This window comes from Glycine soja, chromosome 3, assembly GCF_004193775.1.
Source record: "Glycine soja cultivar W05 chromosome 3, ASM419377v2, whole genome shotgun sequence".
Taxonomy (NCBI): domain Eukaryota; kingdom Viridiplantae; phylum Streptophyta; class Magnoliopsida; order Fabales; family Fabaceae; genus Glycine; species Glycine soja.
Genome location: NC_041004.1, coordinates 30,275,042 through 30,347,001, shown reverse-complemented (window position 1 = coordinate 30,347,001; position 71,960 = coordinate 30,275,042). Strand labels below are relative to the sequence as shown.

Here is a 71,960-nt window from a genome sequence, read left to right as displayed (position 1 = left end):
AAAATCAACATGTCAATTAGGAAGTTACAATTAGTTAGGGATAATTTGATTGATAAGAATAATGTTTAGTAATTCTAGTCTAATAATATGCAACATTCAAGATTTGATTGACCAAGATTAGAATAATGCTTCTCATTCTCTATGAGGAAAATTACTCTGCTAATTGTGTAACCTTGGAGTGTGGCAAGTGGATAGATTCATGTTGTTCATCACCCACTATCCCAAGGTTTGCTTATTTTATTTGGTTGTCGGCTGAAGCTTTTGGAGTGACTAATCTCAAAGGAAAACTAATAAAATGTGGCCATTGACATATCAGACCTCACACATCCATGGTTCTGATTAATTTTCTTATGACATGTAGTTGAGTTTTCAATTTGCCAGAAAGAGTTTATAAGACTCGACTACACACCCCCTGAAAATTGGCTAGAACCATACAATAATTTCTCCATCACATTTTCCCTTGCACTTGCTAAATAATATTACAACACCAAACAAGGTTCAAAGGAAACACCTCGTAACCTCCACAATTATTTTCTTTTTCATTTTTTACAGCATTATTTTATTTTTCTTAATTAATTAATTTTAGGGTAGCATCCAAAAGAGCAAGCATACAAAAATAAAATAACACTTAAAAAACATAACATTCTATTAATAAACCCTTGGTGAACTGTTAGACTAGTTACCCCACACATGTATTCATCCTCGACAATGGTGCTAAGAATTTGATGGGAAAAAATTGTAAGCGCACGATCATCATCAAGTAATAATTATCGAATCCATAGGGATCATCATCAAGTAACAATTAAAAATAGAAACTAAATAATTGGGAAAACATGATATTTGATTTTGAGAATATTTGAATTAAAGAGGTAAAGATTAGAAATAAGATAAAGATAAAAGATAAATATTTTATTTAAAGGAAATTCAAATTTAGTAAATTTTGAGATCAGGGTTTCACACCAAGACTCTTGTTTGGTTAATCCATCAATTCAAGGTTCTTTCTAATTCTCTTCTAATGACGAATTAAGCTAATTTGTTCTCCGTTCTCTTTCAAGAAATAGAGATGTGTCTAATTGAATTAACCATATTGTTGTGTTGTTATGTTCAATTAAACCCTTTACGTTATTTACTAATTTGTGTTATCCAGTTAGGATTAATTCTACTATCGTGAATTAAAACCTAAGTTCTCCTCCTATAGTTCTAACGCCTTGGTTTACCTTTTAGTTCATCCCTAACCTTCTAAAATCATGCATAATGGTGATTAGGCATCTAACATGTAAAAATTGCAATAAAAGAAGAATTAGAAGACAAAATTAAAGAAAAACTCAAATAAAAAAATTAACATAAAACAATTGTCAAGGGAAATGCCGTAATCCCAGAGCAAAGAGGACTACTCACACATAGTCATGAGAAATCCCAAAGAAAACATAAAAGTGAGGATAAGACCCTCATCTGGTAGGAAACGAAAGGATGAACATCATATAACCGAGGATAATACCCATTAACCTGAGCCTTAAGGTTTTGGGTTAAAGTGTGGTGTCAAGTTCCCTTATATGGTTTCTTATCGTTAATTGGTGTAAATCTCTTTGGTATTTACCCCTTTCGGATTTCCCAACAATTGGTATCAAAACTGATGGTTCGACTTGGTGACCAGCTTGGACGAGTTAGATGGCAATAGTGGAATCATGGACATGGGGATCCCTTGAATTAAAAGTCTTTCTAGTTGATGATTCCATGCATAGAGGCCTAGTGGTGTGTCACGTGACTATGAAGTGGTGGAGGCCATCATGTGAGATGAAAAAAAGGCTTCCTCTTGGATTAAAAAAAGGCTTCCTCTTGAGGGGGAGGCCATCATGTGGAAGAGGCTCATAATTGAAGGGGAGATTGTTGGAGTACAAGTGTGAGATGAAGTCTCACATCTAGTAGAAATGTAAATGTTGAACTACATATAAGTGAGGATAAGACCCATAAACCTGAGCCTTAAGGTTTTGTATTAAAGTGTTGTATAAGGTTCCCTTATGTGGTTGCTTGTGGCCCATTGGTGTAAATCTCTCTGATGTTTACTTCCTCGGATTTCCCAACAATTGGAATCAAAGCCTAGTTTGACTTGGTGACCGGCTTGGACGAGTATGATGCAGTTGGTGGTGTATCTATGGACATGGGGATTTGTTGTATCGAAAGTCTTCTTGGCAGGTGAGTTCATACATGGAGGCTAAGCAACATGTCCATTAGGCATTGTGACAGTGCAAATTACCATCTGGAAGAGACCTACACTTGAGTACAAGTGTGAGGTGAAGTCCCACATCGAATAGGAATAGAAAATTTGAGCACCATATAAATGAGCAGACGACCTATAAACCCGAGCCTTAAGGTTTTTGGTTAAAATGTGGTTTCAAGATCACTTATATAGTTGCTTGAGGCTTATTGGTGTACATCTCCCTAGTGTTTACCCCATTCATATGCATACCAATTGGTATCAAAGCCGAAGGTTCAATTTGGTGACCGGCTTGAACGAGTAAGATGGTGATGGTAGATCCTTGGACTTGGGGATCCCTTGAATCGAAAGTCTTCTTGGCGTATGAGTTCATGCATGGAGTTCAAATAGTGGCTCGTGACCATGAAGTGGTGAAGAGTGAGGCAATGCAAGATACTAGAGCTTGTTGGCAACAATGGCTGGCTAAGCAGGAGTAAGGCAATCACGATTAAGCTTTAAAGGATACCATTGGATACTCTTGGATTAAAAAATGACTTCTACTCAAGTGGGAGATGTAGAAGAGACTTACACTTAAGAGGGAGATTGTTGGAGTACAAGTATGAGGTGAAATCTCACATCGGATAGGAATGGGAAATTTGAGTACCATTTAAGTAAGGAGAAAACTCATAAACTTGAGCCTTAAGGATTTTGGTTAAAATGTGATGTCAAGTTCAATTATGTGGTTTCTTGAGGCCGAAAATTGATATTAAAAACCTAATTTGACGGCGGGTGAGTCCATACATGGAGGCCAAGCTAAAAGTCCCATAAGCGTTGCGACGGTGCAAGGTACTAGAGCATGTTAGAGGCAATGGCTAGGCATGGTCAAGGCAGCCACAGTTAAGCTATAAAGGCCACCTTGGAATACATGTGGACGAAAATGGTTTTCACTCATGGGAGAGACTACCATGTGGAAGAGACTTACACTTAAGTACAAGTGGAAAAGACTTACACTTGAAGTCTTAAGTTGGATAGGAATGGGAAATTTGAACACCATATAAGTAAGGAGAAGACCTACAAATCTAAGCCTTGAGATTTTGGGTTAAAATTTGGTATCAAGTTCACTTATGTTGTTGCTCGAGGCCTATTGGTGTAGATCTCCCCGATGTTTACCCATTGGATGCACAACAATTGGTATCAGAGTAAATAGTTTGACTTAGTGACCGACTCAAACGAGTAAGATGGCGACAGTGAATCTATGGACATGGAAATCCCTTGAATTGAAAGTCTTCCTTGTGTATTAGTCCATGCATGGAGGCAAGGTGGTGTGTCCTGTGACCATGAAGTGGTGGAGAGCACGACAATGCAATGTACTAGAGCATGTTGGCGACAATGGCTAGGCAAGGGCGGGGCAATCATGGTTAAGCTCTAAAGGCCACCAATTGATACTCGTGGGATTAAAAAAGAAAGGCTTCCACTCGAGGGAGAGGCTATCATGTTGAAGAGACTCACACTTGAGGGGACAATTGTTGGATTACAAGTGTGAGGTGAAGTCCCACATCTGGTAGGAATGGGAAGGTTGAACACCATATAAGTGAGGATAAGACCCATAAACATAAGCCTTCATTTTTTGGGTTAAAGTGTTGATTCAGGTTCTCTTACATGGTTTGTCGTAATCCTTGGTGTTTACTCCTCTCAGATTTCCCAACAAGGTCTCCTAAACCATCAATATTCAATGTCAAAAACCTTATACAAAGTTTTTCTAAGTTATTTAAAGACATAGGCTAAAATATGTTCAAACCTAAATATTACAAAAATGTAAAACAAGAAAATAAAAGTGCAAGCTAATTGGCACACCCGAGTGAGATAGGCAAAAGCCTAATTGTGGAATAAGGGAATCGGCACACCCATGCCAATGGATGGCATGCTTGCGCCAGATGTGCAACAACCCAAAATCGCTCTTTTTCCTTCCTTAAAGGTCCCTAACGACCAAGTCTAATCCCGAAAGTCCAATGTAGACTAGAAAAGCTTCATTTAGTACCAAAGGTCAAGTCAACATGGCTCATGTACACATGAAAACACCCACAGTGTAACAAGTTCGACAAAAAGAAAAAAAATGCAATGAATTGAACATAAACAAAGACCTAAACAACTAATAATAAAAATAATCCTAACTAAAATGCTTCCTAAATAAAGACTAAATGCAATGCATCACTACCCCTATACATGCATTCAACACAGATTCATCCTAATAATCTAGATTGCAACGTACAATTAATTGGAACTCGGAAGATTGGAGAGTCACATGAAAGTTAATGAGTGAGACAATGCAAGACAATGACGAAGAGGCACGAGCACACACGAGAGAGAGGGAGGGTTATTAAAGAAAGAGAGAAGAAAGAGGTGTTCATGAGTGTGGGAGAGAAACAACAATGGTGGCAATAAGAATACGATACTTTAAGTTATGGTCAAGCCTAACTAAAACATACACATTAGTGTATGTGTCACCTTTGTGTTGCTTAATAAAAATGAACAAAAATGTAACTTTGTAGTTGTAATTGCAGGTAGTAGTCAAAGTGTCAAACACAGGCTAAGTTTATTTCACCCGCATTCAATGCTTCAATATACAAATAAAAAAGTTGATTGTATAAAAATGATAAGGCTAAATTATATTTGTTGTCCTTTATTTTATTGTTAACATTTACTTCGGTTCTTTATCTTATAAGAGAAATGCTAGGGAGTAGAAACATATTATTTGATACACTCTTTTGAAAACACTCTCTCATTGGTTGAAATTTATTGAAAATGATAAATTTTTGTGGTCCTTTATTTTACGTTTAATGATTCTATCTTTTAATTTTGTAGTTTTCAATCATTTTTAACCAATTTGAGAGTGTGTTTAAAAAAATATGTGTTCCTAGCACTTCTCGACTTTTTAATTTAAGTCAATTATGTCTTCAAAAATAGTGATTATTTTCAATTTTGGAACGCAACACTTTGACAAATTTTTATTATTATTCAAGACGTAAAAACCATCTCATTTAATTCCTTACATAAAAATTATAGATCTTGTTTGATGTTTGAACCAAACAGTGAGTCCAAAGTGTACCTGAAAAATTGAAAATTTTAATATAAGATGTTCATTGGTTGTTCATATGACCCATTTTGGTCAGAACATCAATTGTGTTCTATAGTTTTTAAGCAGATTAATCTAATAGGATACGTTTCACATCTTAAATCAGTAAAAAAATGATTCAAATTTATGCCCCAAAATAATAATAAAAAATATCACTATTTTGGAAGGAACTAATTGTTCTAAATTTAAAAGATAAATGACAACAATGATTTTTTTTAAAGATAAATGGCCAAAATTATAATCTAGTCAAAATTTAATTACTCAATAATTTTTGAAGTAGGTTTCTAAATTAAAAATAATATACTAATTAGATTTTTTTGGGGTTGCCATAACATTGTTGTAAAGTATCAACCACTTTATCAATGACTAATCTCCTTTAAGAAATCTTGTTATGACCAACTATATATAGTGGGGTCTTCCCTCCTAGCCACCTATAGTGGAATCTCCCTTTTCGATTACTCTTTTTTCCATTCACATGACTTGGGTAAAACCCTTATTTTTATAAAGGAATTACTTTGATTTTTCTAATTAAATACATGGAAAATATTTAAAGATTCTTCTTAAATATGATACTCAAGTATAAAGATTAGACTAATGATTAAACAATTACTTAGAAATACCTAACAGATTTTTGAATTAAGAGATAACATCTTTAGCATAAATAAATGTTGATCAAATAATTCATAGAAGATAACAATTCTCCAAAATGGAATCTCTAACGTACCGACGATGTATTATTTATAAAAAGTGTTGGAGTAAAACTGTTTGACATGGATAACTTAGGTAACTACAAACCACTATAATAAAAGAATTGACCGTAAGATAATAAAAGATACTACATCCAAATAACTATACTAAACTATCCACCCATGCATAGTTGTCAAACTCTAGAGTGAACTTGTAGACTCTTATGAGTTTAAGAGTCTACTTGGTTCATGTGAGTTAAAATGGAAGCAAACTCATATTTTTAGCAAATTCGAAGCAAACTTAGTGGACTCGTAGCAGATTCATGTAAACTCGTAAGAGTCTACGAGTTCACTCTAGAGTTTGACAACCATGATTACAAAACATAAGTTCTCAAAATTAAAACATTTAAATAACTAAAAAACCCACAAATGTCTTCAAAGAACCATGTCCAATTCTCTAATAGGATCATCTCCATGAATATCATCACTTTCATCACCATCTCCATCATCATCAAGGTCTTTCTCAGATTGTGGCATTGTGCATCATCATTAGGTTCCACCAAAATTAAATTATCTAGATCAAAAACATCTACAACTAGATCATTTGAAGCAAACATAACAAGTAAGAATTATGATCAAATTTTTTCACCAAATATAATTTTCTTCTTGTAAAACTAATGGCATGCTTTCTCTCAAAACCAACAGTAAGTGTAATGCTCTCATTTTAGTTGTTCTTTGATCACATTCAGCATATAGATATCCCACGTGTACAAAGTAAACTAAGACTTTTTTTAGCATTAATTAGTTGAGTGTATGATAAACAATTTCGAATAGTGCCCAAATGGGATCTTGTGTATATTGATATGGATTGAAAATAGTTGTAAGTAAGGTGCATGATTAATTTAATTAATTTTTTATATGAATGTAATTTTTAGGCATAATAGGAATAATAAAAACTGTCATATTGTTTTTAGTAAAAATTACATTCTGCATCGATTCTAATTAAAACCGGTGTAAGAAGTGACCTTACAACAACAACTTTGTAAAAAAATGATGTTTTATAATACTTTCTACATCATTTATTTATACAACCGATGTAGAACATTGACATGTTTACATATTGTGACACACTTTCTACATCAATTTCATGCATAACCAATGTAGATCAAAAAACGTTTTTCACATCGATTTAAAAAATTATCGTTGAAAGTTTTTTTTTTTTGTAGTAGTCCATTGACGCTTCAAGAATATACAATCTCCAATTTTGATCACACAAGCATCTATATAACCTTTTAGAAACCATATTTTCCCTTTTAAAGTTCCTTTACAAGGTAAAATTTGTGATGGAAAACTCCTTATCTAACAAGTTGCAATTATTAAGAAAAGAAACACATATATTGGCCTTAGCCATGAAATATTTCCCGAATGTTGCCCAAATGGAGAAAGAATATCATAAAAGTCAACCACTTGAACCTAAGGTTCCACAATCTAATGCCTTAATTTCCCCAAGTAATCCCAAAGATGGCAACAAATGGAATAAAGAGGACTTGCATAAACACTCAAGAAAACCCACCTCTGATTCTTCAAGGCTAAAAAAAGGAGCAATGGCTTATGACATAGAATAAATAACTTGATAAGAGAACTTCCTTGGACCCTACTAAATAATAGCCTTTTTTTTTTTACCTATAAGCTTTTAATCCTTTTCATAAATAAAGATAAAACTTTGGCTTGTATCTTTTCATCAACTAGCGCATACGTTTATGACTTTACTACTCACAAACCTTTTAACATCTCAAAAATGTATTGAAAATTCTTTAAACCCAATCAAGATAAATAAATGAAAATGTAGTGAAGCCCAAGCCCAAAAGGCCTTTGTTTTGGCATTTCTACCACCATCCTATCACATTCTTTGTCCCCTTACCTAAAATAAACACTATAAAGGGAGTTGAACAGTATGTTAGATAGAACTTAAAACTTTCTCATATGATGGAGGTTTTCACAAAGCAAGTTGGATCACAAGTTCAAAATGGATGATCTACACAAGAGCGTCTAACAACATAAAACAGGTTTTCACAAAGCAAGCTTGATCACAAGTTCAAAATGGATGCTTTGCACAAGAGCATACAACAGCTTAAAACAAGTTTTCACAAAAGATATTTTTAACAATTTGTTTGTCCAATAGTAAGATAGAAGCAATTGAAGATAAACAAGTTATAATAGAAGCTAGAGTAAAAATACAAGGTAAGGTTTATATTGGTTTACTCAAACTTTTGAGCTACGTCTAGTTTTCCTTCACTTCCTTGAAGGGTTCCACTAATCATAAACTTATTACAAACAAGTTTTTATCCTGCCACATCTAACTACAACAAGTATTCTCTAGGCCACTTCTAGATCACCCTTAATCTCCCCTTGAGATTAAGAACACCCAAGTATTATTTGATCATTAAGTCACTCCTGACTTTACAAACAACAGTTTGAATGAATACAATATTCAAATCTAGCAAAGAGAGAGTATACAATTAAGCTTGAATACAAACAAATAACGTTGTTATGCAAAGAGTAAACTTTCTAAGTTCTTTGTATTTGAGCGTCCAATATTTTTGACTAAATTTCAGCACTTCAAAATTAATTGTAGTCTTGTGTTCTATGTTGATCCTTGAGACACCTTTTATGGGCTTCAGTGAAAGTATCTACTATAGGATTAGAGTCTTCCTTTGATAAGATCGTTATCTCACAATTGTCATTCTTTCAAAAGTATTTGTTACAGTGCTTTTTTTGTTTAGGCACATTCTTTGCTTCCATTACTTGTACTATTGCGGCTCTTGCAGGTAATTATTCTTTTCTGTCTATAAGAGCACACAACTTGAAATTCAAATATTAAAGGAAATTCAAACCATACATCAAGAAGGAAAATTCAAATAATAGAATGTTCTGGTGAGGGAAACAAACTTGGAATGCTTTCATGTGCAAGCCAATGATATGGATGTTAACTAACTGAATATAAAGCTTTAACACAAAATGTTGGACGCTTGTTTTTTTTAAAAAAAAAATACTAGGCGCTCAATATAACTTTAATAAAAAAACAAGTTCCATTGTAGTGGACGCATGAAAAGACTTAAACTATAAGTTTCAGATGTTACCTAATGTATTTACCAAAATCTGGAGTTGTCCCACGTCAAGGTGGGCGTGACCAAGGTAGGCTCCAAGATCTCGCATGTCGAACAGAAGGTATCCTTTGTTATGAGGACAAGAAGGGGAACCTGCAAAATAAAGGATTTCAACACTTAAGTAAGTACATGAGTTAGGTGAGAATGAGTGAGTGAAAAGGCTGAGATAGAACCTAGTACTTATAGAGTGGAGTGGGAGCTGGGGGTCCTTGTTCGTTGGGGCTGTTATGGTGGTGTAACAACCCTTGCAAATAATTACCAGCTTGTAGATAATTGGTAATTTACAGATAATTTGTAGCTTATAGATAATTGAATATTGCGATGAGATAAGGAGGTTACAACATATTCAAATAATGAAGTAGTTAGAGATAACCTGCTAGTTTGGGAGTCTGGCTGCTAAGGGAGAGACGTTCATGCTCCTGTGCCAGAGCTAACAAGGAGGGCTGACGTGTGCAATGAAGTGTCATGTAACCTGCCACGTGTATTTTGTGGACCCTGGACAATACACCTAATAAGGATAGGATGTGTATATCTGTAACACCTGAACAATTCCATTAGTCCATGTAAAATTTAATACTTATGTTATCATAAAAAACTTTAGAAATTGATGAAGAACATGACATCGTCCAATGTGTAAGGTTTTAACACTACCTTCGTGGCTTGGCTTGATACACTTGCAATTTCCATTCCCACCTCAACCATAGCATCTGATAGTTTAGAGTCCAAAAAAACTCATTATGTTTAGATGTAATATCAACACATTCACAACAGTCTTAATGCCATAATTGTTTAAGTATTCACCATGATCATGTTGAGCCATATTTTCCATGACCATGCTTGGTCCTTAAATAGGCATGTCTGCACCTACTTGGCATTTTCCCTCTTTACATGTTTTTAGATTAATTAAACCACATTGAAGGCATGTAGAATAATTTGACAAGCACTTGCGTCATTCTGTTCCACCAAGTCTCCATATTTCTTCTCATTGTGATTCCATTTTTCTTTTGCCTGAATGAATATCATCGTGATCAACTATAACAATTTAGGTATCATCATTTAGCAATGATTGCAAAGAGCTCACTTCTATATTTTTCCTCCTCAAGACATTGTATTTTTTCCACCTTAACTTTCTTCTCTTGCTTACACCACTCGTCAAGGCCTTCTTTATTGACATCATTTAAATTATTTTCCCTTTATTTGACCATTTCACTCTAGTAACCATCAACCAATTGATATACAAAATAGCTTCCTTATTAATTGCACTAGACACCTATTCCAGATTAAGGACCACATGATAGTTTTTTTCTCCAATTTTCCTCCAATTGTCATGTTTATTTTGGCCAAATTTGCCACCACCACATACTTTGGGCAGTCCCTAGTTGTATATCCATAGAGCCCACACCTTTTGCATGGTAAGTGTAACCCTTGATATTCTGCATTAAACTATTTATTTCTAAACCACCCTTTTTTATTCATCAAAAAACAAAAACCATACTCTTCATACCACTGGTTGATCAAGATCAATCTCTCTACAAACCCATGTGAACCTTTTCCTAGATGCATTAGTTGTCCTTATATCATATTTTAAATGAAAAATATAAGGCTTATAAATATATTTTTAGTCCATGATAAATTATCGAATTTTATTTTTAGTCCCTAAGAAAAAATATTCCTTGTTGGTCCCTAATAAATTTAAAATTTTGTTTTTGGTTCCTAAAATGCTATCTAAATCACATTATTTCATTGTTTAAAGAGCTATCTAAACAAATTTAAGGACAAACAAAATTTTAAATTTATTAGGGACCAACAACAGTTTTTTATATGTATAAGAGACCAAAAACAAAATCCAAACACTTATTAGGAATTAAAAACATATATATTTAAACTATATATATATATATATATATATATATATATATATATATATATATATATATATATATATAACATTACTGGCCAAATAGGGCTTAATTATTTTTAAGTCTATATTTTATTGGCTCGACCAGACAAATTGGTCTAGTTTCTTTTGGACTGCAAATTAAAAAACCTAGCCCATCGGGCCGGCTTGTCGAGCTTGGCCCATAGTTTCAATGTTTTTATACTCAAATTTAATCTAATTACCTTTTAGTTATTACAATCAAGTCCTTCACTTTATTTAATTGTTACAATTAAGTTTTTCATTTGTTTTTATTCTACTAAAATTCTTAAATTTCATTTCTTTGTCTGAAATATTTTTAATTAAATTTTCAAAACATTTTAAATTCATTTTTGGGAAAATGTTATAAGTTATATACAAATTTAAGGCTTATATATGTCTTAAGTCCCCGATAAATGATTGATTTTTATTTTAGGTTTCTAATAAATTTTTTGTTACATTGGATCTTGATATATCAAAGTTTTTGTTTTTAGTCTGTCATCAATTAAGTGATGATGTGACATCATCTAAATTGTTGATTATATTGGAAGGATTTATTCACAAGGTGTCATGTCATTACTTAAATGATAACAAGTTTTCAAAACAAAAATTTTGATACCGGGGATCCATTGCAACAAACAAATTTATTAAGGGCCTAAAACAAAAAATCAGTCATTGATCATAGACCTGAAATATATTTGAGCCTAAATTTAAATTTATTTGCAAAGCTAACATTTTTAAAAAAGGAACATTATATAAATGAAAATAATATCAAACTTACTAATATATATATATATATATATATATATATATATATATATATATATATATATATATATATATATATCAACATTCCTTATTATTTTCACATATATTTTTAAATATTAATATACATCTAGTAGCATATTTTATTATAATTGAAAATATATTAAAATAAAACAATATTTAAAAAAATATCTATTATGAATGAATGCTCAGCACAAATTATCACACTAGTTTAACACAACATATGATTATGTAGATGAAGAAAAGAGTATTTTATTTCCCTTTTTTAAATTTTAGATTTTTATTTATTTATTATTACATTAGTTCAACACAATATATGGTTATGTAGATCGAGTAAATAATCTTGAGTTTTATTTATATATATATTTTTTTTATCTTATTTGATAGGTTGATATTTTTTTCTATTTTATTAGGTTTTCTAACTTCTTGATGGGATATCCAGATATGTTTATAAGTTTCAATCACTAGACTCAGCTATGAGACTATTCTTTGATATGAAGCTTAGCCACATTTAAATCAAGCTCCTCACCCCTCTCCAAGCCTGCATGTGGGAGTCGAACCTAAGTAATTTCCCATAGATTAGCCCTTGTATGTTATAAACTTGGCCACACCTATTAGGTGTTGGATTTTTTATCATGTAAGGATTTCTTAGAATTAATATTTTATTTTATATTTATCTGTTCTATTTTTAATTTATTAATATATATATATATATAATATTAGCTTATATTAATTTATTAATATTAATAAGTGGATTCCCTCCCAATATACTTGTTTTAAGTTTTAACTTTTAGTCCCCAAGAAACTACTTTTTATGATTTTAGTTCCTATTAATCTTCACTACCCACTATTTACGGATAACATATGTCGGTAATTTATTGGAGAAAAAATTAACATTTCTTAAATAATATAGGTAAAATAAATATATTTTAATTTTTGACATTTCTTAAGATTAATTTTATAGAATTACTATATTCTTTTATATTTATTATTTTTCTTGTTGTGTATAATAATCAAGGACGATAATTATTTTAGTACAAGAAATTTTTTTTTCTATCTCTCTTATTTCTACATCAATCCACCATAAAATTAATGAGATGAATACCCAAGACGAATCACACCAAAATTAGAGGAATTCGAAGGGTGTGCAAGCATGGACGATACAGTTGAGGATGACATAAAGGAATTAATTTGTACTATCTATACCAACAAAATGCATCAACTTTTTAGTAGCCTATTACACAAGAACTCCACACTTAAACGTGCTTGACATGGAGTAGTAATGGGATGGGTGACCTTCTAGGAAGTTTTCCAGAAAGCGTGTGAGTGAGGACAAAACATACTGAAAAGTCTCGTGTTAGTTTGTGAGGACAATCATTGATCCTAGAAGTAGGAGAATAGAGTGCGAGCAGTCGAAAAGTCAACAATCAGGGATGTTACAAATAGTATTAGAGCAAACATCTCTCTTAATACGATGTGGTTTGAGGACGAACCAGGCAAAAGCTGGTGGACATGTAATACCCAAGACACCGGAATTAGATGGATCCGGAGGCTATGCAGGCATGGACAGTATAGTTGATGATGACTTAAAGGAATTAATTGGTACTACCTATACCAACAAGATGCATCTACTTTTTAGTAGCATATTACATAAGAACTCCATAGTTAAGCATGTTTGGCATGGAGTAGTTATGGGATGGGTGACTTTCTGGGAAGTTTCCCAGAAAGCGTGTGAGTAAGGGTAAAGCACGCTGAAAAGTCTCATGTTGATTTGTGGGGACAGTCATTGATCCTGAAAGTATGAGAAACATATTGTTTAGGTCTCAGAAAGGACTATCTAGGAGGGCTTTGACTGGTGAAAGATTCTGACCAACAAGGATGTTGAATGAAATGTCATCATGTACAGTACAAGTCACTGAAAAGTCAACAATTAGAGATGTTAGAGCATCTCCCATGTTCCAAGTTCTAACTCACAAAATGAATATTCAAGAAAGGTTGTATGACTAAGAATTGGCAATGCAATGATATGATCAAGTGGAAGATAAGCTTAAAAAGCAGAGATGTTTTGCGTAGACTTGGAAAGTCTGCAATCCACCCACAAAGAAATGTATTATTGGAATTTTTTAAGCAATATAATCTTGCGGGTAGGGAGCAAGAAAGAGAGGAAGACATTGTGCTTTTTCTCTGTCTCTCTTTTGCTTTTTTGCATCATGATCAACTTTTTCTTTTTTGCATCATGATCAAGCACATGATTCACGAATTAATATCACTTTTGCTTGGATTAACATGCATCATGATCATTCACAGTAATGTATTATAGGGATCTTTCTCAAGTTTCAAAGTTACTCACGCAATTGACTCGTTATACTTTATGGCCAATGTCATGTTTCCACCATTGATTATTGAAACTACTTGGAAGTTGGAAGAAAAACAAGCAAAAGTGACACGTTAATTTTAAGTAAATTATACTGATACATCTAAGAGATTGCCAAAAATTTCATATTTTTTTCTACCCCTATATTAATCTCTCTTACTCTTCGTTGTTTGTAAAAACATTGTACCGTGTCTTCTTTTAAAGGAAGTTGCTGACTGCTGTAAACTAGAAAGGCAGGGGAAGTTAGAGCAATCTTATAAAACCTCATATGGTGAAACTGTAACTTACTCTAAAATTTATTGTATTGTAAGAGGTTGCTTCCACACTCTAATTACTTCAATAAATTATGTAAATGAATTTAAATGTAAATTTTTTCTAATCTTATTTTGCCTAAAATTTCACTTTGAAGTAATATTTCTATGCATGATAACTGACAATCAGCACCTTGATTTAAACTACGTACTACTTCCTATATTTGAATCTATTTATGATACCCCTGGAAGCTGAAGCATGGGCACTGTTAGAAGGGATTAAATGGATACATGAGCTTGGCTATCAAAATGTTGAGATTGAAATTGATTGTAAATCCATTGTAGATGACCTACTTAACTGTAATAGGCACAACACAAATGTTCATATCCTTGTGTCTAAGTGTAAGGAAGTCTTAAACTTAATTCTGAATTCATTGGTGAGTTTTATTTGGAGACAAACCAATAATTTTGCTCACAGGATAGCTCATTATCTTTTGCTAGTATCTAGATCTTTGATCATATTTCAAATTAGATTCACTATGTTCTTATGAATGAAACGAAGTAATTCTCTTGGTAAAAAAAAATCTATTTATGATATATTAGATAATTTATTGATCATTTCAAAAGAAAATTATTTTCTTTCAAAAAAAATCATTTATTAAATAATTATTTGCGATTGCTTATAAGAAAATAATTACTTATGACTAAGAGACACTTTGTAACCTTCCATTATACGTTTCAAATAAAGTCTGAAAAGATTTCATTATAGCTAAACTTATTTATTAGATAATTTACATATAATTAAAAAGTATTTGGTAACAATCCATTTAATACGTCTAAAATGAAAATTAAAAGGTATTAATAACATTCCATTTAATACGTTTAAAAAGAAAGTTAAGAGATTCCATGCAGCAAAAGAAATGTTAGAATAAAATCAGGCCCCAACTCATGCTCAGTGAAGTGCACATCAAGGCGACAAGGCCACCTTCCCTTGGAACACCATTCTTTCCGTGTATGCCAAAAGTGGAATGGTGGAATCAACAATGGAAATGATTGTGCAAAACAACCATCAGGACATCAAAGGATTCGGAGGATCTTCTTACTTGCTACATTTGTCTGAATTCATGGGTATCATGGCCTCATTATCAAAGTGTTCAAGCAAATATGATTTGATTGAACCTTTAATTAGTAGTACAAGTAATTAATTGAGATTTGAGACCAAACTGACCATTCTAAATTAGTTTATGTTTCTAAAACATTTTATGTTCACATGTAAGTAGTATTAATCTTGGTTAAGTTTAATTTATAGACCTTAGTGCTAAGCAAATATTTGAGCATGATAATCTTTAAAATGTTTCCATTTTTTAAATGGATAAACAAAATTGAATGCAGAAACAAAGAGCAGCTATTGCACACTCCATGATAGAGGTTCTGTGATGGGATTGAACTGGTACAGAATCAATTTCACTCTGCCAAGGCTTTGCTCCGTAGGAAAATAAAATGTGTTTGAGGAATTTTAGTCAACTAGGAAATTCAATTAATTTATTTAGGAGTTCCAGAGTCGAAATTGCATATGATATGACTCCATAGACTACAATATGCAAACGAGTAAAATCGGGTTTACACACAAGTTTCTTTTGGAAATTTGGACCATTTTCTGTTTTTAGAAAGGCAAAAAAAAATAAATTTCCACCGACGGATTTTCGTATTTATTTCTCGGTCACCTTCCTCAAGGAAAACTAGGATCATAAAACTAGATTCTGAATTTTAGTATCCTCATGGACACAAAGTTCTTTGGGTTTTACTCTAAAATTGCACTTTTAAGTACAAACTCTTGATACTCCCATAACACGAGAATCTGTTAGAATTACATACTTTAAATGCATGATACAAATAAGCAGGTCCTTCTCTTTTGAACTTTTTGATGCCAGACTTGGAAAGAAACATGGCTTTCAGCTTTACTTTGTATTAAAGAGACAACAAATTACTATGATTATACAAATGAAAATTTAGTTTTCACAACCATTACTAAGCAATGCCATTTTTTTCTTCCTTAAGAACTCTTTGCCAAATGAAGTTTAGATAGGAGACAGAGACTCGAACGAGATACACTATCGATAATTTGATATAATTCCTTTTACCTTTAAAATGCATCTTTATGCAGAGCAATATTGGAATTGAATCAAGATCTATTGGAAGGATAGAGACCAAGGAAAAGATAGGAATCCATGTAACAAAAAAATTTGTTCAGCATCTCAAGAAGCAATGAGAAAATATCCTATATCTTGGTCCTTTTGCTTATTATCCCACGAATAAGTTGTCCAACTTCTTCGCCACAATCTTCCTGCACATGATGACCAGCCTACGAAGTGAAATAAGTTAATTGTACCTTTCTCCTTTGAAAATAGGCTTGAGATTTGTGAATAAGAAAGTCTAAAATTACAACCATAGTATTTCTCTTGAATTAAAAAAAAAATCATTGTTACATACAAAAATAATATCAAAAGAATTTTCCATGTTTAGTTAAAGTTAAAAGAATCTTTCAACTATTATTGCTGGATGATGAAGGATGAAAGGTTCAATTACAATTAAATGTTGGGTTCTTTTGGAGATTATATATAGTGTTAGGACTGTTTATGCTCCTACATAATATATTATAGTTAAGCATTTATCTGATAATGACTCTACCTAATTACCAACAAAGTAATCAACAACTAGGTGCACTCTTGGTATGAAAGTGAACCATAGCATACCAATGACTATCACGAGGAGCATATAGAAATTGGCTTACCATACTTGGAGAAAAAATCATGTCTAACTGTGTTACTGTAAGATAACAGTCTACTGACAAGATGTCTACAACTACTACTCTACTAGGGTAGAGACCCCCTTTATCATGTAATAGTTTGATATTGGGAGCTGATCCATGTTAGTATCATTACGTTGGCAGTCACAACATGCATGCTTTTTCAAGTATGTTCAATTGTGTAGGGGACGGAAACACCTGGATTTGATTGAGAAACTTCAATCCCCAAAAACCATTTGAGAAGGCTCAAATTTTATGTTTAAAAGTGGTGTGATAGATGTTGCTTCATATCAAGGAAACCAACAAGATGAAGACAAAGGCCAAGTGAAGAGAGCCAGAAGAAAATGAAATGAACACAAATCCATGCTGAATTGCTAGACGATAGGACCAATTTTCCTAAAATAGACATGAAGCAGTGCTATCAATGGAGGATGGTGGAAGGCCAAAATTCCGCCATATAAACATGTCATTGTGGCCTATGGCACTGCCATAGCCGGCCTCCCTTCACAAATTGCCTATGGCAGTTGGCAAAAAATCCGTCACGCCATTCTTCCATGGTGACCATGGCACCGCCATTTAACAATGTTCACATGAAGATATTGTTTCAACATTTTAGGCATACTACTTGGGGTGTTCCATGATCACTAAAACAAGGTGGCTAGTGCATATAGACTTTGTCCTGTAATTTACCATGTAAGAAGGAATTATTAACATCTATCATATGAAGACAATCCTCTATATGTGTTTCGATTTTTGGACCTTCAAGGTCATTCTTGTTCTCTCCCTAGTTCTCGACTGCTATAGATTTAATCCTAGGTTAGCTATCATGCATAATATTTTTTTGGTTTTCTTCCAATTTATACTAAATGAAAATTGTCAACAACTTCTTAGCCTTATAAGAACACAGAGAATACATCAGCACAAACTTAAATACAACTTAAATAGTTTCAAGCAAAGATTACAGTGAGGCTAAAACTGCAATCATTTTTTGACTTGCTAAAATTAAATATCAAAATATCATAAGTACACCTTTGGGATGGGAAATTAAATTGTTTCAAATACAAAGAGTAAACAAAGAATCTGGAAAAGTCATTTCCCATTAATGTGGATGCTCTAAAAGTACAAATGCTTCTACAATTTATGAATGCATACTTCTTGCCTTTTAAACAAAACAACAGGTTATTAGGCACAATTTTTTCAAATAAATGCTCACAGAAAGTAGCTCACAACTTGGAAAGAATAATTTCATCCAGTGGCAACAAATTAAAAATAAAAAGCTTGACTAAGTCAAGCATGTGCAAATGAATCTAATGTATTTACCGTAGGAACATCAATGAGTTTATGATTGGAATCCTTGCAGAAATCCTCCACTCCATCATAGCTCAACCAGCGGTCTCTTTGGCCCCAACATATTGTGGTTTGAACTTTCCAATTTTTGTCCTTCAGTATTGTTTGCATATCCTCCACATATCTCTAGCGGAAGAGTGAATCAAACAAACACCACCTTATTAGATCATAGAAAAGCAAAATTCTATACACTACAGAAATTCCACGTGCGGTAAACTAATTGATGACTTGCTCATTATCCATACTTTCATTATGCAAGAGAAAATACATGTAAGCCAGTTGAACCGATTCAATATACGTAAATTTTCACCTTGAGGTCTTTGTTCATGTTCCTGCTAATTGCATTTAGAGCAAAGCCAGAGGAACCAGATGTAAGATAGGGTCTTCTATAGACCATTGCATCTTCTTCTTTCATTTTATAGGGGCCACAGCTTGTTAGAGCTTTGTCACTGGCCCTTAATGGATCCTGATCATGCAGAAGAGCAGTGTATCATCTCAAGCCTTTTGGGGCCATCCAAACTATTAATTCAAGTAGATATAAATAAAATCTGAATATTAGAACATCATTAATATGTATGAACATTTTGTACCTGTGAAAATATTTCACCTAGTAGAAAGTTGCTGAATATGGACAATGTTGGTGGAAGCTTGGCATGTTGGGCTGTTAGCTTATAAAATAAGAAAGAATAATTCAAGGTGGTAACAGTTAAGAAGTATTTAGGAAAGAATTTCTGATAGATAATGATATTAAATAATGGAATTAAAATGTAAAGTCAAGGAGACAATATCCTTTTACAGGAGAAAATACACTTTTATTTGGAAAAAAAAATATAATTTAATTTACATATAGAAGATGATATGAAGTTTTTGGAATATGAAGAAAAATTAAGTTGTATAACACTAAGTGAAACTTCTGCATTTGATCCATGATATCATGGTAGAATGAGTTTTGTAAGACAAAGTTGAATTTCATGGGTAAAACAAACATACAGGCGGATTAAGGAGTATTAAGTTGCTGACTTTTTCCTGGTGAATGCTGGCATACTTGGCTACAACAGGCGAAAAATATCCCTGTGAGAAAAGAAGATAAAGAACTTCTTATTACATGTCAAAGAACAGATAAGTGAAGCCTACAGAAAAATTTAAGTCAAAATCCATACTTTTTTTCAACTAAGGCAAACTTACCTGGACAACAAGTGAGACTTTAGTAGCAGCCAGTTCATCAATAAGTGACTCCAATGATGAGACATACTCTGCAAGGAAGAAGACAAAAGAAAACACACTTTTGCCACCATTATTTGTCAAAACAAGAATTCCCAATAAACAGCAAGTTATTTGGCCCACTAAAGCAATTACCATCCAGTGTGTAGTCAAACCCATATCTGGGTTGAGGCTTGTCAGAAAACCCAAATCCTGAGATGAAAGAATAAATGGAGTGAGCTTTTCCAATTCTGTTGTCGTGAATTAATAAATTAATGAAGTGCCAGTAAAAAAATTCAAAAATGAATGAGAAAATCATGAATCCATCTCATGGATAAATTTGTTGTATGAAAATTTGTAAATGAAACTTGTCATTACACACAAATTGAAGCACAGCTCTACTAAATTAGAGACAGATCAAAGGCTCATCATCATGGATACTATAATAAGTTCATAACATACTCGAAAGGGGAATAAATAATAAATAACAAACTAAATGTAGCCCTCAACTGTTATTCTGGAAGATAGATTGCATTAGCTGTGACGAAGAGGAAATTATACAGGTATAATATAGTACTAAAAGGTCGAGCTAGTGCAAGAGATTGAAGGCATTTAATTTGGCTTATATAAATTAAAAATCCAACAAGTATGAAATGACACAAAGCATAGTTCAGAATGTCACAAAGAGAACCCCAGCAAATAAAGTAAGATCAATTTTTAATTACAAATTCAATATAAAATTGTGATCTTACCTAGCCAGTCAAAGGCTATGACGTGATAGTCCTTGGAGAGTACTGGAAGAACTTTGCGGTAAGAATATGCCTGGCAGCATCATCAATTTGCCAGTAAAATTGTGGTTTCTCAATATATCTAATATGGACAAAATAACTCACGATACACTTATTAACATTTCCAACTATGTGTAAGTGATAGAAACACATTGACTATTATTGAAACACATAGTCCATGAGTACGTAAAATCCCATTTTCTGTATGCTATGAGTTCATCCAGTACAAGAGCTAGTCAAGGACTAATTACAGGGCTAATAAACAGTTATAAACTAAAGTCATAACTATTAGTATTCTAAAATGTGTTAGTAAGTCCAAACTACTATGCTAATGAATCAGACTATTATTCAAACACTCACCCTTAAGATGATGCTTATTAAGCTATCAGGTTGTTGCAAATAAACATACAGATACAAAACATAGAACATCAAACATATCAGCCTATATCAAACAAAGAACTTGAGCAACCAGTACTTTCACTGAAGAACAACACTTTCGGTCATGTCATTGACTAATAGCTTCCTTGGTCTTCAACCTTTCCCCCTAACTTTGATCTACTTCCAACTTCTCTTCAACACATATCCCAAGTACATGACACAGGTTTAGCAGTCTCAACCCTTTCTCATCAATGGTCCACTCAACCTCTAAGCTGGTCTTAACAACACTCCTATACTCCCAGTAATGCACAAAAAGAAAGCCCTTTACTAGAGTCTGAAAACTTTTTATCCACAACTTCATTGACAACAGAAATAGACAAAATGGCCACCAAACCAAAGTCATCAATCATCCTGGCACAACCACCTCTGAGATCACTCCATGAATCACTCTCTCTGAGCATCCTTTAACACCTTATCTCAGAATCAGAGCAAAAAAATAAGATGGAAAAGACATGATGGTTTGCACTTCATCACCCTTACAGCAATGAAGGAGTGACTCCCAACATCCCTGTTTGTTCCCATCGCAGTGAATTGCAATAAGCATTGCAATTACCTTAACTGCAGCTCAACATCACGAGATAACCACTGTATTTGCTTCAGCTCCTTTTAAGTCATCTCAACAGCAACCACAACTAAACTCCAAAATTTAAACACCACATCTTAGTCCGACAATTTTGAAAACTGTCACTATTGTTTCACTCGCCTATAGAGTCATGAACATGCATTTGATTCCCTAAGGAATCCAAATCACATTATGGTTTTGTGGATACAAGCTTGGCATGGATTAAAACTATTAGTTAAAAATTAGCTAAGAAAACAAAGCAAACAAATGATATTCATATCATTATGATTTAAAATTAAGAAAGGACCCATTAAAATTGCATATAGAATATTATTCTAGAGGTTCTCTCTCACATTGTTGACAAATAAAACTCACCTGTGAAGGGAAACCATGGATTAATATCACTGAAGGATTATCAGCACTTCCGCTTTCAACACAAAACCATCTATTATGTAAAATCATATTGACAAAATGTTATTCAATTATCTGTGAAATAATACCATTTCTCATTTCTACTTGTAACAAAACCTACAAATTCAGATAAGGTTTTTTAGAATTATTAATTTAGGTATTGTTATATATTCATGCCACATATCAGCCATCTGCTTTCCAACTTAATATTTTTATTTTTTAAATTTTCCTGTGTTCTTCAACAAGAAGATAGAAAATCATTGGACATGTAAAAGTAAATCTAGTTTACCTGAAACGATCGCCAGTAGCTTGAGAACCGGAACCCATAGCAAGTCCAAAAATCGGATCTTTTGCCTTTTCACCAGTGCCAGGTATTGAATAGGCTTTAACCTGATAATATATCAGAAAACTGATGGGTAAAACCATAAATGGGTTGAAAATCATAACATTCTACCTCAAGGAAATGAAGTTGAAATAACAAAAGGACAATTTTTGCCGTATATCAGATTATTGTAACTCAATTAATCTGGTCATGTGTCAACAAAATGTATTCACGGAACTCAGAACTAATCAACAGTATACTTCAATATTTTATACAAAGACTAAACCTTTATTTTCATCATCCTAAAATACAAGCACAATCACTTAGGTCCTCAAAAGATTTTGTCATCACTTTGGTTCTCCAAAGTTTTGTCATCAATTTAGTCCCAAATCCCAATAGCATGCAAAAATGACATCAAATCATTTCCTAAATGAGTGTTTCATTATACTCATTTCTTTCCGTCCAGCAAATAGTGACCAAATCATGACCTGAAGGATAGAATAGATAACAAAAAAAATTCTAGAAACAAAATATAAAATGCATAGCATTGCTATAGAATATTACTCAAACCCCCTTTTAACAGCAATTAAAATATAAAGAAAGAAAAGGGTGAAAATTAATTAGTAGTCACCTTTTTCCCTTGCTTAAACCATTCATCACTTGGACTAGGGCCATCTGAATACTTCCCTATCAGTATAGAAGAAACCAAAAAATTCAAACAAAAGTTTCAAAATCACAAAAAGTAAATGCCTGTGATGTGAGCATGTTTTCCACACATCCATGATCCACCCATTTTTTTTTTACCTCCACTGAAAGAGAATCCATCTCCAACAGAAACTGGAGCATCCAGAAGGTAATCCTGCACTAGAACTAACAAACAGTTTGAAACAAAGTTTCAAGAAGCAAAATTGGGAAACTCCATCAACACAAAAACCATACTTGGGGATATAAGGTGTGTTGGATGGTTAAGGGAGAAGGGAAGAGGGAAAAGATTACGGATTCGATCCCCTCAGCTAACAAAACTAACATTCTAACAAGTTAACATTTGTCCACAAAAAAAAAAACAAAAACCATACTTGGTCACCATTATTGCCACTTGAACTGCAATTCAACTTGAGAGATTTTCTTGTTGAAGGGCATGATTGGAACCTCCTCGAAGCAAGGAATGGTGGAGATGAAGCGGTGGAAGAAGAAAAGTGAAGAAGGTGGGAACGGAAACAACATGCAGAGCCATGAAAAGCTTGAAGGGTCATAGCAATGATAACATGAAGTGGTTGGTTTTGGTTGAGAGGGAACGAACGAGAAAGTAACTTAACTGAAAGACCGTTAGTTTTGATGCCAAAACAACATAAAAATGAAACATGTTTTGTTTTGTCCATTAATTTGTGAAGAGATAGGGATTCTCCGGTCCTCACTTCACCAAACTTCTTTCTGGCCTTAAATAATTTTTCCCTACACCAACTAGCTTTTTCAATAGTTTATTCATAATATATATTTAAAAAATAGTTTATTTTAATACCTCTATCCTAATAATAAAGGAGATATATATTTTTTTTTTTTAAAAAGGAGATATTTAGTTAAGTAAAATAAAATGTACCAACAAAAAGAGATATTTATTTTTGGTGTACATACTACATAATATGTTAACTATTTAATCCATCAAGTAACTCTAAAAACAACTCCATAATTATAATTATTTTTTTAAAAAATAAGCTTCACAATTATGATAATTATTTACAACTAAATTTAACTCCAAAAAGATAAAAATAAAAACAGAGGCATTTTGAAAGAAAATTTTGGTGTACATAATAGTAGTGATTTTTTAAATGTGCTACGCAAGAGATATTCTAAAACACCTTATGAATAGGTGTTGTGTTTTTAGCTAAAATATCATATTTATGAAATGCTTATTTCGTAATACTTTCAAAAATAATTATAAAACATGTCTTTACGATTAAATAAGAGAGTTACTATTAATCCCTACAAAAAATATTCGTCGGCCCCTACATATATGTGAAATCCTCTTTTTACCCATAGTTTAAAAAAATCCATCACTCCCTCTTCCCCCTGCCTTCAGCACCCAACTCCTACATTTTCTCTTTTCCTCTTCCTTCTCTCGAACCCAACCCTTCATCTTCCCTAACCTCCCTCCTTCCTTCTCTTTCGCTCCCCCTTGCATTTGCGTCCCCTCTACATTTACCTAAATGTAAGGTTTTTCTTCTTTTGGGTTATAGCATTCAAAGGAATCACGATTCCATTATTATTATTATTTTATGGTTTGTAGACCATAACGAAAACACGATTATGTTGTGTTTTGCACAAAACCACAACGGAATCATGATTCCACTATGTTTTGGAAAATCATAAAATGGAATCACAATTCTGTTGTGGTTTTTGTCAAAACATACAATGGATTCCATTGTGGTTTTTGTCAAAACACATAATGAAATCATGATTCTATTGCGTGTGTTAATTTTTTTAAATTTTATTATGTTTATTACTTGTTTAATTGTTTTTTGTTTAAACTTAGATGGCTCGAACAAAGCAAGCCTCGTGCGTTGTCGGACATGATCATTTTCATGAGGGCCCCTCACATGAAGGGGACAATGTTGCAGAGAGGCATCAAAGGCTAACAGTGCCTAAACGTGGCTGGCGTTCGGCGATGCCAGAGCTAGAAGGACCACCGACAGTGCCACAAACACTGGGCATTGTTGGACCTCCATTTGGAGGAGGTCCAATTGATCTGTCCTTGCTTCAATCGTACAAGGACCACTACGTTGGTGAAGTAAGGATGCACTAAGCATGGTTAGAGTTAAAGCTTGTCAGCCACGGTGTTCATGTGCTACCACTCCCTACTGCATCGACAGTGAAAGCTTATATGTTGTGGTCGGGGTTAGCCAGCTTAGTCACAGTGCGGTACCCTACCGCAAACAAGGGCTTCATGAATGCCTTTGTGGAGAGGTGGCATCAGGAGACGTCTTCCTTCCACCTACCTGTTAGAGAGATGACCATCACTCCAGATGATGTGTCTTCTCTCCTGCATCTGCCTATGACAAGCAAGCCCATTGATCACATCCCATCCGCCTTTGAAAGAGACTCTATGAAGATTCCGCTAATGAGCCTCCTTGGCATATCGACAGAGGAAGAGGCTATGGTGGCGACCACCACAGGTGCCAAGGTGAGGTTGACGTGGCTAGTAGAGTTATATCACCGCTATGTTTAGTTAGGCTATAGCATGAGGGTTGTCACGACTTATCTTCTGCACTTGTTCGACAATACGATATTTGTCGAAAATTCCTTGACTCATGTCCATGTCGCCTACCTCCTCTACCTCGATAACAGGATGCTTGCACAAGTACGTATGGGGAGCCATTGCACTAGCTTACCTATACGACCATTTCTTCTATGTGAGCCAGTACCCAACAAGTAGGTTAGAGGTTATACAACATTACTCATTCTAAGTAAATTATTTTAGTATTGTGATTTTTTTTTCATGATTATTGTAATTAGTTTTTTTGTTAATATTTTTTTACAGTCATGAGTGTTTGCACATCTGCCAATATTCACTATTCAGAGCATGTGATCGATGCTCTAGATGACCGGGTGCCCACAGATGGAAGCCAACCAAAGGTTCTGGCTTTGTTGTTCCGATTAGGGAGAAGTTGGATGAGCTACAAATGGATGTTGTTGTGTGGTGTCCTTATGAGGGCCACAGAGGTGTCACAATTTTCTCACAAGTGTCCTTATGCTCTCAGCAATGTTGTGCCACCTAGGGGTCTTTGGGCTTGCACCCCTAACTATCTACCTTGGTTTTACAAGGTTTCCCACCCCTATGTCATTCCGCTAGTGGACGGGAAACCACCATGTCCTCCTGTGCATTTACCGCCCATCCCATACAGTTACCATCTAAATAGCCACTAGAAGACTATGTACTAGGTCAAGACTACTCTTACTAGGTAAATCAAATTTGATTTTGTTAATTTTTTCCCCTTAATTGTTGATTCAAAAATAGTTACTAAGTGAAATTGTTCTTGCAGGATCGATTCCAAATGGCATCAAGCGTTATGCAAAGCTTGTTGGACCTTAGAGTAATGCCAAAGGGCACAAGTCATCATCATACCATACAATAAGCTTTGCATTTGTTGCAGAAAAGCTTTTAAGCTAGGTGTAGCCTAGAGAGGCAAAGGAAGAAGGCAACCAAGGCTACCAAAGGTGGCATGGGCAAATTATTTTTTTGTATTATTGTAATTATTATTATCTTTTGATGTAGCACACATATTTTTTGTTGTTTTAACATATTTTCTTAAGTATATATTGTGCTTGATTTACTTATTTTTTGTGTTTGTAAACTATTTAAACAACACGTACCTAGTAGTAACAACAAGAGTCTATTCTATTGATTCACAAAACAAACATCAACAACTAAACAAACACGGATAATACAACTTTTCTTAAAACAAAATAAAAAACAATGTATGATTTTTATAAAATAAAAACATGACTGCACAAATTTATCATACATCAAAAGCAATGATCCTATTAGCAGATCTTGGTTTGCGTAGTAGGGTAAGGATTTCATCTAGAGATTGGGCAAAAGTTGCATTCAACTCAATAAGATCTTTGCTACTAAATTCTGAAAGGATGAAAAATATTTTTTCCACATCATTGTCGTGTTTAATCTCCATACAATCGTATTCAATACAACCATCATCTAAGTAAGCTGGTTGAAGGTAAAAAAGATTAAGTAAAATTCTACAACCTCCAATTGTGCCCATTATGGTTTTCTGTAAAGCATTAAACACCATCTCACTTATTGTGACGACTTTAGGACAAGCAAGACATTCAAACAATATCCCTTCAGTTGATGAAATCATGTCACCATTGCAAAATACAACACCATATACACTCTTTATGATTCAAGAAATATGGTGAATATCAAGCAAGTGTTGAGTTACATCAAACCCTTACTGCAATCTATATTAGGGATTTACAATTCTCTCATGACTCTATTAAACCAATGGTTGTGATCGCATCGACAATATAAATGGTTGAAACCACATCTATATTTAATACAAGTAGTATGTGTATAAGAAAAAAAAGGAGAGTTTGGTAAATACGTCTAAGAAAAAAAAAACAATCTCAATCAATAAATGGTCAATAAAATGCTGGGTTGGAGTGTTCAATCAATAAAAAAAACACATTTTAAAAACACAAAAATATTTTTTTTTAAAGAAACTACAACAAAATCAAGATCCTATTGTTGATAATCTTTTTATCACAACAAAATCAAGATTTCGTTGTAATGTTGATATATTACACAACGGAATCTTGATTCCCTTGTGTTAACGGGGGTGCCAAAAGATATAACAATTGAATCACGATTTCGTTTTTACATCTTGGGGGAAAAAAAACACAATGGAATCGTGATTCCATTGAACACGTATTCAATGAAATTGTGATTTCGTTGTGATATGAGGGGTGCAAAAACCATTTTGTAATGAAATCACGATTTTGTTGCACATTTTGTTCAACACAATCTTGATTTCGTGCAAATGGTATTTTTGGAATAAAAAAATTCTCAATCCCTTGATAGGAGCCAAGAGCAATAAGAGTGGGGCCAATAGTAACTCCATTAAATAATGGGGTGGATATATGGACTCAATCTCGTGGGTCGATTCATGAAGCCCGTGAAATTTTTGTATGTCTAATTGTAAAGGATTTTTGGTCCGGCCTGTGAAATCCATGAACTTTAGGGGGCTTAATTTGTGAAGCCCATGGACTAATCATGTAACAAAAAAACGCTTTTCACTATAGTCAATTTACACTTGGCATTTGATGTGTTAAAACTTTGATGTTTTATTATTAGATATATATATATATTCATCTTGGAAATGTATGATATTTTTATTTAGTGTTGAATGTTTTATATTTAATTTAATTCTTATATTTATACTTTTTTATTAAGTAGTCTTGCAAACATTTGATATTTTAGAGTTGAATGTTTAATATTTAATTAATTGCTTATAATTATATTTATTTTTTAAATATGTTTTTATTCTCTACCTTAACTTAAAGAAAAAATCCCAATTATTTGACAAATAAACCTTTTTAAAAAAATAAAAATTTAAAACTTTTTTATTAGGTTTGTTTAATTGCAAGCCAGACACAGACTCAAAGATTAGTCCATTTAATTTTTCACGAATTGGACTTTATCCTGCCCATGAAAAAATGTGGGCCCCGTAGTCCGGTTCTTAAATCAACCAGACGGATCTGTATACCTACCCCTTAATGACGGATATTTTGAGAGTGATGTGTAGTAAATTTTAAGTGACGAAGGAATGTAAGTTTATAATTATAAGGTAGAGGAAGAAAAGGCCTAATGAAAGACAAGACAGGCAGGCCCAATACTCTTGATGGGCCTAAATTCAACCTGTCAATGTTTTTATCATCGGAGAACAGAGAACAGCGTGTGTTCCTTCATTCGACTACGAGAAAAGCTTCATTCATCAGAAAAATGGCTTTACAATTTCTGAAACACCCCTTAACCATCTCACGAGGTTTGCAGAACGAGACAACCTTAACTTTTCTTTCTCGGCTACGAAATCCGAAGCTCCCATTGTCGGGTAAGCTCTCTTTCAATATTTTCGAATGACCCCTCAAATTATTGTTATTTGTTATTATTTGTTTGAGTTTAATTTTGATACACTACTATTGTTGCACACTCGATCAATTTTAAGTTAATTACTTCAAAAGTTAACAATCTTACAATATTATTCCAACTCATGAGTGGATAACAGTGTAAAATACATATTTTTACATTCTGTGTATTATGATTAAGTTCTATTTGTATATACAAGTTGTTGACAAATTAACTTCTAACAGGATTCCTTCTTAATAATAATAATAATAATAATCATGATGATGATGATGATGATGATGAAAAATGTGGTGGTGGTGCACTGATATTCTTACTGTTGTTTTTTCATGAATTAACTCTAGTGAGATGCGAAGACAATGTTCAGATTCCAACTTCTTTCCGGAGCTATGCTACTGCAAAATCAGAAAAGGTTTTGCAAGTGAAGAAGTAAGCTTTCGCGTCTCATGGTTCAATGCATTGATTCTTACACAATTTGTCTGTTTTTGAGTCATTCGGGAGAACAAAGTGGTGCCAGGCTCCAACCATGCTGGTGGTTGCATCATCATGTATGTCATGGTGTTTTGGTTTAACCAACTTGATAAAGGAAAATAGTGTAAATTGTTTTGGAGTTATATATTGTTTTCTAATTGAAGACTTATTGTGTTAGTGATTCACTCTTGAAGTTGTAGTGATTGGTGGTAAAGCTATCATTTCTTTTTATTAGCTTGGTGATGGTAATATAATGTCATGATACATGTGCTTTTGGCAAGGATGATGATGATAACACTCACATTAAGAGCATAATAAGTTTACCATTTTAATGTGGATGTGCTCTAAAACATTACGAAATTCTTTACAAGATTTATGGTGGGATTACCTTGCAATCTTCTTTCTAGTGTTATGCTTTTGGTATCATTGGGAGAGTCTTTTCAACCATTGTGGCTATATACATATTTTTAATATGTTACTGATGGAACTGAAATGTGTTGTATCTATTTGTGCATTTACCTTATAGGAAAAAGCGGCTGGATGAAATATGTGTTGAAAAATATCAGCAATATAGTAGATCCATCATCCAGTCATGGATTTTGCAAGGTAACTAATTTCAGTTTTTATTTCCAATGTAGTATGTACATGCTTGGTCAAACAGCTAAATATAACAGTTCTTTTCCTCTGTTTTGTATCTCTTCCCTTTCTCTCTTTCAGTTACTTCTTTTTTTGTCAAAGAGAATTTATATTGCTGATATAAAAAGAGATTGAACCAATTTCTTTGCTGTTTTCTTAATGTCTTTCTGTTTATCAGGGTTTGTTACCCTCCCTGCTTTTACCTTCTCTCCTTTTAATATTTTCTTCTATCATAAAAGATTATTTGATCAAAAGTGATTGTACGGCCTTGGATCTTCTTTTGTTTTTTAATTAGCAATGCTAGCTTGTATTAGCATGTGGTAGTAATGATATCATTTGTTATGAGGTTTGCACTGAGGTGTAAAGCATTATTTGTAACCTTTTCTTCAGCTCTTAGAGAAGGTCAGAGATCATGATCTAGCATTATAGCATCTGGATATATGAAATATCCTTTTATAGTTTTATCTGAAATTACATAAGTTGATTTGTATGTTGGCATGCTGTCCTAAAAGCATAACTTTAATTGAACTTCTGCTTGATGAAATCCATCAAATTAGAGTAGAATCAGGTTTGAACCACTTTAAAACTTCAGGTCAAATATATAATTTAACTCAAAAAACAGAGTAGTGGCAGTGCAACTAATATGATTCAGAACCTTATTCCTTTTCTCTTTCTTTCTCTTTGTGCCATCTATCATTTACTCAATACACTCAAATGTATGTGAATGTTTATTTTGGCAATCTAGAGTAATTTGTCATATAGACTCTTTTTATGCATGCTCATTGTAAGAAAAGACTATATTTTTAAAAAAATATTGATAACATATGGGATGCAGGAAAAGTATATGTGGATGGGAAGGTGATAAATAAAGCTGGTACCCCTGTGCCTGACAAAGCTGTTGTGGAGATAATAGCTGATATTCCCAAATATGTATGTAGGTGAAGCCATCAAGCTCTATTTACTTGAAATAATTTCTCAGCTGCAACTTTGGTGAAACTGTAATGTTGTTTGGTTTTTTTATATCAACACAGAGCTGGACACAAGTTAGAAGCTGCCATTGAACAGCTTGGTGTTGATGTTACTGGTAAAGTAGCTCTTGATTCTGGGCTGTCAACTGGAGGATTTACTGACTGCTTACTTCAGTATGGTGCATCACATGTTTACGGAGTTGACGTAGGTTATGGACAGGTAACTGGTTAAATAATTCATTGTTTTTAGGTTACGTTAGAAATGTGATATTGATAGTGATTGGGGGGAGGGGGTGGCAAGGTGACTTGTGGGGGATTGATGAAATTATGGCAACAAAATGCTTGATTTCTTGTAGTTGCAAATAAAACTTAACTGTATCTTAAGATGTTAAATGATAGATAAATATATCAATTGTTTTATAAATAGAAATACATTTTCTTCATTTTATGGGTAAGGGGAAGAATTGTTACTGTATGTTTGCTGCCGAACCAATATGGTCTTATGGGTAAAACTCACAAGGTTTTTTTTGTTGAAGTATAATTTACTAGAAGTTACTTTTGCATTATATAATGCATTTATATATTCTTCCTATATGGGCACCATTGAACATGTACTTTTGGAATTTCATTTTTGAGGAACTTCCCTTTGAACATTTAAAGTAAAATCTTTGAATTTAATAACTTGAGAACTTTTGTGCAAATCCAGTAAACTCATCTTAATAATTTATCTCATTTTTTAGGTTAACCATGATGTGGAAATGTGGTTTTTGGTGTCTGTCTAATTTAGATTTCCTTTAGAAGATTTTATATACACTTCTTAATTCCTATGAACTTTCCCAACTACATTTCTTCATTTTCATTGCATATCAATCATGCATAATGATTCTCTGCTGGACTGTTGGTAATGATTATTAACTTAGGTAGCTGACAAAATTCGAAGAGATGAGCGTGTATCAGTGATAGAACGGACAAATTTAAGATATCTTGCTGAACTCCCACAAAATGTTGATTTGGTGACTTTAGACCTCTCATTCATCTCTATTCTCTTGGTAAGCTCTGAAATCAGGTCAAACATTGTCCTATACTTCTATTACAAGGAAAATATTTTAGTTTAAATGAAAAGTTTACCATCTTGATCTTGTTTCCTTATTCTCTTGATTATTAAGTGGTTGACCATCCTTTGTAAGCAACCAGAGAAGGATATGGAGAGGAGACATTTGAGATGATTTTTGCTGATCTAAGAATTAGCTGCATGGTTAGCCTTCTTGATCCACTAAATGCTCTTTTATTCTTTTTATAGGTCATGCCTGCCGTGGTCAATGTCATGAAGGAAAATGCAGCTTTAGTGACTTTGGTTAAACCACAATTTGAAGCTCGTAGATCTCAAGTAAGGGATACAAACTCCTATTATATTATTTTTCTGTTCGAATTGATATTGTCAGCAATAATAATATTCATTTAAATATTCTCTACTTGGCTAATATTGCCAATGTGATGTTGAGTTGTTCCTTTTGCTGCATAGATTGTTGTAACAGTGTTTTAGTGTAATGTTGTGTGTCGATGCAGACCACACCTCATGCTATTTATAATATGAAAAAGGAAATCAATATTGATTACAATCAATTACTGATTAATAGGAAATAGAATATTCTAATAATAAATACAATATCATGAATAATATTAAAACAATCTCCCACTCCCCCTCAAGCTGGAGCATGTGTGATATGAGCCAAGATTGTTACAAATGTGGTCAACCCGATAGAAAAGAAGGCCCACAGTGACGATGGAGACCAGTCTGATGCTCACTAGAGATGCATCACGCATGTTGTGTGCGTGAACTTCATGTCCCAGTGCCCTGCGTGGGGCCACGTGCAGCGGTGTTTTGAGTTGGCTGCGCACATGGATGGCATGGCGGTCTTTGGCAATGGCGACAGGTATTGTTCACCTGTGAAAAAAGCAGAAAGATCCACAGGGATACCTTGAGGTGGAGGAAGAAAAGACCAGTGTGACATTGGTTGGAGATGCATCATGCATCGTGTGCATGAACTTCACGTGCTAGGACCCTGCATGGGGTCGCATGCGGCGGTGTTTTGAGTTGACTACGCATGTGGATGGTGTAACGATCTTCAGAAAGGTCGCCAGAAAGAGACGAAGCACGATTGTGCGGTCGCTGGACTATGGATCAGCCAAAAAGTGACAAAACAAAGCCAAACATAGTGAAATAGGGTTGCCGGAGGAAGACGCTTCCGGTCGTCTGGGCACACCGGCAAAAAGGCAGTGCAGTGGGGGTGAATAGTGCTTGCAGCAGTTGCAGTACTATTCATGCGACAAAGGGGGCTGCGGCTGAGAAAAGAGGAAAAAAAACAAAAGGGAACCAAAACTGTTTGGTGCGTGAAGGCGGTGGCAGTCGCCAAAAAAGTCATTGGGAAAGGAGAAAGGGTTGCTGGAAGATGGGTAGTGAGCAGAAAGGTCTACCAGGGACAGTAGGTCCCCGGTGGAGAACTCCTTACGTTATTCCTCTATCCAGAAAAACCTAGCTCTGATACCCATATTAACCGTGTTTTATTGTAATGTTGTGTGTCAATGTAGACCATACCTCATGCTATTTATAATATGGAAAAGGAAATCAGTCAGTATTGATTACAAGATCAATCAATTATTGATTAATAGGAAATAGAATATTCTAATAATAAATACAATATCATGAATAACATTAAAACATAATCTCACAATTGTGTCTGTCAATATAGAATCCATGAAAACACACATGCACAATTTTTTCCCCCAATATACACGTGTCAATGAAATAATAAAATAATATTACCAATGTATCACTGTATGCAAGTGGGATTATGGTTTTCTATTGAATAATCATCATTGTTGTCCCAGTCTCCTGTAAATAAACATTTCTAAAATTTGAATATCATTTTATGTGAAGGTAGGAAAAGGCGGAATAGTGAAAGATCCTGCTGTTCATCAAGAGGTGCGTGATTTTTGGCTATTTGATTAGATTGTTTGTTCTCAACATTGCTCAAACTCTAATTAGTAGAAATAGAACTATTTGAATACAAGTGTGGAACCACATATGCTTTATATTCTGCCCTCTATTCAATTTTGTCCCCTTCTAAACTCCATCTAATTCAAAATAGCCAAGTCTAAACAAGACATCACTCCGTATATGGGACAGAGTAGTCTTTACAGCAATATGGCTTCTCTTTGGGTTTCTGCTTGTGCTGTTTTAAGTAAGACTCTCAAATTGTTCTACAAAGGAATTGGAGAACTCTTCGAGCTAATAGTACTATTTTCTTCCAGTTGTTTTGCTTCGTATACTCTTTGGTTTTCCTAGGACAACTCCATATCCTCTGTTGTATTTTTTGTTCTCATAATAAATTATTAAAAAAAGTAAAATAAATACACGAGCATTGTTAAGTAAAAAATCAAGTAACAAAATGAATCTCTTAAATAAGATAAGGTACCAAAGTGAACTTTTTAAAAGATAAACAATCATTTTAACCTTTTAAATAAGATAAATGATCAAAATGAACTTTTTAAAAGATGAATGATCAAAGTGATAAAAAAAAAAGATAAAGGACCAAAATGGTTATTTAGCCTAATTTTTATCATAAGACACTCGTATTGTGATTCATATGTGGGGGATTCTGTTCTTTATTTATTCTCTTAAAAAAAAAATATTTTATAATAAACCGAAAGAAGGATGCTGACTAGGAAAATTCTAGCAATAAAATGAAGTTTAGATCTCTGGTCTGTCTGTTGTGTTATACATTTGATTTGTGTAATATGAAATTCAAGCATCAACTCCCTTAAACTCTGCACGTATAATTATTTCGAGATTTGTTTCATGATTGCAATGCCTAGCAGCAGTCTTGGGTTAGGATCCCTGCATTAACTGCAGTTGGTGAATATTAGTAACCGCACCTTGCAAAATGTTGAAACTTCATACATAAGAATGCTGGAGAGCAAACATCTGAGTAACTTCTGTCTCAATTTAAGTATTCATTGGTGTTTGCTCAAACACTTATTTTATTTATAATATTAGGTAAACAGTAGAATAAAAACTACTAAACAATTTCTGATATTTGTAGCTGTGTTTATTTGTTGTTGAATTATTTTAATACAACATTGGCTTGTAACTAACACAAAATGAAAGTGATTGATTTCTGCAATGCAGGTCCTTGAGAAGATTATAAAGGGAGTAGAGAAGTTTGGTTTCTGTTGTAAAGGATGGATTGAGTCTCCTCTGAAAGGTGCTGAGGGTAATATAGAATTCCTTGTTCACTTCAACAGAACCCATAATACAAGGGTTCCTGAAGATCTGGAGTAGATCATATAATTTATATAAATGCATTTTTTCATCCTTAGGAGATGGTTGCCCGTTTCGAAGATGTAATATGCGGGGGAGCTGTATTCTTGTATAGTGCTGAGTTGTTGTGGCATTGAATGATAGTGATCAAATTTTGTATGAACCATTAAAAGAAAAGAAAATGATTAATGAATGTGATGGATAATATAAACATGGTATTTTAAGCATGGAAATGCAATTACCAAAGCTGCATCGGTTAATTCCTTATTCGCCTATTTCTTGGACATTTATTTCCTTTTTATTACTATTACTTGTCTTATGGGCACATGGTGAAATGAAAAATGGTGAGGAGCTGTTAAGCCTGCCTTGTCATCTTGGTTCTAAATGAAGTTGGGAAGTGATGACATTTCAAGTTCAAAGAACTCTTACAATTTACTAAATTTATTTTCTATCTGGCAATAAGTTAATCACACGTAAAAAATAAATGGAAATTCTGGAGATTTCTATGTAAGTACCCATTAGAATTACAATATGTACATACATTGAAAAATATTGAGTTAAATTAAAATTATAAGGTTTTATGATGATTAGTAATAGCAATTTAGCAATTAATATGCCCCCACCAGCCACAATTCATGGTTAACATAGTTAAAAGACATTAATTTTTTTGTCTTGGATCAATGATCACTCTTTACTATTCATTAAAATTTATTAAATATTACAAAATTATAAATAGAACTCATTAAGTAATAAGTGAAATATTAACATAAAATGTTTGATTTTCAATAAATCTCAGTCAATAATTATAAAATATTTTAAAGCGTGCGTTAAAAAAAGTTAACTAGTATTTATCTTAAATTTATACTTGACTAAGGATGAACTGAAGTGAAAAACCTTTTAATCAGTCGAAACTGAGTCATCTTCCCTAGTCAATTTACCATTCAGCACTCGTCGCTGCATATTAAGTTTCAATAGCATGATCCATTTACCAGTAAAAGCATGTCAAAATATATATTTACCGTTTCATTTAATGCTTGAGCAAAATTGTTACTTACAAATGTCAACCACAGTTAACAACTAACAGAGGCCAATAAAAAATATGACAACTGCAACAGTAATTGAATGTGGCGTGCAGAAACTTTTTCCTTGTCCTCTTTTTCTTTATTTTATTTTTCTGTAAGTATGAATAAGCGTCTAAGAATCATTAGAAACTACAGTATCCAGCATTTCCAAAGGAATTTTAAGACCAACAACTTGTCCAATGACCGAGAACCAGGAAATCAAATACTGTTCAATAACAAAACCATTTTTGTTCAAAGATGAGTCACTATGAAAGAGAAGCTTCATCCAGTCACTTGTCCCACATGGATGTAATTTGTACCATGGCCTGTTCAAATATGGATGTTCCTGCAAGATATAACAATAAAATAATTTAATGTAAGCTAGAGGGGTTATGAACAAGTCTAGTGATAAGGTTTTGCAGATGCAGATTAATCATGGTTACTTTTAATATAAAATGTGGTTAAAAACTAGGTAAAAACATTTTTGCTAACATCAATCAACCCATCTGGAAGTAATACTTCATTCCCTTGTGTGTTCTAAAAGGAATCCACAGATTACAGAAGTAGAAGTTACCGCTATTTGCATTTGCAGACCAATTTTTATGGTGTTCAGCTATTGAAAACTTTAAAGGCATGTCTTATCCTTAGTTTGTGCATTTTCCTTTCATATCTATTTATAGAACTCATTAATATATTTTTTGGTATATTTCCAACAGAGGCAAAATTTTAGTACACCATAATCATGAAAATTTTATAACAAAAAATTGATGGAAAAAATAAAAGAAAAAGAAAGATGGAAGAAAGTGATTTACCTCGTGAGTTATAAATGTCCATTTGGATTCTGACCGTAACTTTGCAGAGTGACCAGGAAGGTCCTTTTCAATTTCATTAAACGGCAAAAGTTGCCCATCTACATAATTAAACAGTATCATGGTATCAAATATATAGTGACTGTGAATATCATTTATTACAATAACAAATTTGCATTATATGCTAAAATATAAGAATGTAGAAGTAGATAAATGTGATAGTACAATTCAGCATACAGGCAGAAACACAGTTTTTTTCATTGCTAATTGATGATAAGAACAGAAGATTTAAGAGACCTATTTGTATAATCATCTATATTAAAAAAAGTCAACACCATCAACCTAGGTGATAGAATATAAAACTGTAGTTTCTTCCGTGTAGTTTACTTCCCCCCATTTTTCTAATTAAATATCTTCAACGACCACAAAGAAGTTTCAAATCCAACCACAGCTTCAATTACAGTGGCATTATGGTATAACCATAAGCTATAAACTGCGCAGGATTATTTATGTAACTAGCATTTCTAGTATCCACATCTACCAACATAAACATTGAACAGGACCACTGGATCACTTCAAGCAACCAGTTTTCTAATAAAACAACCATACGGTGGACTTGGCTTTAAAAACTGTTTTAAAACATAATTAACAATTGTGCATCCAACAAGATTTTTATCATACATAAACTCCATAGATAGAAAAGTAAACATACCACTACGGTACGAACGGAAGTACAAGACTGGAACTCTATATGAAGCACTGTAGACAATATGAAAATCATAGTGGTTTACTTCATGCTCTGGACCTAGTAGGAGGAAAAAATACATTATTATAAGAACTAGGAATCAGGGAAAGAATGCTGAAACTGCCACGAATACTAGTAACCAAGTTTATGGTGTGAGAAAAACGCAAGTTAGACTATGAATAACAATTAGGCCATACATACATACTAAAGTTGCTTTATCAAAGGGCTCTTCTCTCTGTGAGATGTTGGACTCTTCTTTCCATGTGAGACTTCTATCACTCTCTTGTTCCTGTAATGACTATTACAATCCAGTAATTTACATCTACTCCACTGTTAAGAATGCAATAGTAAACTAAATTGCTGGCAGACCTGACTTGATTTGATATGGCACATGTTCTCCAGGGATAAGTATCCTTCCACCTGACAGACAAAAACCAAGAAAGCTGCTAAGAATAGAGCAATAATAATGCAGAGGATTTAGAAATCTAATTACAAAACCCCACCTTATGAGAAGCAACCAAATGATGTTGTTTTGGACATGTGATCCACTGCCAAGCAGGAAATGAAGGATTGAACCTTTTCCACTTGTCAGAAAATGTATGAGCAGAAAGGGAAAAATCAAATGAAGAGAGAGTCCCATCCCAAGGGACTATGCCCTTAACAGCATCATCTTTTAAGTCCATACCTAGAAAGAGGAGATGTATTTCTTATGATCAAGTATGCATTAGCTCAGCTGTTAATCCATAAGGATAGTGCTTAGATTCATTATAAGAATTCAAGGATTAAAGATTCTTCTTCTGCCGGCTTCCCCTTTCACAATAGAGCCTTTTTCTCAGTTCTCAAATCTAAATTCCTAAATGCATAATTCCTAGCGTAACTAACTCTGAACCTGTTCCTATTTATTCTAAGGGAACTCTTATACTATGGCAATACAGCATATTCGCTCTGTTTATGAAATATCACATTCCTATGTTGTATGATGAACACAACCTCAAGAAACAAGAATCCTCAGAATTAGGATCTTACATGGGCAAGCAAGACAGTAACATAAACATTGATGTCTCAAAAATCAAAACAAGTTGAACAATCCAGACAAATTACAATACTAATGAACACAAAGAAAATGAAAAAAAACAAATTAATCACAACTGTCAAGCCAAAAAAAAAAAATCAAACATAAAAAATAAGTATTGAACCATCAAATAATTAGATATCGTAGAATGATGCAATTATCTAGCATATACCTCTCCTATTGCAGACTCTAGGCATGAAAGGAACTAGGGTGGGCGGGGTGGAGTGGAGTTCAAACAACAATAACGTGTACTATTGGGCAACAATGCACACGTTTTTGTTCGTTCATTCAGAAATGGGCAGCGTAAAGCACTGTCATTTTGGGTCAAGTTTGAGAAGAATTTCCATTTTATATTTTTTTTTATCCATAGGAATTGAACACGGTACTAGAATTTACAACACTCACACACTCTACTCAACCAACTAAGCTAAAAGTGTGAGCGTGTTACACATTGATCCTTGAAAAATAAAAAATTTAAATTTAATCTCCAAATATACAAAAAGTGCGATAAATTCATCCTGCGGTTAACTCTCATTTGTTATCTATAATACTAAATTAACTAAACAAAAAACATTTACTATATCCACTCCCCTTTTTTCCTAAGTACACTACCCTTTTATTGTTTCTTTAAATTTTTACTTAATAAATATTCTATATACCCAAAATACCTTGTACACTCCCCTTATATATTATAACAAAATGTAAACCCTATTCTCTGTATTCTATCTGATTGTTCTCTAAACCATTCTCATCCTTTCTCATCAATTTTCCCTCTTCCCATCTTTTGTCAATTGAAGGTATTAAAATTTTACCTAATAATCATTCCATTATATTGAGACTTTGATTGTTAGAAGAATACGCGATGATTGAAGCTATGAGAAATCAGGTACCTGCACAAAACTTTGTTTCTTTCCTTTTCAATTTTTTGATTTTGGAATGATGAAGTGCTGTTTAATCATTACTTTGGAAATTCGTTTCCGTAATGTTGGTTTAGATGTATTTCAGAAAGTACTTTCTAGAATAGAAAATCTCAAAAAATATTCCGGAAATTACTTCTTAAAATATAACAAATATACTCCCTCTAGTCTCGATTATAAGCAACAAAAGCCTCTTATTTTTTTGTCTCATATGAGCAAATTTCACTTACCTATGTCTTATTTAATGAGACTCTCTCCAAATATCTTTTCTTTAATAAGGCTAAGAACTTTTTTTATGTTTGATATCAAGTTCCAATGAAGTATAGTTTAGGAAAAGTGTTTGTTTTTTAATTGAAAATGACACCATTTAATCAAATTAACTAATGTTCTTAATAAGTCTGAAGTATGTCTTTTTTTTTTCTTACAATCGAGACAAGAAGGAGTATTCTAGAAAGTTGTTTCCGAAATGTGTTTGGAGATTTTCTATTCCGGAAAGTACTTTTTGGAATACAAAATACAATATTCCGGAATCTATATTCCAAAATTTACAAAGATATCTGTAAAATTGCAGAGACTAGAAAATAAAACCTGCAAATGGGTAACAACATCAATGGTGGCCACCTTTGATCCTTCTTGTTGTTGCCTGAGAATCCATTCATACAATTTCTCCTGTGAAGAAATGTAAGCAGCGTTATTCACATAAAAGAAAAGGTTAAAACTTCAAACACATCAAATTGGGAAATTTAAACAGTGCTCAAGTCACTTGATAAACAAATATTATGAATTGGTAAAACCACAGATTGACGGAAAACAAAATCTAAAATCAATTGTTCACAATAACCTTTAAACGGTAAACAACCATTAAAAAAAAAAAAAAGAGTGTGCTTTCGTTCAAAGTGGGTGCGTGCACATATTGGTAGAGTTTAATTAATAATTAACTTTTAAAAAATAAAAGAGGAAACGACAGAAGACCTTTCAAGAGCGTGTCGTTCACCGGTCTGGAATGAGAGCTTTTGTTCGTTCACGAATCGAAACCCAACATGCTAGGGTTTAAGAGGGCTTGCAACATGCACAAAACGACTTTAAAGAGAGGGGGGTGGCTCTGCTATGAGTCAGAGGGGGAGTGTCTTTGCTTTGAGGTTTTAAAAGAAAAAGGTCATTTATGTAATTTGGCTTTTGAAAAGAGGAATTGGGAGTGTACTTCAAAAAACGGGAGTGGATATAGGAAATGCAAAAAATTTAATTATCCACTGTTTTATCTTTCAATTACTCTCCAAAATGACCTATCAATGGTATAACGTGTAAGAAGAAATTGAGAGAAAACAAATAATAATAAAAATTATTAAAGAAAGAAAAAATAAAAATAACTTTTTAAAATATTTTAAGAAAAAATTTCCCTTCTTGTTCGTTTCATTTTATTATTTTTCCTAGCTCGTGTCAAACAGAGTTCTAAATCTAAGCTTCAAAGAAAGAAAAAAGTGGAAGAAAAGAAGGGGGAAAGTCGTGAAAAAATGGAGGGAAAGAGGTATTTCGTGGCGGTTCACGTCGGCGCCGGTTACCACTCTCCGTCGAACGACAAAGCCCTCAGGTCCGCCATGAACCGCGCTTGCCTCGCCGCCGCGTCCGTTCTCTCTAACGTAACCCAACCTAACCTTAGCTTCTTTCTCTTCTTCAATTTCTCACCGTTCACTACTTTTCGTGTTTCTAGGGTTCGGGAACGCGCTTAGACGCCGTCGTAGCCGCCATCCAAGTGCTGGAGGACGATCCCTGCACAAACGCCGGCAGAGGCTCCAATCTGACCGAAGACGGTGGCGTGGAGTGCGATGCCAGTGTTATAGACGGAAAATCTGGTGCTTTTGGCGCTGTTGGAGCAGTTGCGGGTACTTGCTTTCATGTTATGATTAGAATTGTTGATTCTATGATAGATAGATACGTACGGTGATTGAAATCAAACTCTGTTTTATGGAACATGAGAATTCTCCAATTGTATTATTGCTTAAGCTTGAATGCTTCACAGTTAATGATAATAGCTTCTAAGGAGCTTATGAAAATAGTTTATTTATGACTCCTTCGATAAGCTTATGAGACAATAAGAAGTTCGCGACATTAAGCTCTCTAAGAGCTTATGGAATATGGGTGTGTTTGGATAAATAACTTAATTAACCACTTATTGAATAAGTGATTATCATGGAAAAGTTGTTTATAGAACCAAAGAGGAAATAATGTAAGGTGTAAGGTGTTTTCATAAGCTATTGTAGAGAGCTTATTGAAGTAAAGCTGAAAAGAGCTTATAGGCATATTGTAACCGATTTTTATAAGCTTTTCCTAACAGTTACATAAATGTTTATGTCATAAGATAAGTCAAATAAGCTGTGTAAATAAGCTTTTAAACTCAAACTTTGTGCTTAATTGGTTTAGTAGGTGGAATGTGAAAATGTATATTTTTCATGGCATGTGTGTTTCACTTAGTTTATTATGCTAGGGGCACACTTGCTAAGGCGAATGCATTGTTTCTACCACTTCTTTTATTATCAGGTAAAAATTATGTAAGTTTCACAAAGTAATGTGCCAGTTATTCCCTCAATAAGAGAAAGTGTGTTGGAAAATGATGCATGAGCGAGTGTCACTGTCATTTCTCTCATTTCTTTTACAGCTCCTGGGACAGTTTTTTCAAAATAATTAAACTAATGACTGTTCCTCCAAAACTAATCCCAACCAAACATGCATGACTCTACTGTGTGCTAAATAGTTCATTTTCATTCCCTCCTGCATGAACAACTGGGCAGATTCTAAATTTTTACATTGCTGGGTAATCAAATGCTTTGTGGATGAAATGCTGTTTTAGCTTTACTTTTTGCTCGCTCAAGACTTTGGAATTTTATTTTACGTCAAGTTTTCTGTGTATTTATTCCATTCACTATAGACCAGGTGTCCGAAATGCTATACAAATTGCTGCTTTATTGGCCAAAGAGCAAATGATGGGATCTCCATTGTTGGGTCGAATTCCTCCAATGTAATCACTGCTCAACATCTCTGCATTTCTGATCAAAGCATTTACATAACTGCATGAGACTCACTACCATATTTAATATTAAGAAAGCCTTCTTCTTTTTTTCACCTCATGAACAAAATCGACCTGATAATATCTATTGCTGGACTTATGGGAATTTGTCTCTATGCAGCTTCTTGGTGGGTGAAGGGGCTTGCAAATGGGCCAAGTCTAAGGACATTGCATTGCCACCAAGTATAGAGGAGGCCAATGAGGTCATATTTTTCACTTATGATTTAAATTCTGCAGTGGAACTTGTCATTGAATATGTCATACCACCATAAAACCGTAACTTCGTTACTCTGTATATAGTGGCTGGTCACAGAAAGGGCAAAAGCACAATGGATAAAATACAAATCCATGGTTGAATCTGCTAGATCTAAGACAGAGAACACTCCTGAGGGCGATTCTTCTGTCTATCAAAATGCCACAGTACCAGGTATTTTAATGGCACACTTCCACAAGATCTTACCCTACTTTCTGCTTCCAAAACTGTGAAATCAATAAACATAATTGCTCCAAAGAATCTAGACAGATTCATTGCTCATGAAAATGAGCATAAGCCTACTATCTTAAAAGCAATCTTACTGAGGAAGAAGATCATTTAGTCTTCAAACTCTTGGAAGTCACATGAGCTAATGTTAACATATAAAGCTAAGCCTTTGCACCAATCATAGATTGTTTTTCTAAAACCCAAACTAAAATCATCTCTTGAGAAGTAATCTTAATTTGCTAAGGGATTTAACTGGTTGGGTTCCATTTCAATTATCGGAAAAGATATAGCAATGCAAAGTACAAGAGCTTGGAAAGAATGATCTTGGTCAGGATCTTTTCTCCAAGTCTTCAATTATTACAAGTGTTGATACTCCTTATGAACTTTATTATGCCAAAGCCATGTGCTCTTTCATATGCAGATTGTGCTTTGGAAGATCGCGTAATGGACACTGTTGGGGTTATTTGTATAGATAATGAGGGGCATGTAGCATCAGGAGCCTCCAGTGGTGGTATTGCTTTAAAGGTGAAGAATGGTTTTCTTGGCTTTTATTTCTTCTAGTGCTCTGCACTTCCATGTTAGAGTTGTAAGTGATTACAAGTAATTATATGTACAAAATATCCAACAGGTTAGTGGACGCATTGGGTTGGCAGCAATGTATGGTTCAGGTTGTTGGGCATCATCAAAAGGTCCCTTTGGGGCTCCATTCATGGCTGGTTGTTGCGTATCGGGGGCAGGAGAACACCTAATGAAAGGATTTGCGGCTAGGGAGTGCTGCGTTTCATTGTCACTGTATGATTGGCTCTCAGATTGTCAGATATCTATTTGTATTTTCATGATAGGGGGAGAATTTTTATATAGGGGTAGGGAGTGCTGTGTTTCATTGTCACTGTATGATTGGTTCTCAGATAGTCAGATTTCTATTTGCATTTTCATGATAGGGGGAGAATTTTTTATATAGGGGTCTTGTCTGTGTGCTCAAGTTATGCTACGTCTTCATTGATAGTATGCAATGGAATATATATCACATTTGGGACCTTTTCTTTTCTGAAGGACATTTCACCTAAGAAATAAGATGGCATTTTCAAAGTTTAAACATTTACTTACACTTGTGATTCTATGTTTGAGGCTGAGGACATGCATTAAAAGGATGCTTTTCATTGAAATTTACTCATTAGACACATTTTATGGAACAATATGGGTCAGTAGATATTGTGTTGGACACATGTTATAGATCATATTGTTAAAATATTTTAAAATTTTCCACTTGAGAAATTTAATGAGAGAAAAATCCATTATTTTTATCTCAAATTTACTTGGTGTGCAGAATTGGTAGGCTAGTAGTTCAACTGCTGTTTCTCTCTCATGTTAATGTTGTAAATATGATCTCTTGAATATCTAGCATAGTTTATATGTTGTTGGCTTCAGAAATTGCAACTTCTGATTTTTAAGCATTGTTGCATATGCTTTTTTTTTTTATTGGAAAAAATATGTATGTATTATATATTATAATAAAATCAGTACAAGTGGCACTGTTGTATATACATCCTAGAGTCATTTTGTGCAGAGCTATGGTGTCCTAATATAAGCTTTAGTGCAGTTTTTTTTTTTGCTCAGCAAAAGTAGGGAATATATTATAGATGAGTACCAGAGGTACTAAAATACATATAGAGGATGGGTATACAGCAGATTCAAAACGCTAGACATGAAATACTAAGAACCTGACTGAACCCATAGTAGGAAATATAAATGCCCTGCAAAGCTTTAGTGCAGGTATTAGGCAGCCATAGATCTGTCTAAACTAGGATCCCAACCACAAAAAATCTATAATCCAATCCCCCCCTAACACAAAACCCAGCCCTGATGTTGCTAGACCAGGAATGGAAAGGAATGTCGAATCCTTTTTCCATATTTTTAAGCCTAGTCCAGCAGAAAAATAACGCATCATCCATCAATTTTTGACCATTGAAGCTTTCATTTGAGAAGACTATCCTGTTCCTATGGTACCATATACACCAGGTCAGAGAAACCCACCATGTTTGCCATCTTTGTAGTCTGATACCGTTGAGATTGCAATAGGAGTGTTGAAGAAAGTGCTCTCTCGGTGTTTCTGGGAAGACACCCAATATGTTTAGCCAAGACAATGTTTTCCACCATAGTTGCATATGCTTATTTAAGTGTGTTCCATAGCAATATTCATTGTACTAGATTTTTCTAATGTTGAATTTCCTTCAGCTCGCAGTCTGGTGCTGCCTCTGCTTGCACGAAAATTCTACGCTCTGTTGTTGAGGATGGCAGGCAATGTGGTACTGATAGCAGTGCAGGGATCTTGGTTGTGCAGTCAGATGCATCTTTGACAGTGAGTCCCTAGTCCTACAGCTTTTCCTGTCAATAATTTTGTGAAGATTATTAAACTTTCATTTTCCTTAGGATCAAGGAAAATCATCAAGGCTGAAAGCTGTAGAGATTGCTGCTGCATACACTTCCTTGTCTTTTGGAGTAGGGTATTTTGGAAGCTCTATGGAACGGCCCAAGGTAGCATAGTTATGACTTTGTGACTTACCATCATATGAAGATTTCATATTATTATTTTTTCTAAATTTTAACTTTTAAAAATGCTCATTATGAAATGATGATCAAAATATCTTAAAAAAATTTGCCTACAGAATGTTTTAGGTTTATTATCAATGTTTTTAATTTAGCATGTTTAACCTTCTTTGCCTGGTTGGTTTGCCTTTTGCCTCCTCTAACCTGATGGTTTCTCAGCGAACCTTTTGAAAAGTAACGTTTTTCCATTGTGGTATGGTTCAGGTTTCAATTCTTAGGAGTACAAAACAACAAAGCAAGACAGCAATAGATCAATTTGGAGCACGAATAGATCTTTCAAATGGATAGTTGGGTATGCCCATGGATCAAATTTCATCAGTGCTGAAGTGTTGAAATTCATATTCAGACTAATTGATTTTCCCTTGCATTGTGATCTTTCAATATTGTGCGGTACATTGGTGGACTGAGAATATGTAATTTCACCCGTGCAAAGCAAGTCTATATTCAATTTACAATTAGCATACTTTAGGCTGAGACATTTTGGTTTGATAGATATAAGTCTATATTCGATTTACAATTAGCATACTTTAGGCTGAGACATTTTGGTTGGATAGATATAAGGTTCATTTTGGATTGTTAAGAAATTCTATGGACTGTAGAATGTAATTAGTGGGTACGTGGGTGAAGAAAAGTTGCAGGAAACAGTATGTGTTGGAATGGTTGTTTGTGTTATTGAATTTTAGCCAATATTTGTACTAAGATGTGAACAGCATGGCGTGAAATGAGTAGTAACATGTTATGGTATTTTGTTCCTGCATTGATGTTTTCCTCTTACCCATGTACTGTTTTGTTAGGCACATCTTGTGCGTTTTCCATTCATTTATTTCAATAAAATTCTTTGCTTATATAAAAATATAAAGACTTCAAATGTAATATAATAGTATAATAAATAATATATAATTCTAAATAACTTTATTATTATTCTAGAAATTATTTATTATTTTTTGACGTCTTAACTTGACAGTAACTAATACGTTGATCAATAAATCACAAGTGCGCAAGCATAAAACTTACCAATTTTTCCATATGAAATTTTATATTTTTAAACTGAAATTTGCTATTCTTCGACATAATTCAATGCCTAATTATTTTTTTTGCTCAGCAAAAATAGGTAATTAGATTATATGTAAAGTAGCAGAGGTATTGAAAATACAAACAATAGAAATATACACAGCTGCTATCAATACTATCCTAGAGGTTAATATTAGATACCATCTGAACCCAAGGCCAAGATTACAGTTGTGGTGTATCTACTACAGAGAATCCTAGCCAGTACCCTTTCCTATTTACCCAAATACATCCCCCAGCTGAGAGGACCACTGGTTGTAATGCATAGTGAAGTCTTTCTCCATAACTTTAAGCCATGACCATAATAGGAGAAGTGTGTCATCCATTACTTTGCTTGTGTTGAAAATATGTGTGTAAAAAACTGTTTTGTTTCTATGTGGTCAAATGGTCCACGTGAGGGCTATCCACCAGCATTTCCATCTTGTATCCTTAATATTACCGGCATTCCCGTTGGTGTGTTACATAAAGTGTTCTATCTAGATTTTATTTTATCAAATCTTATCTTATCCAGATTTTATTCTATCTAGATTTTATTTTATCCAGATTTTATTCCATCTAGATTTTATTTCATCCAATCTTATCTTATCTTGTCCAGATTTTATTTTATTTCGTTTATGGGCTTGGACTTAAAATAGATTTGTGAGCTTTGAGACCGAGGACCTATATAACAACACCAAGATTTTAGTTTATAGAATTTTTTTTTGGAGAGGAGAATAATTCTAGGATTTTAGAATTCTAATTTTTATTAGTGTTCATGCACACTGTTCACGTAGAATAAAATTCGTTTTCTGCAATTTCGTTTCGGCTTCAATCTACAGTTTCATTTCTACTGATTAATGAAAGGTTAAGTCTCCAACATTGTTTTCTCTTGAGGATCAAACCCAACTCTCTTTGATGTTTTGTTATTACTATTGAATACATATCAGTTTTTCCATTTCACTAATTACTTTGTATTTGTTGCTATTAATCCATGCATGCTTAGTGCTTGATTAATTGTCTCTGCACTTAATTTACATTCATGCTTAATGATCAGTTTCATTCATGATTAATTGGTGTATATATTGTTCAATCACATAATGACAGCTTTATGTTAATTTTTGCTTAATAATTTAATTTAGGGTTGGATTAAGTGGTTGAACTGATTAAGGATAAATTCTCGTAATCTAGAATAAGAGACTTGCTCGTGAATAAAGGGGAAACATGTTTTAATTCTATTGTTTTCTAATTCAAATTTACTTGCTGTTTAATTTACAAAAATAAACAACCCCCCAATTCGTTACTGTTTTATTATTATCTATTATGAACGTTTGGTTGATCATTGCTCGTTGGGAGACGACCTAGGATCATTTCCTAGATATTGCACTTTTAATGTTTATTTGATTCGGGTACGGCCTCGATCAATAGTATATAAGATATGGCTTGAGTAGACTAAGATGAAATTATTGTAGATATATATTTTTTTTAAAATATTTAATATAATTATATATTCAAAAATTGGATTAAAAATTGTTAATTTAACCTAATAATAATTTTTGTTTGGTTATATTAGTGTAAACCATCTCTAATCCATACATTTTTTAATATTATACTCTTTTTATTTTCTTTTGATATACTTTGTGCTTTAACGACTTGAATTCAATATGATTTTGTTTATCAATTATTTTTGAATTTGTACAATACTTATATAAAATTTTATAAGTTTCTTTTTTTAGTTAATATTTCACTAGGTTTTAAAATAATTAATTAATCAAAGACGTCTTTAAGCAAGCTTTTAAATAGGCTTGTGGGCCAAGCCAGACTTTTATGTAAGCCGAGCCGAGCCTTAAAAAAAAGCCTATGACAGGTAATGAGCCAAACTTAAGCCTTACGTATTCAACTCAAGCTGAGCTTAAGCCTAGTAAAACTTGGCTTGACTTGGCTCATTTCCACCCCTACATGCAAACGTTGCCGCTTTAGGTGGTATCCTAAGTTTCCATAACTCCACGAAAGGCCTATTATCTACAACCCCCTTGTTGCTTTCGACAATATGTCATATGCTGATTTTGTCGAATAATTTCCACTCGGGTCAGCCCTCCAAACCCATGAGTCTGCTCCCTGCTGTTGTATTGATAGCATTTCAGTTTCCTGTATGAACTCAGCAGCCATTGTAGCCTCATTGTCGAATAAATTTCTTCTCCAGCTGAAGTTCCATTCCCATCCTTCTTAATTGTGATTTCCCATGAGGCTAATTGTTTGCTGTTGTTGATTGGATATCTGATACAGGTTAGCACATTTCGCCATTAGTGATCTGTCCTCAATGCCTAGTTGATTCTTCCTTAGAACACCTCTCTTTAGTATGGGCTAAATGAACTCTATCAATGTCTACCAAATGCAGGAAAATAGAAATTATCATAACTCATAACTAGTCAGAAACCCAAACAACTGTTTGTAAAAACTATTTTTATCCTTTTTATTGAAAGGCCAAAGAGAAGTTTATTAATAATAAAACGTGGATGCAGCACAAGATGTGAAACAAAACTACATAATAACCGGTAAACAGTACATCAGTTTCAAAGAGAACAAAGAAACCAAGTCCAATGAAACTATCCCACCATTTTTAAAACCCAAATAATGAACCACACAACTATAGAGAATTCATATCTCTACTGGAACCCAAAGGCCACGATAACAGAATTGCCGGCACACCACGACAATTGTTGAAACACTATGTGATGTTGAATAAACCAACACTAAAAATCACTGACAACATTTTAATAATTAAAATTGGATATTAAATCTGAGTCTGCTTCTTTGTGATGTTGCAAAAACACTTCCCCACAAACACCCTCAACCATATCGAGATCATCGCCCACCACCTACTTGTGATATTTCCTGAATCAACAACAACCTTCTAAATTGCTATACAGCTGCCACGTACATTGGTTTATACATAACTTACCAAATGCAAACATATTTCTAATTAAAACAAGAGTACTGTGACAAAAGACACAGTACCCCAAATAAAACAACCTCAAAACAAATGATTTGATGAGTTAAAAAATTGTAATCTGTTATATTCAATAGATTTGATAAAAACGCGAGTCTTAATTATTTCTCAACCCAAAGGGGGTCTCAAACTCCACGAATTACAAGCTGATGACATGAAACAACCAAATTTAAAATCCTTGTTTGCAAAACTATGATTTGTAAAGATCAAGTAGGCACTTTCAGTAGGCATCTTTGTCCTTTTTAAAAGCCAAGTTCAGAGCCTGAGTGAGAAAGTATCTGATAACATTAGCAGTATTGCCTCTCCAAAGAGAAATCACACCCTCATCCTTCATGGTTAGAGCAAAACAATCACCAATTCTCTTGTATGGCTCAGACAACCAACCACTTTTCATCATTTTATCCTGATTTTTTACTCGTTCAATTGGAACTATTCCACCCATTAGAAAATCAACTCGAAAATTACCCACTTCTTTCTCCGAAGGAGTGTGCACAGTTATTGAATAGGAAGATGCAGGTGACAAAATAGCCACCTCAGAAGAGTGCACTGTACCATTTAAGTAAGAACCAGTTGCAGAATAATTTGTGGAGTGAAAGTTGGGGTCAAGCCTGGACACCATATAAGATTGTCCAGTTATCTTCTGAACAACTGATGAATGTTGAGTCCATCAGTAATTTATTTGCAAATTACTCTTCAGTTAATCATATGTTTTAGTCTTTTTTTAAATAAAAAAAAACTGTTTAACAAGTGTTTAATTTTCCCCAAGTCTGATAATGTCAGCAATAAGAGAAGAAATCAAGAGAAACAACTCATAACATGCATTATATTATAATTTCTTTCAGCCTATAACAATATTCTATCTCTCCAAATAGAAAACAAAAGTTTCTATATAATCTTTTAACATTCTTGAAAATTTCCAAGAGTAAACTAAGCATGCTATACAACTTTCAAAAACAAAAAAGTTTCTAAAACAGGTTTCTAACATTGTTAATGAACAAACATCAATGTGAACTATCGTGTTACTTTTGATAAATTTGTTGCATTGGTCAAAGAACCCAATTCTGGTGATTTCAGCAAGGGACTAATATATGATATAACTCATGCAGTGTAAGATTAGGAAAAGGAACCACATGGTGTTGATCAATGTGGTGAGGGGCAAGGCCATTATCTGGTAGGACTATGTCATTAATGCTTCTTCTTTTGCCTTTATTGCCCGATGCCTGACCAAGGAAATACTTTTGGGCATGAGTAGCAACTTGAGTTGGGGTTCTTGTCTCAACGATTCTTGAAATGGCTTTTCAATCTCCTCTTCCATGTTTCTCAAGCCCAAGCAGAAACAACTTGTGTTCTTCTTCGCTCCATCTCTTGCACCTCAACGAGTAGCTTTTTGTGGCAGCTAGTGATTGATTTTGGAACCCGACAACTCGACCACCAGTGGCAACAACCTGTTGGCAGGTGACCATGAATGTTGTTCCCGCTGGTAATTGGGTGATGCTAGGTGCACCCAGCATTATTGCTGGTGCACCCAGTATTTTTTTAAAATACCAAAACTATCCCTGTACTTTTTTCGCATTTGTGATGGGTGTGTGTGAGAGTGGTCCGTAAATCGTACGGATCAAGTTGATCCGTAAGGTTGATACGGATCAACTTGATCCGTAAACCTTTTACGGAATAATACGAATCAACTTGATCCATAGAAGTCTTATGAATCAACTTGATCAGTAAAAGGCTTACGGATCAAGTTGATCCGTAAGGCTTCTACATATCAACTTAAATGGCTTACGAATCAAGGATATTTTCGTCATTTCACCTTAAGTGTTAGGTGCACCAACAATAATGCTAGGTGCACCTAGCAACACCCCTGGTAATTTTTTTGTTGGGCTCAGGCCCAGGCCCGACCCTGGGCATGGTTTGGAAGTGCAACCGCACTAAGCCCATGTTGGGAAGGGGCCCGAAATTTTTTTAGCATTAATACTTCTAATATAAATTTGGATTAATTATAAAAATAGTCTTCCTATTTTTCACAACTATTAAATTGGTCCCTTTATATTTGTGTCCTCATAAAAAAATTGGGCGTTGTTAAAGAAAAACGTTGACCATCATATCTAGTTGGTCGGTAAAATGATAAATGAAAATTAACAACCACTAAAACAATCACACGTGGTAGATACATGACTTTTTTTTGTTAATCGTATCCAATTTTAACCTTGGGGATTCAAATAGCCAATTTGAACAAAAAAAAAAAAACTCTAATAGTGAATTAAAATATAAGTGAGCTCAGGACTCAAATAATCAATTTAAAAAAAAAACTCTAATAATAAATTAAAATATAAGAGACCAATTTAGTGAATTGAGATAAATAAGAAAACTAAATCCTAAAAATTTAGGTGTGCAATGGTGTATAAATATTTCTATTCAACTCTCAATTCAAATTCCAACTTTTCTCGCTTCCCTATGAATGAACATTCAAGTTACATTTGTACAAACAAAATTGATTTCAGATATCTAGGTTCATAATTTTATGTTACTAAATCAATTAATTATGTCCTTTGATATATATAGTTTGGTTTATGAAGAATGAGTAATTATTTTGTAACTTTGATATTTTTTTAACTAATATTTTCATTAGATCATTATTTAGTTATGCTCCCACATTTTGAATCCCTTTTATGTTTGCTATCTTGTGTGTGCCTGAATGAATTTTGTTCCAGCGTCATATATCCTTGGCTTATTTTTTATTACTACATGGTACTAATAATCTCTTTAAAGAAGTTAGTATTTTCTTAGGACAATTTTATTTCATTACTTGTCACTACATTATATCTTGTTAGTAGCTATTGACGTTAGTACAAGAAAAACTATAATTCTTATTTTCTTTAAAAACAAATGAGAAATAATTCCTCATTTATCTTAGAAATTAATAACAAAAGTGTGGTGGTAAAACTATAATAAAAATAAGTTAAAATTAATTAATTAATTAATTAAAGATTCAACGGTTAAAAGGATTAAAGAAGATCAATAATAAAGAATAACTATGGAGTTGATTTGAAAAAAATCTAATACATCTTTTTAAGATTTATTAAAACTATATTATTCACTTATTGCTAAAATAATTTTCAATGAAGTCAAATGTTTATTATTTTTTTAAAATATATATATATTAAAATATTTATATATTTAAGGACCCTTATTTATCGCCCCCATAACTCTAAAATGTGAGGACCGGTCCTGCTAGCAATTGATCTTGTAGGCAGGTTGAACATGGATGATGACCCTGTTTGGATACATTATTATAAAAGATCTTATAGGGAAAGAATTATTCAAGAAACTTTTATTTGAAAATTTATTTTTACATAAATTAATTTGATGTTTAGATGATAAACTCTTAAGTGCTTATTTAAAATAATATGGTGTTTGGATGAAATTATAGAAGGTCTTTTATATAATTGAAATTATCAAAAAAGATATTATTTGCTTTGACATTATTAAAATTAATAATTAAATATATACTTAAACATTATTATATAATTATTAAGTGCATTAAATAATTAAATATTATTAAAAATAATAAAAATTACCTTTTTCTTCTATTTCATTTATGAAAATATTTTAACTTTATCCTTATATTTAAAATATTGTTATATATTTTTTAGAAATTTTGATTAAAAAATAATTATTTTTATAAAAATAAAATATCTCATAAAAATATAATTATACGTCTTTCTACATAATTAATTTTCATATTTAAAATGTAATTAATACATTATTGTTTTAGTAATGTTATCACTTAGATTTTAGTTTATAATTTAATTATTATCTATGTAATTATAATTTGTAACAAAATATGAAATGTCATTAACCTGATAATAATATGATCAATAATGTCTTCCAATATAAAATTGTTCAAATGTATCCATGCCATAAACATGTAACCTTGTATTATTAAAAAATAAAGAAATTAAATACGTGTTGGAAACAGATTCTTTAGAGATTCTCTAAATCATTCCATTTACTTTGAGCATCCGATTCTTCCCATGTTGTAGTACTAGGACCAACTTCACTTTCATCCTCATTACTATCTATATATTCGTTATCTTCATCTAGTGAATCAAATTCTCCATCACTCTTGTCATTTCTTTGAATGAAGTTATGTATAGCCATGCAAGCAACAATGATTTGGTTTTGTGTTTTCAAAGCAAAAGGTGGCATATTACCCAATATCTTTCATCTTGTTTTACATAAACCAAATGCACATTCAATTGTACTTCAAAGACTAGAATGATAATAATTAAAAATTTCAACTCTCCCCCTGATTCTAGGCCAAATTCTAAATTGCGGGAGATGATACTTAGTTTTCTTGTACGACCCTAGAAAACCCATAAAAGTAGGGTAACCAGAATCAACAAGATAATATTTACCTAAAGAATAAAACAATAGAGCAAGTTAGAACACAAAATTATAATGATACATATATTTATAATATATAACTTTTAAGTACATTGAGGAAGATGTGGAAAATGCAATGCAGGCTTACGTAAAGCCTCCATAAATATCTTAGTATCATGTGCAGAACCTTCCCAACCTGCCCAAACAAAAGTGAAACACATGCTAAATTCACAAACAGCCATGACATTAGTGGTAGTGTAGCCTTTCCGACCAATATAGACTCCTTATAGATGAAAGGGAACGCAAACTCGTATATGAGTACCATCTATTGCACCAATACAATCCCTAAAATAAGGGCGATATCTGACATCTTTTAGAATCTCATCAGGAGTATCTCTAAATGATGGATCAACAGGCTTAATTATATCATTTGCAAACATACACACAACTTCTAAGACACTATGAAAATGTCTATATATTGTTTCACCTGAATGTTGAAATCTTTCCTCACAATTACGAACAGAACCTGGTTGACTCAACATGTACAAAAACAAGCCAACTTGCTCAAAAATGCTGACATTTCAAGTTTTCTTTACGTTGTACTTGGTTTCCAAGATATCACATAATTCAAGAAATACAAGTTTCTTCATTCTAAACATCTGATAACAAAGTATTAGATGACCATTTAGAATTTCAGATACCCAACGATGGCATGTCATGCTTGAATCTCTACATGGATTTTTCACAACATAATTCATGAAGTAATTGGTAACATTAGCTACAACAAACATCAACACTTTGTTCTTCGTAATGTAATCTTCATCGCCAGACCATTTGATGATAATGATGAAGACATCCTGTAGAAGGAAAAAAATTCATAACACAATTGAAAATAAAAATCAAGAGCCAAACCATAACCAAGATCCATAACATAACAAAAATTAAAATCAAAGATCCATGACATAACTGAAATCAAAAACTAAGATCCATAACACAACCAAGGTTCATAACCAAGCAAAACTAGCAAGTGTCAATGATATCAGATAGAGGAGAAACTAAGGAACTTGTGCTTAAGTGTCATACTTGATCCATCCAAGTTGTAGCTCAGGCTCTTCTAAAGCAACAAAGGTGATCCTGTTTGCCCTTTTTTTCATAAGTCTAGTGGCTTTGTAAAATAGTTCATTCCCACGCTCAAGTCCAGGTAGATCTTTCAACTTTGCTACACATGCAATAATGCTAGTTGGGTCTTGAGCAGATACACTAGATTCGAATGTTTGAATAATACGATCTAATTGTGAGGAAAGCTTGGCAGTAACCCCAATTCTTTTGTCACCTTCTCTACCTTTCTTCCTCTATCCATTTTCCTTTGCCGAATACATGTTCTGAGTTGTCATGTCTATCTCAGGCTCCTTCACTTCCATGTTAGTGTTATCATCAATGTTATCATTTGTCTCTTCTATTCTTGTGTTGAATCCATCATATTGTCTTGAATCCTCAGACGGTGCATATGCTGCAAAACTAGTAGCAATAGTACCCTTAAAAAGGAATTCCATCTCAGGTAAGAATTTGAGGCTCTCTAAACTTTGCTACTTCAGGATCCTCCTATAAAATAAAAAATAAGAATTATAATATATATTTGGCATCGGATTTAACAGATAAAAATCAATCTCATTATAATATATAGAAGTGCCTTCAAATATTACTCATGTTACATTTAGTCCTGCATCATAGATTCTCGTCAGCTACTAGGGTGAGCATGCATGTTTACTTGATGGGTACAATTCTTGGTAAGGTTGGCATTCCTATATAATTTAAATTAAGAAAAACCTAATCCAATATGAATTTCTGCATATGTTAACCTTGAGTGGTTGGTTGGTTAGGTGCACGTTCTTTGGTGGGCCATAATAAATTATTTTATGAAAGATTTAGAAATCTAAATTAATCTAGGTTCCCTAACTAATCCCTATATCTTCTAACTTTGGACTCCTCACTAACACTGTTTACAATTATGCAAAACTCTTATTTGGAGATGAAAAAACAAAAGAAACTTCTACGATATGCATGATATTTCACTGGTTTAATTGAATATAAATACTATGATTTAAATTCCTAAAAAATATGTGAAGAAAAAACTTTCTTATATCAATTTATATTTTAAAGATAATATTCATTTTCTTAACATAAATAATTTGAATTGAGTTTTTTTCTTAATGAAGTCATAATTGGAAAAAAAATAATGAAATATACAGCACGTTATAGAAAATAGAAGTAATTTATTAAACATTTTCTTATCAATTGCGTTTTTAATGTAAGTTGCACATTTCTCATTTTATACAAAAATAAAAATAACCCTATATAACGATGTAACTCTTTAACAATTAGCAATTAAATTAACCTCTAGCAAAAACATGTGAATTTAACTTGTTGTATGTTGTAGGATTTGTTTTGGAGTAGTAGAGATTTTGTTGCTAGCAGCACTTAGTGTAGAATCAGGCCATCTAAAGAATTGGACCAAGCAAAGAACAGGTTGCTACAGCATTAGAGAAGGGTTGTTCTCTGTTGCTGGTGTGTTTGCATTAGCCACAATTTTCTTGGCTGCTAGTTTATACCTAATAGCACTACGTGCACAAAGAATGTCAGAGGAGCTAGCAAATGTTCGAAGGCAGGTTCTAGAAGCCTCTGCCTTGTATGCTTCTCCACCAAGATCACCCCAACCACAATATATGTCAACTGTTTCCAGGGAAAACCCCACAATATGTGTGATTTTAGTTAATGTATTTTAAAAATTTTAAAAACTCTAAGAATAAGGAAGACACAAATTTTTGCAATGATAAGAAATTTTTAACATTTATAATTTTTTAACATAAAATGAAAAAAATCACATAGGTTGAGATTTTCAATATATAAGAATGCCTACTCAAATTTAGTGGATTTTGGGCAGTATGCATAGGTTTTAAAATCACTTTAGTACCAACATATATTTTAATTTATGAATGTCAAGAATAAGAATAAATTGTTTTGGTTAAAAGTTCAGACTTGCAAGATGTAGGTGAAGAGAAGTATCAGCAATCTCATGTTGAAAATATGATGGATTCTAGTTAAAATAACATATATAGTTGCATAATGGTTCTTTAACTAATTGGGTTGATAGACTCTAAGAGATTCAGCTAGAGAGTTGTTGGATAGATGCACTCTATACCATGGAATAGATATATTTAGCACATTTTTTACTATGCATGCGAATAGGATTGACTCCGAACTAACTTGTGAATGGTTGTTTACTCAAGCATCCATTTTTCTTCAAGTACTAGCATTTGTTTGTTTTTCTTTTCAGTTTAGCATTTATCTGTTAAACCTAAATAATCTTTAGCATCTTGTTATTATCATAGTTATTCTAGCTAGTGTGAGTTTGGATTGGCTTTAGAATCATGTTGGAGAACACATCAAGGTTTGAAGAAAGCCTATGCCATCTCTTGCAGAACATACCAAAGAATTGCCAAATATAATGGATAGTAGTAAGTAGTAACTCATGTACTCAAACTTACCCTGCTATGTTATTACAAAAAGCTCATGAAAATTTAACTACCATTATAAAGAACAAGCAACTTTTTAGAAACTCAAATTTACCATTCATAAATTAACCAAAAGCATCTTCATACTCATCTTACCCTCATGCCAAAAGCATCTAAAAAGAGCACAATGCAATTATCCTAAAATACAACTTTCTTTAAAAAAAAAGAGTTATTTTGGTATGGCCACTGCACCAACATTGCAAAAGGAACCATTACCCTCTGATTTATTGGTTGTGCTCCTCACAAGCCTCAAATAGGGCTTCCGTTGCTACTAACAGCTAAGGATCACAAGCAATAATCAAACCCCAAACATTTAGTTGATGCACCTAAAGCCTAAGCCAACCTTCATTGACTCCCAATTTTTTAAAATGAGCAAGAATATACCAGACTACAATGCAACACATCTCTAGAGAGAGCTAAAAAACATCAATTAACACAATAAAATCACACATCAATTGTATATCCTTGTTATGGCAAACAGCACCTCAAATTGCCAGCATGGTGCATTTCATTTTTTTCTCATGTAACACACTACCATGATCTAATAAATAAACCATTCATAAAATTTCACACAAAAAAGTGGCACTATCACAAGTTAGCAACATATTCATTTCTTTGCATCTAAACTAACTCAAATTCATTTCCATTGGTGCTATGGCTTGAGGACCAATTAAGTGGGGCTTTTGTTCTCACTCAATCGACAACAATAAGATTGAAGCATCTGCCTACCCCATTGAAAAAGGATCTCACTCCCACTTTGCATTTTGAAACTCTCACATTCAGATGCTTAGCTTAACTTGGCCTTTTGATTTTGACCTAGATTTTGTCATTCCTGCGCATGGTCATCAATAGTGGCACACAGAAATAGGCATTCATTGATACAAGAATTAATTAAGCTAGTTTAGTTCTGTACATTTACATTTTTTAAGTTTTGAATCAATTTTTATATGAGTTGATTTTCAACTTTGAAGAGCTTCCTAAGGTCATAATAGCACTATCAAAATTTAGAAAATTTCTTTTAAAAATTCTCCATCAATAAAATTATCACGAGTAATCATAACAACAATAAAATCTTATATTGTGTGAATTACACAATATCAATATCATTCAATTTAAATTTATTTTCCTATAAGATATAATCTTACAAGTCATTTCTTATTTTTACCCATTAGACAAATCTTTGGTTATATTCTGTACATTTACATGAATCAATAGAAAGAAAACTATTCCTTTATAAATTTACAGATAACAAAACATGTCTTTATGCAATACCAAACAATGCAGATAAACATGCAGCAGACAATGTCCATTCAATTTGATGTCAGCTACTTCACCACATTACAATCTCTTCTTGAACACAACACTATCCAATAAATTTCCATTTCATTAGGTTTTAAAAGAAACGTCACTATATCAACACATTCATTTCTTTGCATGTAAACTACCTCAATTGCAACATGTAACAAAGTAATAACCAATCTAATTATCAACTAAAATTTCAGACGCAAGCTTCTAAAAAACATTCTGCAACTGCAATTTTGGCCGCAAAGTCAAGAATCACACATAAAAAATAAAAAAACAAAAGATTGGCCTGCATAAAAACTCTATTTTCGTTGAATAATACATACCTGAATTTTGGCTTCCCACCATTCATCACTAGCTGCAATGGTTTTCTTCTCCCCATCCCAGCCAAGACCTATGTCCTTCCCAATAAGCTTAGCCCATAATTGTCATTCCTTTTTCAAAGAATCCCACCTATTTCTTAATTTTTTATATTCATATCTCAAATTTGTTGCCTTATTGAATTTTTCTGCAATATTTGCCCAACCAAGCTTAGTGAAGTGGTTGTGAGGTTTATTTCCAGCATTCACCTCTTCTATGCACACTTTCAACATATTCTTAGTATTTTTATCACATCATTCTGCTTTCTTTCTTTTCATAGGAACTTGATTGAGAGACATTTCACAAGCTTAATGAAACAAACAAAAGCATAACCCTAATCCATAACAATTCAAAATTTAATGAGAAGAAAAAGAAATTAATGAAGACTTGGTTAACCTATGACGCTAACAAAGGAAGAAGAAGAGATGACGAAGGATGATCGGAAGAGATGACCAAGGATGATTGGAAAGGATGACGAAGGTGATCGAAAGCACCAGAGAGAAATTCGCACAACACATTGTGAGGAACAAGAGAGAGAAATTTTTAGGGTTTAGAAAATGAGGAGGGCATGCTTTGTCATTCTGAAATTTTTTGAGGACATAATTGTCCAAGCATTATTTAGGGAACAGATTCCCGAAAAGAAAACTTGAGATGCTGGAAATCTAAGCTTTAAAACAAGATTTCCTAGGAGCTTTTACTTTTGTAAAAGCTAAAAAAAATTAATAACCAAACACTCTTAAAAAATAAAAAAGATCTTTTTCTAGTAGATAAGATAATAAAAGATCTTTTGGACTGCATCCAAACAAGCTCAATGTCCTTCACGGGTGACAACATCGGTAAGGGAAAATCCTTAGGGGCGAAGTTCTCTGACAGAGACGAAAAATTGGGTGGAAGCTGAATGAAGGTATTCTCTCACTCCAACACCTACAACTCTTACAGTGAAAACAGTAACTCATTGTCCAAGTTACCATCACCGCCTAGAAACTGAAACTCCTTGTTGTTGTTACCCTTGAACATTGTCTTTCGTTTCAATTTCAACTCAAACAAAACCCTTAATTTCTCTTCGCCACAAAACAAAACCCCTTCTCTTTTAATTTCTTTTAGAGTGTGTTTGGATAGGGTAATTTAACTAGGTAATATATTTTTTTATAGGGAATTAAATATTTTTTTTATTAAAAGTAACTGTTTGGATATTTTAGTAAAAGGAATTCAAAATTTTAGAATTTTAAAAGGGATTTTAGTTAGTTGAAAGAATAGAATTTCAAATTCTATCTTCAAGGGAGTGAATTTGGAAATTCCTATCTTTGTCACTGCCATGCCCCTCCTCCGCCACCTTCACCTCGTCGGCAACTTCTTCTCCGACCAGATCCCTCCCGAGTACAGCACCTGGCAGCACCTCCAGTACCTCGCCCTCTCCAGCAATGAGCTCGCCAGCAACGACCTCTCTAACAACATGCTCTCCAGCGAATGTTAACTCAGGATTGTTTTAGGGATTTTCTGCTCAAGAGGTCTTACTTGTTTGGATTTGAATGGAGTCTGGTGTTGGAGAGGATGGTGATGGAACCGGTGACGACGTCGCCATGGTGGTACCAGAGAGGAAGTAGTAGTTTTTGGAGCAAGAGGCCTTCAGCATTCGGATCATTGGGGAAGCCGAGGGTGTTTTCATTCAGGTATTATAGAGGGATGAAGTCACCGTTCTTTCAGTGGAGGGGTTTTTTCCCGTTGTTGGAGTCAAGCGTGAGGTACGACAGCAGGGGAGTTCGTCGCGACGGTGTTGACGTGTAAATAGAAGTTAGTGGTAGTTTCTTGTAAATAGAAGTTATGTGGAGTAGTTTTACATATATTGTAACTGTAGTAGTATATATATTGTAACTACAGTAGTTTAATTTGAAGATTAAGAAAAAGAGCCTTCTCTCTGAAAACTTGTATGTCATTGTTCTCTTTTAACAATTGGTATCAGAACTCCATTGTAGGGGCCTGATATTGAGTGCATGTGAGGAAAATAGTGAGTGTGTGAGGAAAACAGTGAGTGAGTCAAGAAAGAAGCTGCAGTTTTTTTTTCTTTCAAGTAGAAGGAGTTGAGAAGAATGGCAGAAGGTGGGAGTAGTAGTTTTGTGCAGCCTGCAATTCCAAAGTTTGATGGTCATTATGATCATTGGGCAATGTTGATGGAAATTTTTCTCCTCTCCAAAGAATATTGGGATCTCATTAAGAATGGGATATTGATGGTGGCAGATGGAATAGAGCTTACGGAGGCACAATGCAAATTGATCGAGGAGCAGAAGTTGAAGGACTTAAAGGTAAATAATTATCTTTTCTAGGCAATAGATCGTGAAGTCCTTGAAACAATCCTCAAGAGGGACACGGCAAAAAATATATGGGATTCAATGAAGCAAAAATTTCAAGGTTCAACTAGGGTCAAAAGGGCTCAACTGCAAGCTTTACACAAAGATTTTGAGATTCTTCAAATGAAGGAAGGAGAGACAGTGAATGCATATTTTTCTCGTACTCTAACCATAGCCAACAAAATGAAGGCTCATGGTGAAAGTATGAGTGAAACAGTCATTACTGCAAAGATTTTGAGATCAATGGTCTCAAAATTTGATTATGTGGTATGCTCAATTGAAGAATCCAACAACTTAGACATGATGAGTATTGATGAGTTGCAAAGTAGTCTTCTTGTTCATGAGCAGAGGATGAGAAGTCGTGGAGAAGAAGAGCAGGTTCTAAAGATCTCCCACAAAGACAAAGTAGGTAAAGGTAGAGGTAATGGTTCATCCAGAGGAGTTCGAGGCAGAGGAAAGGGAAGCCAATCATTCAATAAAGCTGCTATTGAATGTTTCAAATGTCACAAGTTAGGACACTATCAATATGAATGTCCTGATTGGGAGAAAAATGCCAATTATGTTGAATTAGAAAAGGAAAAAGATGAAGAATTTTTATTAATGTCTTATGTTGAACTGGAGCAAGACAAAATGGAAGAAGTGTGGTTCCTTGACTCCGGTTGCAGCAATCATATGATTGGAAACAAGGAGTGGTTCTCAGAACTGGATGAAAGCTTTAGCCAAACTGTAAAACTTGGCAATAACACCAGAATGGATGTTGTGGAAAAAGGTATCATTCTTATGCAAGTGAGTGGATTTACTCAGGCAATTTCTGGTGAGCATAGGACAACTTCAAGAAAAAGGCTTGACTATTTTGATTCAACATGGGAAGTGTAGGGTATATCATTCTGCGAAAGGATTAATTATGCAGACAGATAAGAGTGGAAATAGAATGTTTTCTTTGTTGGCTACCATGATACCAAAAGCTTCTTCATGTTTCCAAATTGTATCAGAAAATGAATCTCATCTTTGGCATTGCCGGTTTGGTCACTTAGGCTACAACAGATTGAGGACACTTTTTGATAAGAAGATGGTTAATGGGTTGCCTTCGGTCAAGATTCCAAAGAAGATATGCATAGAATGTTTAACTGGAAAGCAACACAGAGACTCTATGCCTAAGAAGAGTTTATAGAAAGCATCAAACAAGCTACAACTTGTGCATGCAGACATATGCGGGACTATTAAACCAGAATCAAACAGCAACAAGAGGTACATCCTAAGTTTTGTTGATGATTTCACTCGTAAAACTTGGATTTATTTCTTACATGAAAAATCAGAAGCTTTTTCCATGTTTAGAAATTTTAAAGCTCGTGTTGAAAAGGAGATTGGCACATATATTGCTTCTTTGAGGACAGATAGAGGTGGTGAATTTACCTCAAATGAGTTTGTAGAATTTTTCAAAAATCAAGGCATTAGTAGACAATTGACTGCAGCCTATACTCTTCAACAAAATGGAGTTGCAAAGAGGAAAAATAGAACGATAATGAACATAGTGCGTTCTATGTTAGCTGAGAAGTAGGTTCCTAAAATGTTTTGGCCCGAAGCTGTAAAATAGAGTGTGCATATCCTCAATAGATGTCCTACTGTGGCTATGCAAAACAAAACCCTAGAAGAGGCATGGAGCGATGTGAAGCCAATGGTTGATTACTTTCGAGTTTTTACGTGTGTAGCTCATGCACATGTCCCAGACCAAAAGAGAAGCAAATTAGATGAAAAAAGCAAGAAGTGTGTTTTCTTGGGAGTAAGTGATGAATCAAAGGCATACAAATTATATGATCCAGTTTCCAAGAAAATAATCATTAGCAAGGATGTGATTTTTCAAGAAGATGAATGCTGGAATTGGGGCAAAAGCAATGAAGAATGCAAATCAGATGCTTTAAAGTGGACTGATGATGATGATGAGAATAACATGGAAGAGGGATTAGAAAACAATAAAGAAGAAGGTTACATTGAAGGAGAAGGCAGTGATGTTGATACAAGAAACTCAAGTGAAACTGGTGTTTCTTCTAGTGAATCAACTGAAACTGATTCACCAATTCTGAATGAAGGGAGGGTAAGAGGACCACCTTCTTGGGCAATAGACTATGTAGCAGGAGAAGGTTTGTCAGATGAAGATGGTCTGAATGCTATGATAATGCTCACTAAAGATGACCCACTTACATTTGAACAAGTTGTCAAGAGTAAGAAGTGGAGGGATGCAATGATGGCAGAGATTGAGTCAATAAAAAAGAACAAGAGTTGGGAGCTAACCATTCTACCAAAAGGGGTGAAGCCAATTGGAGTTAAGTGGGTTTTCAAGACCAAACTTAATGAGAAATGAGAGGTAGACAAGTACAAAGCAAGGCTAGTGGAGAAGGGGTATGCACAACAATATCGAGTTGATTATACTGAATTTTGTGCTCCAGTTGCCAGACTTGACACCATTCGATTAATACTTGCTTTAGCAACACAAAACAATTGGGATGTTTTTCAGCTAGATGTAAAGAGTGCATTTCTTCATGGTGAACTCAATGAAGAAATCTTTGTGCAACAACCATTGGGATATGAGAAGAAAGGTGAAGAAGGCAAAGTTTACAAGCTAAGAAAGACATTGTACAGCTTGAAGCAAGCACCAAGGGCGTGGTATAGCAAGATAGAGGCTTACTTTGTTCGAGAAGGCTTTGAAAGGTGTTTATGTGAACAAACACTGTTCACAAAGTTGAAGGAAGTAGGTAAAATTTTAATAGTAAGTCTTTATGTTGATGATTTAATATATACTGGAAATGATAAAAGTATGTATAATGATTTTAAGAATTCCATGATGTTGGAATTTGACATGACTGATTTGGGGAGGATGAGATACTTTCTCGGGATTGAAGTAGTACAAAGTTTAGATGGGATTTTTGTGTGTCAAAGAAAGTATGCTCATGAAATTTTAGGAAGGTTTGGAATGGATAAAAGCAATTCAGTGAAGAATCCTATTGTTCCAGGCACGAAATTGTCAAAGGATGAAGCTGGAACCAAAGTTGATGAAACTTTGTTCAAACAGGTAGTTGGCAGTCTGATGTACTTGACTGCAACTCGACCTGATTTGATTTATGGAGTGAGTCTTATTAGTAGATTCATGTCTTACCCAACTGAATCTCATTGTCTTGCAGCAAAAATAATATTAAGGTATTTGAAAGGTACAACTGAGCTTGGAATTTTCTACAAAAAAGTTGGTTGCACAAATTTGGTGGCTTACACCGACAATGATTTTGCTGGTGATTTGGATGATCGCAAGAGAACTTTTGGCTTTGCATTCTTACTTGGTTCTGGAGCAATTTCATGGTCTTCTAAAAAATAGCCTGTAGTGGCATTGTCTACTACTGAGGTTGAGTACATAGCTGCTACGTTTTGTGCCTGTCAGTGTGTTTGGCTGAGAAGAGTTTTAGAGAAACTTGGTCATAAGGAGGAAAATAGTATTTTGATTTAATGTGATGATAATTCTACTATACAGCTATCAAAGAATTCTGTTTTTCATGGCAGAAGCAAACATATTGATATAAGGTTTCATTTTCTTCGAGATTTGACCAGAGACAAAATTGTGGAGTTGAGTTACTGTAATTTTCAAGAACAGGTTGCAGACATAATAACAAAGCCTCTCAAGTTAGAACAATTCTTGAAATTACGGAATATGCTGGGAATGATTGATGCGTCAGTGATAAACTAAATGTTTGTTTTTCTTTTTCATATAGTTTAAGGGAGGGAATGTTGACGTGTAAATAGAAGTTAGTGGTAGTTTCTTGTAAATAGAAGTTATGTGGAGTAGTTTTACATATACTGTAACTGCAGTAGTATATATATTGTAACTGCAATAGTTTAATTTGAAGATTAAGAAATAGAGTATTCTCTCTGAAAACTTGTATGTCATTGTTCTCTTTTAACAGGCGGAGCAAGTTGATAGCGAGTCCGATGTTTTTGCGGTCGTCAGGGGTGGCATCTGCGGTGGCATTCTCGTCGAGCCGGCTGAGGTGCGGGGATCTCGAGGCGCTGCTGTCACTGGAGAGGTTTAACCAGAGGTAATTCTGTGATTGTTGAAAAGAAAGGTTGTATCCAAACACAGAATTTTAAAAATAAAGGAATTTAAATTGAAGCATTTGAAATTCTCAGAATTTAGAATTTTAAATTGCTTCATCCAAACACACTCTTATAGAACTTCTATTCTTTTTGTTTCACAAAAATTTGATATTTATTTTTGAACAAGGAATTGGCAATACGCGGGTGTAAGCTCCGGTTCCCTCCTTTGTCTAACGGCTACTTTCAAACATACGGACTGGATGGATTGCTAAAACAATCTTGAGTTTTTGATCGTTGGATGGGTTGCATACTTGGAGGGTACTTTGATCGGGTTTGTGAGATGGGATTATACTAAGATTTATCTCTCTGAATGTTTGCTTGCTTGTTTTTTTTTTTTTTAATTAATCATTTAGTTTTAAATTTATTTTTTTAGTTTTTATAGCTAATACCTGAAGTTTAATAATTGGATTATGTAGTTTCTTAGGTTTACATTTTAATTTTTCTAAATGGTCTCAGTAGTTAAAATTTTTTAACTAAAGGAGTTAAAAAAATTTAACGAAAAAGTCATTTGGAAAAATTAAAATGTAAACTTCAGGAACTAAAAAATCTACTTATGAACTATATTGACTAAAATGGATAAGTTTGAAAATTATAGGAACTAAATGGGTAATTATTTTTTTTCCCTTTGTAAAACTTTGCCTATCACAGTATAGAAGGATTACATGTTTATATTTTTATATTTTCATCACACGAGCCCCAGATTTAAGAAATAATTACATGAAATCATATGAATATACAATTTATATAAAATTTTACTTAAAATAAAACATAGATGTTGTGTTGTGATAAATGTATTTATACTGCTTCAACTTTCATCCATTTGAAAGGGGTCAATATGAATTTCAATTTTTCTTAAAAATATTTAGTCCTAGAATTATCTAAATAAACAAGTGAATAAAAAATATCATGAATAAAAAATATATAAATAAACAAATGCTCTCAATTACTTCCGATTATCCTAACGTTGTTGGTTCATTTATAAAACAAAATCTGTTTTTTATTATTAATAAATAAAAAAAAAACACAATTTATATTTCAAATAAATAAAAGATTAAAACAAAAAGATATAGAGTACAGGGTGTTCTCCTTTTGTAAAGTGAAACTTTCTACTAGCTGCTCTTTTGCTGTTGTGATTGGTGTGAAGATAGTCCAGTATTGAAGCATAAATAACACTGTAATCATTGTTGAAAGACTTGTATTTGTTTTTGATAATATTGACCAATTTTTATGTCAAATAACCAATTTGACAATAGATCTTGGAGGCTCCATTGAACATGGGTGACATCCTCCAGTGGCGACAACATAGGAGGAACCTGAGTGGCAGTGTTTTTCGACATCATCAATAGGGGAAGAACCTTAGGGACAAAGTTCTTTGACAGAGACGATAACTTGGTAATGTTGGATCAAGTGGCCTCAGAATAATTAAGAAGGGGGGGTTGAATTAATTATTAGTGAACCTTTACTAATTAAAATCTATTCTTCTTAATGTTACTAGATTCAATTAGGCTTTTACTATAATGTTAAGAAAGTAAAAACCAAAAATAGAAACTTAACCAAAAGTAAAAGCGATAATTAAAGTGCACAGCGGAAATTAAAGAGTGTAGGGAAGAATAAGACAAACACAAGAGTTTTATACTGGTTCGGCAACAACCCGTGCCTACATCCAGTCCCCAAGCGACCTGCGGTCCTTTGAGATTTCTTTCAACCTTGCAAAATCCTTTACAAGCAAAGATCCACAAGGGATGTACCCTCTCTTGTTCTCTTTGAACAATCAAGTGGATGTACCCTCCACTAGAACTGATCCGCAAGAGATGTACCCTCTCTTGTTCTCAGTTACAACAATCCAAGTAGATGTACCCTCTACTTGTACCACAAAGGATGTACCCTCCAATGTGTTAAGACAAAGTTCACAGGCGGTTAGTCCTTTGAAACTTTGTGAAGGGGAAACAAAAGATATCTCAAGCGATTAGTCCTTTGAAATCTTTTGTTTAATGGAAAGGGAAGAATCAAAAGAATTATCAGACTGTGTCGTTTTGAATTCTTTGAAAAGGGAGAAGGGAGACACAAAAGAATTCAGGCGGTTAGTCTTTTGTTCTTTTGGAAAAGGGAGAAGAGAGACACAAAAAGAATTCAGGCGATTAGTCCTTGTTGAATTCTTTTTGACAAATGGAGAAGAGAATGAAAAAGATGAATAACACAAGTTTTTGATCAAAGAACTTTTCTTGAAAGAAAAAATTTTGAACAAAAACTTTTAGAAAGATGAAGACAAGATGAGTAAAAAAATTTGTTGAAAGAGTTGAATGATGTTGAGAGAGAAGATTGAAAGATAGATTTCTTGATTGATTTCAAAATACATGTCATGGTCACATATTTATAATTTCTTGATGACTCAAGTCAAAGTTTGTGACTCTTGACAATTTCTTTTAAAAACTAGTCACTTAGAAAAGTTGTGACTTTTGAAAGAATCTTCAAAAAACAAGTCACTTGAAGAATTGTGACTTTTGGAAATGTATTTTTCAAAAATAATCACTGGTAATCGATTACACATTAACAGATGTGACTCTTCATTTTGAATTTTGAAAATCTTAACATTTTAAAAAACACTGGTAATCGATTACTACATTCTGGTAATCGATTACCAGAGAGTAAAACTCTTTGGTAATGATTTTGTGAAAACTTCTTGTGCTACTCAATGTTTTGAAAAACTTTTTTAATACTTATCTTGATTGATTCTTCTCTTGATTCTTGAATCTTAATCTTGATTATTCTTGAATCTCGATTCTTGAAACTTGATTCTTGAAAACTTCATTCTTGAATATTTAGAATTTGCTTGACTCTTGATTCTTTGGCATCATCGAAATAACCTTGGAAGGCATTGCTTCCACAGGTAAGAAGTTGAATGACGGTGTTCTCCCACTCTAACTCTTGCAACTCCGGGTATATAAAAAACAATGACTCATTCTCTCATGTGTTTATTCCCAATATACACTTGTTTCAATCTTAATTCCTAAATTGTACCACTTTTGTTGGGAAGGTGAGAAGTCGGGATTGGGAATCTGATTTCTCACTCGGTTGGTTTTATTTTTAAATTTATTTTTGTTTGAAAAAATTTATTGACTTGTTTTTTAATATTATTTTTGCATTAATAAAAAAATTTAAACTTTTAATATTATTATTTTATTAAATATAACTTTTTTGTTTATTTTATTTATTTTTTTAAATGATAATATTTTTTGTTTAACAATTATTTGTAAGAGAACATTACATCATAAATAAAATGTATAAACAATAATATTTGTCTAAAGGAAAGCTGAAGATGAATGCATGTTAATTGTTTCTGTTATGACCTTCTTACTAGCAGATTTCACATTTTTTTCTAGTTCCCGTTCATTTTCTTCTTGGTCCATCTCAGTAAATCAGACCTTTGCACTCCTCATTTTCCTTGGATCAGGACCCACTGATTTCCTTCATATTCTTGCCACATTAAGTTGTATTGCAGTAAACCAAAGGAGTTTTCATAGACGTGTAAAATGGATCACAGCGTCACATAGTTCATGGGATCAACATTAACAAATTTACAGGCAGCCATGACGTGAAAACACGGTAAACGTTTACCCTGATACATAGTTCATGGGATTAACATGACCCTAAACCGAATTAGACAAATTTGTAGTCATATGTCCCCAAGGTTTCCCCTTATCGAAGCATTGTACCCAATATTTTTTTGGATAACTGATCAAGCCATTCAACTACACTTGGCTTATTCACACAAATATCTCCAAGATGTCGCCAGTGCATCTTCTCCGTGTATGCATACCCTGTAAATATTCAATCAATTCAATAGTTATGAAATTTGGTTCAAAGTAAAGTTTAACAAAGAAATAAAATATTACAGATTCTTACCCGCCTGCATGAGTGGTTTCTTCACATGTTTACAGTTTGAGTTACTGCGAAGGAAATTTTGTGCAATGTGTCATAGGTAAAAGAAATGTGATGTGTCCTGAACCCATAAGTTACGGGTTGTTATAGGCACTTATAATCAAGAGGGGTGCCTATCTAAAGTTGTCTCCCCTTCTACAATGACATGAAGATATGGTTAGCATCACCTTGTGTTGTAGCTATCAATAATGTGTCAGTATGTTGTATTCTTTGACTGCTCGAATACATTGTGCTTTTTCATTGAAGATCATGCCAACCTGCACTGGTTGGTGGTTGTACACGGTCTTCTTGTTGAACAAAATGGTGACGATCAATGTATTGTGGTAGGTGGTCAAGGTTCAACTCCATTCGGCAGAATTCAATTCTAGATTTTGGACAATTGCTTCCAGCACGCCTCTGAGATTTTCATTGTCGTGTAGTTGTGCTGAAATAAAGCATGTCTGATCATGATGAAATGAAATAGGGACACGATATAAAAACTGAACAACTGTTTTAGTTGCCCGAGTAGGGAAGCAGTTGTTAATTTTCTGAATCAATTGTGCTAACATAATAGACCAACTCACGTATAGAAATATTGGGTTCGCACATGAGTAGATCGACCCCTGAATCAGGTCATTTGCAACTTGACCATGGTGGTAAATGACAATCGATATTTCTTTAGGTAGAGGCATGAGTGATGTTTGTGGGATGTGAGTGGGAAAACTGTGAGAGTTAAGAATAGAGCTTAGTTTTATGAGAGTGTTGTTGTGTGTGATGTGTTGTGAAATGGTGAGATTATATATAGGGTGAGAAAGTTTAGTAAGAGAGTTAGGTGGGAGGGTTAGGTGACAAAGTTAGGTAGGACAGTTAGGTGGGAGGGTTAGGTAGGAGGCATAGGTAGGATAGTCTATGCATATGAGCAATCAGTGTGCAATTGTACACATTAAAGAAGACAATTTATCCATTGCATGATAATTATTGACCGCACTGTTCCGCAACACGCACCAGCCTACATGGATTATTGAGAACCACATTAATGCAGTTCTCGGTGCATATGAGTGAACTATGTGCAGCTGTGTACATTACAAATGACAGTCTATCCGTTGCATCATGACTGTTGACCGCACTGTTCCACATCGTGCACCAAGCCTACGCAGATTATTGAGAACCACATTAATGGGGTTCTCGGTGCATGTCAATGAACAGTGTGCAACTGCGCACATTATAGATGATAGTCTATCTGTTACATCAAGACTATTGATCACTCCACATTGCGTACCGAGCCCACACAGATTATTGAGAATCGTATTAATGCGATTGTCAGTGCATGTGAGTGAACGTGTAATAACGCACATTACAGACGACAATCTGTCCTTTGCATGATGATTGTTGATCGCACTGTTTTGCATCGCGCACCAAGCCCACACGAATTATTGAGAACCACATTAATGGGATTCTTGGTGCATGTGAGTGAACATGTGCAACTGCATACATTACAGACAACAGTCTGTTTGTTGCATCATGATTGTTGATCTCATTATTCCGCATTAATGCGATTCTCAGTTCATGTGAGCGAACAATGTGTAGTTGTGCACATAACAGACGACAATCTTTCTTTTTTGCATCGTGATTGTTCACGACATTGTTCCACATCACACACCGATATGGATTATTGAGATCCGCATTAATGTGATTGTTGATG

General features: G+C 33.7%; 4 protein-coding genes across 8 annotated transcripts; 2 read left to right on the top strand and 2 right to left on the bottom strand.

Annotated features, from left to right (window-relative positions):
- Window positions 1-16,531: 16,531 nt before the first annotated feature.
- On the bottom strand, window positions 16,532-23,766 carry LOC114406409 (uncharacterized hydrolase YNR064C). 2 transcript variants are annotated; one of them, XM_028369103.1, is made up of 13 exons: window positions 23,457-23,766; window positions 23,185-23,239; window positions 23,012-23,067; window positions 22,348-22,448; window positions 22,023-22,092; window positions 20,612-20,681; window positions 20,016-20,072; window positions 19,845-19,912; window positions 19,680-19,730; window positions 19,250-19,327; window positions 18,970-19,125; window positions 18,633-18,785; window positions 16,532-16,868 (listed from the first exon to the last, which is right to left on the bottom strand). In XM_028369103.1, exons 1-13 carry the CDS (start codon window positions 23,757-23,759, stop codon window positions 16,785-16,787), a joined length of 1,302 nt encoding a protein of 433 aa, XP_028224904.1. In that variant the 5' UTR covers window positions 23,760-23,766; the 3' UTR covers window positions 16,532-16,784. The 2 variants fall into 2 exon arrangements, with proteins under 2 accessions (XP_028224904.1, XP_028224903.1); XM_028369102.1 differs by having other exon boundaries at window positions 19,650-19,730; window positions 23,457-23,764.
- Window positions 23,767-28,837: 5,071 nt separating this feature from the next.
- On the top strand, window positions 28,838-35,698 carry LOC114406408 (hemolysin A). The gene is made up of 9 exons (XM_028369101.1): window positions 28,838-29,003; window positions 29,380-29,464; window positions 30,033-30,112; window positions 30,978-31,080; window positions 31,174-31,330; window positions 32,031-32,159; window positions 32,411-32,497; window positions 34,049-34,093; window positions 35,300-35,698. The coding sequence occupies exons 1-9, from the start codon at window positions 28,895-28,897 to the stop codon at window positions 35,450-35,452; spliced, it is 948 nt and encodes a 315-aa protein (XP_028224902.1). The 5' UTR covers window positions 28,838-28,894; the 3' UTR covers window positions 35,453-35,698.
- A 735-nt stretch (window positions 35,699-36,433) lies between these two features.
- LOC114406407 (ubiquitin-like-conjugating enzyme ATG10) lies at window positions 36,434-41,161 on the bottom strand. Of its 3 annotated transcripts, XM_028369099.1 has the most exons (9): window positions 41,008-41,161; window positions 40,624-40,704; window positions 39,931-40,018; window positions 38,550-38,731; window positions 38,416-38,466; window positions 38,248-38,344; window positions 38,014-38,106; window positions 37,305-37,402; window positions 36,434-36,838 (listed from the first exon to the last, which is right to left on the bottom strand). In XM_028369099.1, exons 4-9 carry the CDS (start codon window positions 38,727-38,729, stop codon window positions 36,626-36,628), a joined length of 732 nt encoding a protein of 243 aa, XP_028224900.1. In that variant the 5' UTR covers window positions 38,730-38,731; window positions 39,931-40,018; window positions 40,624-40,704; window positions 41,008-41,161; the 3' UTR covers window positions 36,434-36,625. The 3 variants fall into 3 exon arrangements, with proteins under 3 accessions (XP_028224900.1, XP_028224899.1, XP_028224901.1); XM_028369098.1 differs by lacking the exon at window positions 39,931-40,018; XM_028369100.1 differs by lacking the exon at window positions 39,931-40,018 and having other exon boundaries at window positions 36,550-36,838; window positions 38,248-38,335.
- A 290-nt stretch (window positions 41,162-41,451) lies between these two features.
- LOC114406406 (putative threonine aspartase) lies at window positions 41,452-46,943 on the top strand. 2 transcript variants are annotated; one of them, XM_028369096.1, is made up of 10 exons: window positions 41,452-41,672; window positions 41,744-41,915; window positions 42,964-43,048; window positions 43,218-43,299; window positions 43,397-43,523; window positions 43,999-44,102; window positions 44,206-44,369; window positions 45,813-45,936; window positions 46,008-46,112; window positions 46,389-46,943. In XM_028369096.1, exons 1-10 carry the CDS (start codon window positions 41,547-41,549, stop codon window positions 46,470-46,472), a joined length of 1,173 nt encoding a protein of 390 aa, XP_028224897.1. In that variant the 5' UTR covers window positions 41,452-41,546; the 3' UTR covers window positions 46,473-46,943. The 2 variants fall into 2 exon arrangements, with proteins under 2 accessions (XP_028224897.1, XP_028224898.1); XM_028369097.1 differs by having other exon boundaries at window positions 41,473-41,623; window positions 42,959-43,048.
- Window positions 46,944-71,960: the final 25,017 nt, after the last annotated feature.

Bases quoted from the DNA above. Each gene is read 5' to 3' on its own strand.
- LOC114406409 (XM_028369102.1), bottom strand. From the start codon at position 23,759: ATGGACAAAACAAAACATGTTTCATTTTTATGTTGTTTTGGCATCAAA. The intron at 23,068-23,184 runs GTAAAAAAAAAA...CTATACTGATAG, and splicing joins TGGATTCTCTTTCAGTGGAG to GGAAGTATTCAGATGGCCCT. The intron at 19,913-20,015 runs GTAATTGCTTTA...TCTTCCTTGCAG, and splicing joins GTTTGACTACACACTGGATG to AGTATGTCTCATCATTGGAG.
- LOC114406408 (XM_028369101.1), top strand. From the start codon at position 28,895: ATGGCTTTACAATTTCTGAAACACCCCTTAACCATCTCACGAGGTTTG. The intron at 30,113-30,977 runs GTAACTAATTTC...TATGGGATGCAG, and splicing joins CCAGTCATGGATTTTGCAAG to GAAAAGTATATGTGGATGGG. The intron at 31,081-31,173 runs GTGAAGCCATCA...ATATCAACACAG, and splicing joins ATTCCCAAATATGTATGTAG to AGCTGGACACAAGTTAGAAG.
- LOC114406407 (XM_028369099.1), bottom strand. From the start codon at position 38,729: ATGGACTTAAAAGATGATGCTGTTAAGGGCATAGTCCCTTGGGATGGG. The intron at 38,467-38,549 runs GTGGGGTTTTGT...TTTGTCTGTCAG, and splicing joins ATTTGGTTGCTTCTCATAAG to GTGGAAGGATACTTATCCCT. The intron at 36,839-37,304 runs GTAAATCACTTT...TATATCTTGCAG, and splicing joins GGACATTTATAACTCACGAG to GAACATCCATATTTGAACAG.
- LOC114406406 (XM_028369096.1), top strand. From the start codon at position 41,547: ATGGAGGGAAAGAGGTATTTCGTGGCGGTTCACGTCGGCGCCGGTTAC. The intron at 43,524-43,998 runs GTATTTTAATGG...TTTCATATGCAG, and splicing joins TCAAAATGCCACAGTACCAG to ATTGTGCTTTGGAAGATCGC. The intron at 44,370-45,812 runs GTATGATTGGCT...AATTTCCTTCAG, and splicing joins TGCTGCGTTTCATTGTCACT to CTCGCAGTCTGGTGCTGCCT.